This window comes from Bombus bifarius, unplaced genomic scaffold (genome assembly GCF_011952205.1).
Source record: "Bombus bifarius isolate JDL3187 unplaced genomic scaffold, Bbif_JDL3187 scf7180000008213, whole genome shotgun sequence".
NCBI lineage: Eukaryota > Metazoa > Arthropoda > Insecta > Hymenoptera > Apidae > Bombus > Bombus bifarius.
This window is the reverse complement of record NW_022884516.1, coordinates 826,913-899,001: the sequence shown is the minus strand read 5'-3', so window position 1 is coordinate 899,001 and position 72,089 is coordinate 826,913. Positions and strand designations below refer to the sequence as shown.

The window sequence follows — 72,089 nt, the reverse complement described above, 5'->3', positions numbered from 1 at the left end:
GAAACGTGAATTTGCATAAACATCCGTGGTCGAACACGGTTGATTTCTCGTCTTTCAACGCGAATCGTTCATTCCATTCTACTCTGTCGCGAAAGCAAACATTCGCGACCGATTCGAATCGGACAAATACGAATTCCAGTATCATAGAATGTTAATTAATTTGCAATTTGTCGACGGTCCAGGTACAAGACCAAAAGACGACAGCAGCAGGAGCTAGGCGCGCTGGTTAATTCCGGAAACGCGAGGCGCGTGGCGGTACGAGTGCTCGTGCATCCGGACGAGCATCTGAGGGGATTGCCACTTCGTGGTTCCGGGCAACTTCCCGGGCAAATGTCAGCCCCGCAAATTCATCCGGCGAACAAAGCGCTCGGCGGTTTCCCGTACTACTGTCTCCCCTATCATCCCTTGCTATGCCCGCCCCTTCACTCCACTCACATTCAGGTGCAAAACACGATCGCGCCGGACCTCGACCCGAGCCAGCTGGCGAAACTCAACGACGAGAAGTAAAGCGAAAATTTCGCCATTTCGCTAGGATCGAGAACGAGAGTGTCGTTGGTTGATCGATTCGGTGAACCGCGGCTCCGAGCTACCGCCAAGTCGTCCAGCGTTCATCGTGCACACCTATCGCGTTATCTCTACCGAATCAAAGTTTCCAAAGAAGTTTTAGATCGTGTAATTCTCGGATCGCGAGCAAACTAGTCCGTTTCAAAGTGCTCGATTCTCTCGCTACCTTTTTTTTTTTTTTTTTTTTTATCGATATTCCACTTGATCGGCGAAAGAATAGATCCACGGAAGGCTGTTTTACGAGGGTTACTGGTTTCTGTAGCTGTACTTATCGTTCGCTTCGTACAGTCTTAGTCCGGTCATCGTTAAACCAGTCTACCTTCCGACGTTCTATGCGAATCGAAAAATGTCGTCGGCTGAATCAGACTACACACGGATGTTAAACGTACCTCGATTGCAACGTAAATTTAAATAGCCGACGTTCTCATTCTCTCCGAACGGATACGAGGCAACGCTCGTAATTACAGTCACTCGCACTACCTATTACGAAGTAATGGTTGATGGTTGATAAATGAGCACGTTATCGATTAATCCACGTAGTGTCCGAGGAATTTACTGTACGCGTTAATTATAAATTTTCTTATAGATATATCAGAGTCTAGGACGAAGGTCAATGTAAATTAGCGTGTAAATAACTGTATAAAATGGAATCTCGAACGGCATCGGTGAGTGGAGTATTTATTTATTCTGAAGCCGCACGTGACGATAGAAATCTATCGCTCTATACGGCTGTCACGGAAACCACGATTAATATCATTTGATAGTTATACCTCCAAATTCCACCAACTTCCTTCTAGCGTTCGAACGTGTCGCTGTATTCTGTTTTGTTACTTTGTTTGTACTTAACCAACGTAATTTCCTCGATATCGGAACTGCGTCAAACGCTGTTAAATTTATAAATTTTTCGATAGAGAGAGAGAGAGAGTGTGTGTGTGTGTGCGTGCGCGTGTGAGAGAGAGAGAGAGAGAAAGAAGGAGGCAGAGAGTTCAACAAAAGAGGAAATAAAGTAGAAACATTTAAGAAACAAGCACGTGCAATAAAGTCGATCGACACTGACACCGATTAATTATAGTCACCGTAATGTAAGACGCGCGTCGAGCCAACGCTCCGATTGTTTCTGCGTACGTACATATGTGATCACACAGATCTATTCGAAATATACGTGGTTCATTAAAAAGAGAGAATAAGCGTGTCTTCTTGTCTGCAACACCCTCCTTGACGAGTCACTCTCTCGAATGTCTACACGTCGAAGCTCCATGAGATCGTAAAAACTCGACGTGCTTGACCCGAGACATCTTCCAAAGAAGTAGCTCCTTTTTTCTGGGCCGCTGCTTGCGATCTCGTTTATGCTCGTACGTTCCTGAGAGCAGCGTTAAAACGTCGGCATTTTTTTACTCCTTGCACGAGGGCCCGCAGTTAACCGTTTAATCGTTGGAAAAATAAAGAAACATTAGACACGATTTACTCCTCGAAACGAAAGTTCTTTTTACGATTCTCAAAGTCGCTGGAGGACAATGTGGAGAATCTTTTGCGCGAATCGGACAGTCCTGTCAAAAGCGTAGAATCGTCGACAGCCATACGGAGGAAGCTCGAGTTTTGTCGGTTCTAACAGACGTATAATTGGAAATCGCATCGGAGAGGTTTCACGAGCAAACGGTACGCGTATCCGGCTTGACCGACTTGACCAGAGCGGTTCGGCAACTCGATACCGGTAACGAGAACGGAACGAGCGTCGATCGAACAGCGCTCGCGAAAAATCACCGCGCTATCAGCCCTCGAATGGAAGGGACTTTCCCATAGGAATTTTAATAGCTTCGTCTGGGTGGGCCCGACAGACATCAGATATGTTTATTCAGACGCGGAGACGAGCAGACTTAACCGACGGACGAAGGAAAAAAGCTAGATCTGACACTCATCTGTTATAAACAAAGGAGTTACATTATCCTGCTGCAAAGGGTCTTTGCGGCTCGTTCTCCTCGATCAGCACGAAAATGGAGTGGATGTTCAAAGGCAAAACGCCGCTACTGTGCCGGTCACGATTGTGAAAGCTGTTACCCGCGAATGCTTCTTGCGTTATTTTGGAAAATCGTAGAACCAAAGCGACATTTTTCCACGAAAGAAGTACGAGCTTAACTCGCTCGAGACTTTCCTTCGCGAATCGCGACTAAAACTCGAACAATCGCGCGTGCAGCGATCAAATCGAAACAAGGGTCCTGTCGCGTAACACCGTGCCTTTACGCTTTTTTTTTTTCGAACGAACAGCCAACACCGAGCCGACGGCGACCATCGTAAAACAGAGAGAAAAGAACGGAAGGAATTTCGCTGCAATTAAATCGTCCAGCCGCGAGACCATCAATGACAAAGTTGACTCGCAGCAACGACTCGGGATCGGTTCGTAAGATGGATTTTATAGTCGTTTCTGCAGTCCATTACTGCTACGTTTATATAGTCTTCTAAACATTCGAAAGCCATAATGCTCTCGCGTTAAACGAAGCCTTGTGCTGACACGCGATCGTAACTAGTGGCCCCAACTATTCGGGATTACTTGTGGTTTCCATTAAGAAATTAACGCGGTCTATTGTATCGGACGGAATAATCAACCTTCGAGACGGTCCAAATCGAATGACCTATTTTTGATGTTGCTCGTTTCGATTTTCGAGGGAAACGCGCCACGAGAATATTCCGCGATATTCGTTACGCAACGCATCGCCGACTAAACTCCGTTATTCGTGCGATCTTTTTCCGAGCTTTCGCGGTAAACGCGAAAGATACCGTGAAATTTCGAGAGACGTTTATCGAGAGGAGCAAAGTACTCCGCGTTACTCGACGCGACGAAGAAAAGGGTAGCATGTTATCGCGAACGCCACGGAAGCTCGAAACAATTCGCAACATTCTGGGAAAGAACAACAAATATTCTTCCTACGAAGCACGTGTATACTTACGTCGAATTCTACCACGAACTCGAAACGACCGTTCAAATTCCTCGATTCACAGCCTCGGAAATAGAGAGGAGACTTAAAAACAAGATCGCCATTCTACGCGAGATCATGCTGCACCAAATTCTGCAAGAATCACAACTCGCGATCATCCTCGGCTTCCCTCGACTCGCAAATTCCACGATACGGATTAACGTCGACTCTCGCGTTAGTCGTACGAGATTCTGTACGATTGTTCGACGGAGGCCGAGGACTGGAGCACTTCGCTCCGGAATTTCCTCGATCCGCTATAGAGTAGAACGAGCGAACGAGTGAAATGTAAAGAGAGAGGGAGAGAGAGAGGGAGAGAAAAAGAGAGAGAGAGAGAGAGAAACAGGACGAGGAGAGCACTGGGATTCGAAACAGGAGTACGTCGTCGGTCTAACGACACCGGTGGCGGACTTCTCTCTCCCGAAACAAGAAAGGGACGATTTGACGCTCAATCAACCGACGAAAGCTAATTTTCATTAGCTGTTAATAGCGCTGAACGGTCTTCCGGCTGTCCGACCGTGCGCCGCGCGGCCCCTTTTCACCCCTTTCAACCCCTTTCCCTGGCCTCCGTTCCGACGTTTTCGACCGTCTGCGAACCAAGTAGTCGAGACTCTCCGCGTCGAGGTTAATTCGGAAAGACGCAAACCGTTTTAAAAATATCACCGTTGCGAGTTCGTTAGCGCCGGAGGCGGAGGGTAATTAGACTTGCTGCGAGCAGATCGCGCGAGACGAGTACCAGCGTGAGAAGAATACCGTTTCGTTATCCGGTACCGGTATCGTCGAAGATAACGGCCGACCGTACATTTTCGTTGCAACGAAATGGAAGCTCAGAGTTCGGTTAGCAACGATTTTCAAAGGGTTTCACGAGGGAGGACGGTACAGCGAGAATTTATTTGGCTAGATGGTAGCTATTATCAATTTCATACGAACCATTTCAGGACGGAACAGAAAATTGCGCTTTTTTGCGGGGACGAGCAAGCCGCCTCTTACAATAGCCACGAAACAGAAATTTAAAAGTATAATCGACCTGTGCAATCCCTGCGAAATACTTTTCATCGGGCTCGGCCAATCCTTTCTCGCGTTCGAATATCTTTTTACGTAGCGCGAGAAATCGTCGTAAACCGAAAGACATCGAACGATATTTACCGATCGATCGAACAATCGTGTAAAAAGCGAGCTTCCTTGAGCTAACGACTACTTTACAACGACCTAATAAAGATGTTTCTGGACCGTCCTCGTAATTTGTACGGAGAATAGGGGAACTTGTCACCGCGTTTCCAGCGCACTCGACGAAAAGGAATCGCAGTCCCCTTTAACCTCTTCAATAGTCCGCGTGACACTCCGGTTCCTGGGTTTCCTTGGCAACCGTCCCGATTGAAACGCGTGTCACAAGTCACGAGGTCTGTGTGTAAGAGAGATGAAAAAAGGAAGGCGAGAGGCCGCGGCCGGAGAGACGACAAGTGGCGGCAGAAAATCTCAAACTTCGAACCGGCAATTCCATTCGCCTTATGAGCAGGCCGCGTGTCTGAATAAAAATCAGCCTCGCCTCCTGTCGGAGGACCGCCGTGTCGGAGGATTGCCTCGAGGAACGTGTCACTTTGTTAACTCTGTCTCGACACGCCGACAAACGCGATTCTCGTAATTGCGTCTATACGCAACTCGCACAACGGCTCGTATTTTTCATCGCACGAGCTACGATACCGGCAAAAAAAAAAAAAAGAAGAAAAAAGAAAAAAACAACGACCACGTACTTGCCGATTTCTAAGTGGAAAGTAGTACGAACGTCGTGCGGTAAAACACGTATTTTAAGAAAAGTGCAAATTTGTAATATCTACGATACCGTATCGATATTAAAAATTGAAGGCAAAGTACTGATGATTAAAGCACCCTCTCGCAACCAGCCCTCTCGTCTATTCGCGATTGGCCGCGAAAACGACAAACTTTATCGGCGAACGTCAGAGGATGGAAGCGACGGAGTTCCGTCAGAGGGACGGAATTTCGAGTAACGAGACGCGCGTTCTAAATTCGCGGTCGGATCGAGACGACGAGAGAAAGAATCGGTCAAAGAGCGCACGGATCATCGAGCGTACTACAACGATGCTTGCTCCGGTTGTACGAACGAAGGAGTCGTCTCTGAGGAACTACGAAGGAAACTGTTCCCTCCGGCTTTTCCGGCATTTCAAAGAAGCAATTTACCGATTTTTCGTGGCGAAGCGACGTCGAGGAAAATTGGCGCACGACCGGCCAATCAACAGCGTTTCATGCAGCTCCGCGGCTACGAGTTCGGAAAATTCTTTCGCTCGACTTTTCCCTCTTTTCCCTCTTTTCCCCCTTTTCCTCTGCGCTCCTCTTCCCTGACGCAGCAGCCTCGAAAGCGTCCACTTCTCGTTGGTAATTTCGTTGAGAATTAAGCGACGATTTCTGGAGAGAAGAAGCCTGGTCTCTGGAAAATTGAAAACTTCCTCGTTGATTCGTGGGAAATTTAGTGGTTAAATTTTCGAATCTTTTGTATTTGTCTTTTTGTCTTTTTTATTTACGACCTTGATCCTTCGTCGAAAAAACGTTCAGAATATCGGAAACCTAGCGAGAAGAACGATCCTTTAGAATTACAGTGAAAATCTTATTTTTCGTGCATTGTTCGTAAATAATTCCGATAATAACAACGATCGAATGTAAATGGTCGATTAGTCGCCTAAATATTTCCAACCCCATATGCCCTCGTCGATTCTCCATCTTCTTGGCTCTCTGCTTGCGCCTAATCTAGTCCGTATTATTACGAACACGGCAAGTTGACCGTATTGGAAGAATGCGGTCAAAGGTATGAATCGAAGCGCGCCGGTAGCGGAGCAACCTCGATCGGGGCTACTTTATAAAAACCGTTCATCAATAGGTCTGGGTTAGGTGGCCACCTATAAATAGGTCTCAAATTACTCTCGCGAGGGCTCGCGTTAGACGGCGGGAGCCGGTGTTTTAGCAGCCATTTTGGAAAAATAAACGACATAGCCGCGTAGGAAACAGATGACTCGGGCTGCGGATGCCAGCCTCGTCGCCGGAGTGACAGCCGCCGCTCACTCGATTGTTTTTCAGTTTACGTTAACGTTTCGTTTTCCTTTCGATACGGTCGTTGAACGAGAGCCACCGGCGTGCTCGCCCTTTTATTGCCGTTCCCGCGGATATATCGGGCTCCTCGAGCCCGCTTTCGACCGAATTATTTGATTTTATGAGAGATCTCGCTCGCACGCGTTCGCGCGAGTCGCACGCAGAAATCGCGGCAAAAGCAAAAGGATAGCGAGCCGTGTTTTTGCTAACCCTTTCGTCTTCGCTACCGCGACGGAACGGGATCGAACGATGTACACGAACCCAACCACCGACGGTCGACTCGACTTTCCAAGCTCGACGACAAATCGTCGTTTCTTCGTTCCGTGTGCGTGATTTCGACGAATCAAACGGTTTACACAGACGCGATAATTACTCTGAAAATCGTGGCAACGTATTTGCGACGATGCCTTCGACGAATAAAAAATTTATTATTTATACGAATTTATGTCGAACGAGACTCGATTTGACGAATGTTGTCAAAAGGTAGAATCGTCTTACCAATCAACGAAAATGAACGAGAATTACGAAAGCGTAGAATTTGGAATTCGATGTTATTCCATTCTGTTACCACGATTGAAATCTCACGGTTGCGTTTAATTTGAATTCCAACCGTTATCGACGTGGTAATCTTATTCTGTAGCCGGCCGGTAACATTGGAAACGTGGCGGAAAAGCGTATCGAACGTAGGTAAAGCACTCGCGTCGCGGTAATCTTTAAATAATCGTCTACGGATTAAGTAGGTTTCTGTAAGAGTCGGGCAACTGTGAAAAGTACGAACGACGTCGATAAACTAGAGAACATCTTGGTCGCAGCTGTGGCAGGTTTACGCTTACAGGGTAGCCGGTAGATGACGAAGTAATTCCCCCGGCCTATTTCACCCTTTCACCCTACTACTAGAACGAATCGTAATGGCCCATAAATCCTGGCTTTTTTTCGTAGGCACCGCTTCTTTTTTCTCGTTTTCGACGGAGCGAGTGTGAATAATCGAAGAATTATCTCTCCAGCTCGCAATTAGGCCACCACGGAAGAAGTCTTTTTCCCGGAGCTATCGCCTCGAAACCGATTCTCCCTTCCGAGCCGATCATTCGCGTAATAACCTGTGCAAGCTCGCGAATTATCTATCACCCTTTTTTACCTACCTTTTTTACCCTACTAGATATATACACAAAGCAAAGAAAAATTAAATCGAATCTTCGTGCTATCTAGTGGAAAGAAAAAGAAAAGAGAAAAAAGAAAAAGGGACGCAAATATATCGAAAAACTGATAACTTCCAAAAATCTGCTGTCTACCCATCGTCCGAAAAACGCGTTCGTCTCTCTCAGAGACGATGAAAAGTCCCGCGAGTTAATTAAATAACGACCGGTTAGGCAACTTGTAATTAGTCGATAAGAGGATGGACAAAAATCGCCAAGATCAAACCCGTCGTAACGTTCAGGAGAAAGAAAAAGAAGCTATAGCAAGCAATTACTCGCTTTGGTTAAGTGGCCACGAGGATCCCGTATCTAGGAGGAATCTGCGTGGCAGAATAGGAAGTGGTTCATCGATAGGTGAAGGATCCTCGCACCTTCGGTCAGGCCGGTCGTGCAGACCGCTAATTTTCCTAATAGATTAAGCATCGGAAGAGGTTGTCATTTGGCTGGCACGCTAAGTGAGCTCGAGCAGCGTGCACCATTGTTTCACAAACAAAAGACGGCCGCTTTGCGAGTCATGGCGGCGTTCTTTGAACGCCCCTCGGCCAATCGGCGGCCGCCTTTAGCGGGCGCCAAGTACAAAAGAAACCGGCCGGGGATGATTGAGATTTTCTATGTGAATCGCTCGTCGGTGATTTCTATGCCAACTATGTGTGCTTCGCGCGATAGAATCGGATGGGAAACACCGCGACAGATTGGAAATAATTGCAGGGAATAAAGGAGAGAAATGGCACGGAGATCGACGAACGTTAGGAAAGTGACGAAAAAAGACCACCTCGAGGAGATCGAGATCGCGTCGTTGCGTAAGCTACAACCTGATAAACCACCACCCTCTTGAAACGCTGGTCGGTCGCGAAGGACAAGAAACGCGCCACCAACGCGATCAGCCGAAGAAATACAAACTTACCGTGTTCCGTGAGCGAGCCGCCACTTTTTTATCCGAGGATCGATCGAATACAAAGAAAACCGAACGACGATTCTATTCGCGGTTCGCAGCGATAGAACGTTGCGCGCTGCAGGTAGCGTATCGATGAAAAACAAGGGTTTACAGTTACGAGGCAGAATTTTCGAGACTTTTGTCGGTGGAATAAGATTCGCCGATCTAGCTAGATCTAGAAAAAGATGTACCGGCGGCGGAGGGGGGAGGGCAGAGTATCGTCGTACTCGACCTATCTTATTCCCGAAACACTGGCAGAATCCGTAGGAAAAGAAACCACGACCAGGATTCAGCAGCGTCATCGACGGTTCCTTTGGTTGGCCAGTTTTTCAAGCTCGCCCACCATCAGCCTTAAAGGAGGTCCTGAGATCGCTAATTGATTAATCATCGTCCTCCTCCTATCCAGCTCTTTCCGTTCCTCCGCTTTTATTCCTTTTGTCCGTCGTCGTGAACCCACATCAGCTTGTCCTTGAACAAGAATCAAGGACGATCGTGCAAAAACATGGCGTCATCCTTGCCCTGGAAAACGTCCGCTCCTTTGAACTCGGTCAACGGTGCGACAACGTCCGGTAGCGATCGACGAGCGCTGGAAAGAAAATCGGCTACAGAAATTCCGGGCTACACGGTCGCCTACCTCCACGGTGTACCTCCAGGACGCGTGATCGACATATAACATTGAATTTTCATCGAGCTGTAACGGAGGGGAGGCAAATGGCGCGCGAGCTGCCGGCAACGAGCAACGATTTGCATTTTAAATCGGGCCAGAACGCGCGCCAACAGGCCCAGCCACTCTGCAATTAGCACGATAAGATTTACAGCTTCGTGCAGCGGCGATGTCTCGCCGCGGATCGCGTTGCCTCTCGCGCGGAAAGCGCCGCTTTATCAGCGACGAGAAGATGAAATTCGACCACCGATCCGGCGATTCCGTAGCGAAGCAACGCGATCCATACCGGTAATTAGCGAATGTATTATACATTGCGATCACGGGGAGGGGGGGGGGAGGAGAAGCTAACGACGATTCGAGGGAAAGAGAGACGCGTACTCTTCTTTCGGAGCGGAAGAAAGGAAGACTGGTCCCGCCGCCCCGGTCCGTTTTAAAGGGACTTTGAATTTACGCGCGCATAAATTTCGCTCTAGCTTCCAGCTAGTAAACGACTCGTTCTTGCGTTTCGTCGTGTTTCCGTTTGCGGCTACCGCGTTTGTGGGTTTCGGAAATTTACCTCTACCTTCTTCCAAGTTCTTCAGGTAGTTCTAAAATCGAGAATGGCCGATACTTGTACGTGTCTCTGAAGGTGTTACTAAAATACGACGTCCCTGAGAAAGCCAGCAAGTCCTACAATTTGTAGAACTCAAAGTCTTTTCAAGTATTTCCGAATAATTTTCCAACGTTCGAACGATCGATCGACTAGAAGGCAAAGAGAGTTTCTCGTTTTCGAGAAACGACCGTTGACGAGCGAACGAAGAGTTCGATCACGCTCGTTCGTGGTTTCGAGAGACGCGGTGGTAACGGGCCGAGTAACAGCTTCAAGAGCTAATTAAATCAAAGGTTGCCGCCGCGGCTCGGTAATAAAAGTAAGAACACGTCTAGGGATATGCATTATAGGTGGACGTAGCAATCAAATAAAAAGCTTTCAGGACGGAGATAAACACAATAGGCTGTTCCTCGACCTGCCGATCCTCCGACCTGTCGTAAAAACGAAGATTCTTTTAATTAACGTTAAAAGGGAATCTGGAAATCGTGAGGTCGCGTAGGAAAGAAAGCAAAAATCCGGCTACAACGTTCTAATTCTAAATTTCTATTTCTCCGTAATAGCAAAAACGCAATTTGCCGAAGCTTTTAGAAGTCAGTTCGCCGATCGTTCTCTTCTCGATGCTCGACGATGACACTCTCTTCGTCTTCGCTTTGTAAACAACTCAATCTCACGAAATATGCAGAGCCGCGTGGCTACGCAAATAGCGTCTGCTGTATTCAGGCTTAATAGAGATTCTCGGTCCACTCCATCAAAGATATGGTCGCCAATGGTGTTGTTCGTGGCTTTGCGTCACCTCGAATTCGTCCATCTATCTCCGACTATGCGCGCTCGTCCCTGGTGTTATCTTCCTCCGAATGTAACCTACGTCGCGTCCGTTTCGCGCCTTGCTGTAGCGTTAGATCGATCGGATTTTTCGGATCTTTCGAATCTGCGAGTTCGATCGTTGGTCCAGCCACGTTGAAAGGGGCTCGAAATCCGCCGGTGAGGCAAACGGGAGACGAACGAGGTGCAACAATCTGTCACGATGTTTGTCACAGGCGACAACGGCGCGATATTTGCCAAGGCAAAAACGAAAGAATCTGTTAACGACTTTGAAGAACGAGACTCGATGGTGGAACGTTGGCGGGCCTTAAACTTCTGATAAGCGCAAAAAACGGACTAATTTCGTGTCGTACAAAACATCTGTAAAACCAACATCTTTAACGTCTTAAACGCGCCTAAATTTTCTCGTTGACCTCTTTTTACTTTACGAATAAAGTAGCGAGCTGTCGAGAAACATCGTGACTGCTTTTTCTGCAAGGAAAGCGCGAATACGCAGCGAAACAGGGTGCGCGATTCCACCCGCGCGTATTTCCTGTAAAAAGCCGCGTAGGGAGATGTTCGCGGAGCAGCAAACAGCGTTCGTCTCTATTTAACAGGAAAATTTTTTTGGCCATGTCGCCATTCTGCTCGGGCACTCCCAAGTCATAGTGGTTCGCAGGGCCGTACCTGGCGAGCGACGATGACGCGCGAGCGTGGCTTTTCGCAGAAACGGCCTGATACAGACGTACACTTCCAGCTTCCAGAACTCTCGTCTCGACGATTTCCGCAGAACATCGTATGGGGAGCCGACGTTGCCGAGCTAAACGGACCAATCTCCCTCTCCGAACGACCGTGAGTGAAACCGTATTCTCGGTGTCTCTCAGAAAATAACGTCTAAATGTCCATCTTGAAAGATCGTCGGAGGAGCAGAAGAAAAAGAGCGAAGCTTTGGCGAAAATCGTAGCGCGTTAAAGCATAGAAGAATAAGTTCGAAGTGGACAAGAGCGCGGAGAGGGACGGTGATTTTCTGAAATTTTGTAGCCGCCGTTAGGAAATCACCGAGCTCGTGCAAAGTACCACGGTTCTAGGCGAAGGCGTTGGACAAGAAGGAGGAGGGGGCCAGTTCAATGGACGATAATTAACCGAGCTACCGAAAACGAGCTGATTATACAAATACCGTTGTTTCTCGAGAAAAGGTATTCTTCGAGGGTGCTACCGAACAGACCTTTCGACGACGCGTATCGACACCGATAGACGTCGTCGCATCTTCGCGCTTCTTGTTCGCTAAACGGTAGTAACAGTCGCTGGATCGTTTCGTCAATATACTATGTCAATACGCTTCTTTCATTTGGATAATAGATCCACCGACGACGTATTCGTTAGCAACGTAAATTTAGAATTTTAAAACAGAAGATTCCAACCGCGCTGTCGAGTCCCAATGGTCGACGATCCTGATCCAATATCGCAGCGATATGCCTCTGACCGAGAAACCAGTGTATCAGAATATTCAGAATATGCAACGGGTAAGCAGCGGAGACGAAAGAGCACAGAGTCAAAGGTCAACATGGTCGCGGAAAAGGATGAGACGGAAGAGCAAGAGGGGAGAAAGAGCAGGACGAACGGGAATAAAGACACGCAGAGGCGAAGAGGAGGAACAGGGAGGAAAAAGAGGATGCCACTCGCGGACTTACGAGCCCTCGACTGACTGCGGCCTCGGACTAATGATCGAAGAAAGGAGCCGCCTAAACGACCCGTGTCCTCGGGTGTTAGGCTCTCCTTTGGCCGAGATTCACCGAGGAGTCCCGGGGGTTCCCTCGTTACCGACTGCCAAACTCGGCCGCGTTTCCCACCGATGCGACGGGATTAACTTTTATGTCTTTACGAATCCCAATTCGTTTTACGATCGAATAACGCTCTTAAGACCATAGAGGTTTAATCGGAAACCAAGGACGATGATCGTTGCTCGGAGGGTAGAGCGTTTTCTAGGTAGGATGCTTCGACGTCGCTCGATTGGCACGAGACGTGTACACGATAACGCGTAACGTTTATGTTCGAACACAGTTGATCCGACAAGCTGCTGTAAAATTGGTCGAACGCCGGGGCTGATCGGCTAACGTCTCCTCTATCTTTTCTCGTATTACAGAGGTAAAAAGCGCGTTTTGAATCGTTTCGCAAATCGTTTTACAAGCCGATCCTCTGGACATCAACGTTGGATCGATTGGAAGAGGAGTCGCCGGAGTAAGCATCCCGGTCGAAACGGTCACGGAACTCCGCTCTCGACGCGATTAGCCGACGCGGACGCGCGAAATAATAGACGTACAATTTTTCGAGTCGAACCACCAGTTTCGAGTCGTTGGCCACGACTGACGAGAAAACAAACGATACGAATTACAAACGATAGAAACGGCAAATCGAAAATGCCGCTTAAAAATGACGCTGGCCGTGCGTGATTCATCTCCGAGGTCGGATCGCAGAAATCATCGATCGTTACTACGCAGGAACCGAGGGGACATGCGAGCGGCGCAGGCGAGGTATAAGAGTGGCCGCTTTCGAACGGTACAGGTGTATTTACACGCATACGTCCGACGATTAACCAAACGAGACAAGGGTCTCCCGTATCGAACACTATCTACCCAATATCGAAACATCGTTGAGCGATTTCGTCCGTCGTGTTCGTCTCTCACCTTCGTCCGTCTCCTTCAACCTCACGCTTCGTTCCAACTCGCCATCTTCGTCTCGACTCCAACGAGACAGCCCGCTGTCATCTTTATCTCGCCAACACCTTGTCCGTATATACTCGTCCTTGTCCTACCAATAGGTCAAGCGCATGCGTATTATCTCTAACCCGTTCTCTTCCCCCACTCCAATCATCCCTACCATTCATCCCCTGGCACTCTCTGTCCTTTACGCGCTCGCGTCCCGCGCATGGCGCGTGTAATTTTCACGTAGCCGCGTCTTCGTCTGCTGTTCGCGTCTTCCTCTATACGCTGCCTAATCGCGTACATCTATCTTCGTCCAACGGCAGCAGCAGCCGGACGAGCGAGCCGACGCGATCGTTCGCTCTTTCTCGAGCCCGTGTCGGCGCGGATGAAGGAGAGCGGCACCCTTTGAAGTCCAGTTGGGAGCCAATTACACGAGTCACACAGGGCCGCACGCACCGCGTCTCTACCGCACCGAAAATATTATTGCGCCCGCGCCTCATAGATCGATTAAAACCGAAAATTATGATTGTGGCCGCGCGGAACGAAAGCTGGAAAAAGGGGGCCGCCGGTGCGGTTCTATGCCCGTGGAGGGGATTAAGCGCTTAAATTAATTAACGATCGAGCTGCTCGGGGCCGGCACGGAAGCAGATGGACGTCGGGATCGATTCGTGGATTATTGTACGCGGCCGCCGGATTTTTCACCGCCACCTCGCTACCCGGTCGTTTTCTATGTATTTTATCGCGTCTCGCAGTCCGAGATCCGTGACCAAGTTAGAACACGCGGGCATAAAGACGATTAATAAGCACGAACGCTGCCGTACTTCATTAGCTAATTGCGTTTCGCGATATTTTCACCCCGGGGACACAGGCGTTCGTACGGCGCCGATTAATTTCCCGCCGATTCGTCAGCGAGGAAACCAACATCCCTGCTTTCTCACCTGGCTAATAACGCCGCGTTCGATCGATTACCAGTTGGATCACGTTGATTTTACACGTTTTACGAGCCCATCGACCGGTACACGAATTAGAAACGCGTAACAATACCTTTTTCTGATCAATTACGACGCCATTGAAACCCGATTCAGCTTCCGTCCGACGTCGATTAATCTTTCTCTCAACGAGAGATTCAAATCGAAGAATCTTGTCTCTTCTCGTGCCATTAAAATTGCACGAACGTTTCCTTCGGACATCGCGTCGCGTTACGTCGCAAATTAAAACCATCGCGTACAGATCCCCGTTCGTTGCATTCCAACAACCACATTCGCTTCGCGTTACAAATTCCTGTCGCTGTATCGCATCGTCGCGTAATTTCAGCCATCGACGATGGATCCAGTTGTCGATTATCGGTTCGATCGCAATCGATCAGTGGCTCTTTTGACAAAGAGCGCCAACATCTATGCCCGTATCGACGACTAATCGGAGCAGTCGTCGCACTACGACTAATTGGAGCAACAGTCCCTTACATGCTCGTTATATCGAACGTCGACCGTACCGTTCCGTAATAAAGAATCCTTGTCGTTCCGTGAGTAGTAAGTAGTCTTTTCTTCATCCCCCGACGAACGACGAAGATTCTCGCGTAGCTCGAATTCTACCTCGACCAAGGCCGTGTAACACGGTCGACGACGCTGTAACCACGAATTAATTATACGATATTCGCAAACGGAAATAAAATCAGAGAAGAAGAAGGGTGCACCCTCCCGCGTCGACCTGCGCTCTCCCTGATTCATTTGCCCGCGTCATGCAACTTTGTGATTCGTCCTCGAGCGCATTCCTGGCGCTGCCGTCTACCGTTCCCGCGAAAAGAACACCCAAACGTTTAAGCACTTCGATCCGCTGCTTTCACGAGTGTAACAAGTGTTTTAAATTCCTTCGAAACCATCCAATCGGCTAGCTTCGTATTAGCTGCTTCCTATTTCCGTGCCTTAGTTGTTGCTCGAGTCCACGACACTGCCCATTATCGCGTCCCCTGTTTCCAACGTTTCATTCGCTGATTTTTTCGCAATTTCTTCGACGAGCAATGTTCGAAGATGCGCGTAACGCGCGTAAGATTTTCTATATGGTACACGCGTACGTTACGTCTCGCGTTTCTACCGATTTCCAGTCGTGAATCAAATTCCTCCAACTTTGACGCAACGGTTAACGACAACGACAAACAAACGAACGAGCTTTCGCGCCGAAAGGCGACCAACCGTTTACGATTCGCCGCTCGCAAAACGATCGACGTTGCTGCATTCGCGGATCCGATGGCACGCACGCTCTAATTTTGAACTATGGTCGTTCGTGGAAGAAATGTTTGACGGTAGGCCAGGGTTTGCTGGGTAGGTTGAATCGCCGTTCGGGCACATCGCCGCGCGATAATCGTAATGAACGACAAATATTCATCGCGGTCGTATTTCAATTAGTTGCTACGGGCGGATAACAGCCACGATCTGCGATCCGATCTATGACCGGTTGCTCGCTTCTTGGTCTAGAAAGCGACTCGTGGCACGAGACCAATGATTTAGAAAGTACGTAACTCGTTCGCCGATAATTGTGACCGTAATTACGGCACGTATTAGCGTGCTTTGCATGTGGTAATTTCTGTTTGGTCGATTCAATTTGTTACGCGATACCTGTTCCAGTAATTAATCGTCCAAAGTAGAGGTTATTTGTATCATATTTAAATTTATATCGATAGCCGTGATAAAATTATCATCGGATATAGAATAATTGACCGAGTCGTTGTTATCTCGATCCTCCAACGATATCAGAGCGAATTATCGGTAGCCATAAAGGTGTTCGGATGTTAATGGCAGACCGACTGACGAGGAATTTCCAGTTTACGTTCCCCTTCGAACGAGTTCTTCTTAACAGCAATAATTGTGTTTCGTGCAAAGAAGCCTCGCTTGTCCGCACGATAAACGACGCCGCGGACGAGTTACGTTTGCTTTCGATACACGAAGCGTCGATTCTTAAAATAACCTTCGCTCGAGTCACAGCCAAGGCCTTCGTACATCCGACTCGAAATCACGGTGAATGAGAAACGACGATGGAAATCCGCTTGAAACCGTGTAAAATTCGCGATCGAGCCCGTTCGATCGCGCGTTGAAACCCAGACCCCGACCATGTCCCTGAAAACGGAACCACCCAAATGGATCGCACGGGTCATCTGGCGTCAAATAAATCCACGAGTCCGGTGGGTGGCGCGAACGCGACCGTGCCGATCTCGGCCGTGCGTTGCACATGGTTCATCGAGATATACGACGTAAACTCTTTCTTCCCCCATTTCACTACCTCTCACCCTCTTTAATCCTCTGTCTGTCGTGGTTCCGTGGGTCGGGTTCGCTCCTCTTCCTCTCGTGGGCCTCGTGGTCCCAGGAAGGACCACCCACCCAACCTATACTTAGCGAGGTGTCGGCAAATTGAGCTATAGATGCCGAGGGTAATGCAACAGAGGGGTGTCCGGCCATTCGTCGAGGGTGGGGGGTGCACACGGTGTGGACCAGCATCGTCGATACCATCCGGCGCGAGGTTATTAGGGACCTGGACGGCCTGGCCGGGCGGTACACGCTGCCACCACTAATTTCTTACAGCACCTGGTCTGTTCTTTTACCGCAAAAGACCGAGTCTGCCTTTTCACAGGATTTCGAGACGATCGCTAGTCCCTTCGACACCGGTACCTGTCCCTGTTGCCTTATTGCCCGGCGATGAGAAGCTCTTTCTCTTTCGCCGTCTATCCGCTTCTTTTCACGCCGTTACGGCAGGAAATATTTTGTAGGACGCGCGTTGCGTCTGTAAGCTGCTGGATATCTACATCGACGGCGATAAATCACGAACAACCAAAAACCGGTAATAGGTGGAAGCATTCGTAATACGTTTTCGTATGATTAACGAGCTGCTCGCGTAGATTATTTCAAATCTATTATCGCCGAGTCGAAGGTAAATCGAAGCTCGGAGAATCTTCGTTCGAGTCGTGGCGCTTCCGGGGCGTCGAGAGGCGAAGAAACGGTTTCGCTCGGAACGATTAGCGTGGGTAATGTTGCGGTCGACGGACCGCAGCTTTTCCGGCATCGGGTCGTCGATGTTTGTATGATAATAACGAAGGTGTGGAGAAACTCGAGAGGCACTTGGGCTGAAATCGAGAAACGACCGGTGTCTTCGCCGTGTAGCGTATGGTAAGTCGGCAAGGAGGCTGGACGTAGAGCACCGAGAGACCAACACCTCGAGAAAGAGAACGCACGATACCGAGGACGAGGATGATAGAAGGGAAAGGGTAAAGAAGAAGAAGAAGATGAAGAAGCGAGGAGGAAGACGAAGAAGAAGAAGAAAACAGGTTGTAAGAGGAAGAGGAAGCTACGGGTGGAAGGAGTCGACGAAGGAAGAGGGAGAAAGAGGGGAAGAAAAGCGGTCCTTTTGATGGAGCCTTTGTCGGGTCTCGCGGCGCTCGGCGATTTGCAACTAAAATCGCCCCGTTCGCTTCGCAATCCTCACCCTCGCAGTGATTTGCTGCGAATTTATTAATGCGACCATCGGTGTGGGTCCATGCGGTGCTTCTCTTTCGCGAATGTACATACATTTCGACATTGTGGATAATCCTCGTAACCTTCTCGAGTATACCAGTTCTCGAGGACTCGTCGTACTCCTCCGTCGAAAGAAGCCCCATCTTTTCTCTCGAGACGCGAAATTCCGATGCGACAAATCGATCATTCGTCGTCGTTGGACTGTGACGCGGGTCCGCGTCGCGAATAAGCTCGGAACTGCACCGATGGCGAGTCGGTGCTGATCGATTGTCGATCGAGCGGCTCCCTGTGATCGAACGTTTCTCCGCCTGGCTATCCCCTTCGCGCACTCGCGAATTTCCACGGCAACGTGTAACGCCGTGCAAAAGTTAAGCAGAAGGGCCACTCCGCCTCTCGACACAATGTTGCCGGCCGGTCGGCGTATCTCTCGCGGACCCCGCGGAGATTGCATGTCCCGGGCGTTACACGCGCGGCCCGACGCGCACACGGAGAAGAAAAGAGCGTGTGGATGATCGTCGAACCACATAGCCGGCCGAACACGAGCGTGGAAATATGAATAATATAGAGGCGAGGGACAGGAGAGAAGGAGCGAGAGAAGGAGCGAACGACGGCGTCCGAGGAGAAACGAAGGGAACGAAGAAGGAGGAAGACGGTGAAAGCGGTGGAGGAAGAAGGACGAAGGAGAAGGTGGAGGCTGGTAGGCAGAGGCGAAGAGAAGGAAGAGAGCGGTAAAGGAGCGCGGGTAGAGACCACCCCGTGGCTTGTCGGCTCGTTTGATCTTCTCCCACCCCGGCCATCCTCCTGCACCCCCTTCCGTTCCCTTCTCCTTACCTTCCTCTGCCTCTCGCCGTGCCGCGTATCGTTCTTTCTCACTTCTCGGTTGCTCGTGCTCCGAGTGCTGGCCTGTTCCGTCGCTACGATTTCGATGTCGCCATCTCTCTCACTCTCTCTCTCTCTCTCTCTCTCTCTCTGCCGCGCTCTCCTCACGAAGAGGTTCTTCTTCACCGCGGTGATTTCTCGTTTCTCCGTCCGATCAGAAGGTTCCGTCTTTCTCCGGTCCGTTCTCTGTTCTCTGGTCTCGTGGTCTCTCACCTGCGGAGAAGAGGCGTCCGACACGTCAGAATCACACCTTCTACGACTACCCGCTCACTAATAATCCGAACCCCCGTGTGCCGTGATGCCGTGTTCCCGGGATCTGTGGAATTCTCTGTGTCCGAACCCATGGCCGGCTTTTGTCTCCTCGCAACCGTCCACCGATTCCAGCCCCGAATCTCCGTACAATCCTACTTTGCACTGACGCGTCCTCTCTTCCTCTTCTCCGACGATTAAATCGTACGACGTAATTGTTTCTCGCGTTAGTCGCACACCTGTCCTCTTCCAACGTTTCCACTTCGATCCATTTATCGTAGGAGAAAGGTAAAAAAAAAAAGGGGGTGAAAATGGCGTCGCATGTACACGTACTCTCAGCATCGAAACGAAGCATCGGTCATTAGGTGTCATTTTTCAGCGCTAATTGGGCCGACCGTTCGAAATATCACCAGCTACGCTTCGAGATATCGGAATCCGATAGAGCCGAAGGTAAAGAACGGCAAAATCTCTTCGGGGGAAATCCATGGCACGAATATCGGATATCGTTCTGCGGACCGTTGTAGCCTGGGCGTTAGTCGAACGCGCTACTTAATTATCCCGCGGCCTCTAATCTGCCTGCGCCGACACACACGCCACGCTATGCACCTAGTAGACGCTGCCGCGGCCGAACCTACTATAGACGTCGACGAACCTAAATCTCTGGGTTAACCGGCCCCGACCAACGGTGCTTCTACTTTCCAACTGTCGTAGATTATGACATTTTCTACGATTCAGCCGACGTTCATCGACCTTTCGATCGATCGTACGTTGGACAGCCTGTATCTTCCGTTAAATAGCGCAGAACCCAGGACGTACGATCGTACGTTCCGTTGTATCGCGCCCGATCCAATTACGTCGAAATATTCACGTTCCCTCGTATCGACGATGACCTCGGCCCCTTCCTCCTGTGAGAGAACGAACGGAAGACGGCTAGGCGAGTCTCGAGAGGCGGGTGGATCGAGGACGAAGAAAGAGTCGCATCAGGAGGAGGCCGCGAAACGCCACCGATAAATTTCTCTGGAAACTGGAATGCCCGGGACCACCTCCACGCTTACGAGTTGCAACACTTCTGGCCGCGCTGATCGGACAAACTGCCGGCCGGCCGGTGATCTATAGTGATGTCCCGGCCTCGCTCGGTACAATAACCGAGGTGAGAGCGAGAGTGTAGGGGATCCAGAGGTCTGTAATCAGCAGCCGAGCCGCTGGCAGACCCTGCCGCCTGGTCCTGGGCCTCCTTACCATTAACCTATCCGGTACCCGTTCCGTTCCGTCAACCTGACGTCATCGTGATCCCTGATCATTCTATACGCGCGTATCCTCGCCGCGTGAAACGACCTGTACATCGATCCTATGCAACTTTCCTGCCCCCTAGGTATCCTTCTAGGACTAGTTTAGGTCGTTGCGACGATGATTCTACCGGTGATTGATGCGATTGTCTGTGACTTGGTTAATTGCTTTCGCTCCAAAAGGAGCAAAGTTGGGCATGTTGATACATCTTTGCGGTTTCGATGCGATAGTGTGTAAGGCCATCGACCACTAAAGGGCAGGATTTCTAACAAAGAAACTAAAACATGACGTCATATATGAAAAATCGTGTAACGAAAAGATACGCAAGGATAACGCATTTAAACGGACGAGAATGGTGAATTTATCAAATTTCTAACGAAAAGTCGATGACAGAGCTCTAACGTTGAACGAAAAGCGCGTATATATGTATGAATAAGCAACGAGCGAAAAATTAAATCTTTGCTCTTCGTACCGCAAATTGATTTCGTGCGAATCGACGCGCGAATATACCGTCGGTCTCGAGACGGATGAACTGGTTTCGTACGTAATGCGTCATTTTTCGTTTCGACCACGAAACAAATTGTTTAATTTTAAGATCGCCGCTTTACACCAACCATCGACGGGACATGCGATCCGTATGGAAAAGTCGAGCGAAAACGGCGCAGTATAAAACGTGTTAACGATCGTTCCATTCGTCGAATACCAGCACGAGGTGTCGGTTAACAGCATTTGAAACGCAAAGTTGTATCGCTTCGAGCGTTTATGCAGTGAAACGAGTAAAATCCATTCGTTCGTTCGTTTATGAGTTAATGCGTTTCCGTTCGATAGGTTAGGAGCTCACGAGGGAAAAGTAGCCGTTGATTCGCCTCGTCCGTTCTTCGATACGTTATATCGTACGCTCCACATCGAGCACAATGGGAAAATAGATCGTTCGATCGGAGTATATTTTATGGACATGTGGTGCGTCTAACGCCGATACCGATATACTACCGTCGTCGTAATTAGCGGTCATCGAGGACTCGTTCCGTCGGACAGACTGTTTACCGGGAATGATCGAACGGGTAATCAGAACGGATGATTGACGGGTCTGATTTTGACGTTTACAGGCTGTCAGGCGAATGAAATCGACGTCAGACATCCGCTAGGCAACTTTATCATTTATTATTCCAGTCTACCGGCTTTCCCTGTTATTATTCCGACCGTGCACTGTCGACGATTTCGAGTATCGGCCGGTACACGTTTTCTAACGTCGATACGCACGGGATCGTTCGGCTAACGGCGACCGTGGCGAACGACAGACGCGTCGGACAGATCTAGTTAGCGTTCGTGGGCTATCGAAGCCGACCGAACCGGTGTCCAACGCGTTTATTAAATGGTTTAATTTGCCAGCGATCGCCGCACGAGCACACAGGATATTAATGACACATACACGGAAAATTGCACGGTACACGACTAACCGGCGGCGACTCGAGACTTAGAAAACAAACGCGACCCGTTTCGACATTGGCGCGCACGCCGATCTCCAAGGCGGACTCCAATCCCGTACGAATATCGAGACTAATTCCCGCCAACCGTTCATTTAACTGTCAAACGATGATTAATCGAGCGAACATGGCCAAACGATTGACCCAGCGAAACTGGCCAACCGATTAAATCGTTGGATAGTTTAACGGCGCGCGACCGATACCGTGCTATCATTTACGTCGCTTCGACGTCCTGCAGCTTCCACCTGCTTCCTTATTCGCCGCGTAACACGGAAGGAGTTACGTAATCCGCCGTGTTCGTCTTGTTGCCTCTTCGCTATTGCACGAAAAACGTCTGGCGTTTGATCTAGAAAAATTCATCGAATCTTTCCGACAACTTCCTATCTCTCTTATTAAAAAAAAAAAAGCCTTAGAGTCATCCATCTTTTAATCGTACAATTCTTTGAACCTTCAACGTTTCAACACGATCTTCTTATCCCTCGAACATCCTCGTCAGATACTTTACACGACGATCGTGCAGTTTTCTCAGAAATGTCTTTGCTCTAAGCATCTTCCAAGAACGATGATACTAGAGCGAATTACGCGATTTTTGTCGAAACACGAGATGTTACGCGATCGCGGTGAATCGGTCGTGCGTTGATTTTCGTGCGAATCGCGCGATACCAAGAGTTTGTTAGCGTCCGGACTGTTGAATATCATGGCTTTTTAGCCTGCAGGTGTCATTAGGGCGAGGACGAACGGACGGACGCTGATTGGTCTCGGCCGATCGCCTTCGGGGACACCGGCTCATCAGCTGTCCCGTTCGCGCCGCCGCCGTCGCTGCCACCGACGAAGACAACGACCACGACGATGACGACGACGACGACGACGACGACGACGACGACGACGACGACGACGACGACGACGAACCAACGTTTCCGTTACGTCTATACCAAGTTTCGTGTCCGCACTGGGATCTTCTTTCGCCTTCTTCGATCCCGATTCCGCAGTATTACGCAGTAGAGGAAAATAGTTGTCACTGGATCGTCCGACTACCGAATATAGCGATAGTTTCGTGTTTTTTAAAGCGTTCAGCTCTCATGGATCTGGCTAGGCGATGGATCAGACGAGATAGACTCTTGCACAGTTCGGTGAACAGAGATTTAATTAAAAGCTAGTTTCCGTGATGCGCGTACGTAAAGATACGGACACGATAGCTGTTGTAGATCGAGCTTTTTTATCTTGTTCGAATCACAAAGACTTTGTTAGCGTTCACGGCCAGTCTTGCTTCGTTAAACTCTGACAGATTTGGACTCTTATCCCGTTCAGTGGGCAGAGAATTTGCTAGAGGTTGGCGCGGGTTTTCGTTGACGTTGGTCCTTCGTGCCAATTCTGCGTTCTTATCTCGTTGGAAGCGCAAAGATTTCGTTAGTATGTCAGTTAGCCTCGTCCACGTCCATCACGGAGGCGTAGATCGAAAAGGGGCCACCGAATCGTAGTTCGCGAGTTCTCGTTAGCGTGGCTAGTTTCGCCCCGAAAAAAAGTCCACCTTCCGTGTAAATGAAACTCGTTGGCGAGGAGGAAGATCAAAGACCCCGGCAGGTAGAGGGCTCCTTCACGAGCACAGAGCAGTCGGTCTACGGGGAATCTAAAAAACGGCTGGAAAAAAGAAGGGCCGAGAAAACGACAACGAAGGATGGGGGCAGGAGGGAAGAAGAGGAAGAAGAAGAAGAAGAAGAAGAAGAAGAAGAAGAAAATGAAGAAGAAGAAGCGGAGGAAGAAAGCGGCCGAAGGAGGAAGGAAAGATTTGGGCGCGCAACGAGCGACCATCCGGCGGATATCGTATTAACGAGGCCCGTTGATGGGTCCAGCCTAGATTCACGCTGTCTAATTACATCGTGGACCGAGGGAAACTCGTTCCTCGCGTGCTGAAGCGGATCACGTCGAAATTATGGATCTGCCGCGCGCGGGGCCACGACTGACTGACGCATGACTGGCTGCAGGTTAAGCGAGTCAACGAGTAAATGAGTCCGAATTACGTGGGCGTGTCAATGCCAGAGAAATGATCCTCTGCCCTGGCCGTGCCGCAGGAATTCCCTTTGCTTCGAGGATTATGCAAAGCGCCAATCGCTTTCGGCAAAGTACCGATCACCGATTTCCCAGTTATTTGGACTCCGTTTGTGTCCGTCTGTCTCCATTTTCGGATTACCATACCACCGGTCGCGGTATACTAATTGGAACATTTATATTAGCCATTCGAAGAAAATGAATATAAAAACATCGTGTCTCTGAGTTGGTTAGACCCGTTCCCGTGTCCTTGAGAGATTAAACGAATCGTCGGACAAACTGTAACGTATCTCCGCGTTGAATCGCAGTTGATCGCCAATTTACCAAAAACCCTATGAAAGACGAAGCCTTTCTTCATCGACCAATTTGCATCGCAAATTCTCTCGCAGCTAGAAGCGTGAATAAATCGGACAAGGAGAAGGGACGAGCAAGGTAATTTCACAACGGTGCAAATAAACGGGGGGTGGGTGGTCGCGTGACACGATTAATTATCTGCGAAGGATTGTTTGCTCTTCTTATCGTCCTCCGTTCGATAACGCGTGTATCCGACTCGATAATGTCGGCTCGACATCGTTTTATTTTCCAACGATGTCATTCTCGTTTCGGCCGGACCCGCGGACAATAAGCGAAATTACGTTGATGTACCGGTTGGATATCGGTTGAGTTATTGGTGTATCGGCTATATCGAGAAAATTGGCGGTGGTCATCATCGCCATTATGAATTCTTTATTTGGATGTTGCGGCGCTTGAATTACAGGGCGGTGTGGGCTACCTTGCTTACTGCTTCATACGTGGACTCGTCGATACCAGCGACGGCTACGAACCGACAACGCCACGTTTCGTTCGAACCAGCGCGCGATTCGTTCTAAATCGAATCGCCACCGTTGTTCCGTTCGAACGAATACGATCCTTCATTACACGTCCATCGTCGTCTTTTATCGATCCGTCGAACATCTACGTCGATGAATAATCGACACTTATCAACGACCAGATACGCAGTGAATTCGCGGAGAATATAAACGACGCGAGCTTTTCCAAACGCCGAATAAATCTCCTATTCCAAGCAGATTCGAAGCGCATGCGTGCATACTTGGAAAAGTAGTAATCAGATTTCTTCGCCTTTTCCTTCTCCCTTGCCCTTTCCTTCTTTCACCGATTCTTCTCGCTTTCCTAGTTTTTGCCGCGTTTTACGTAACCGCATCGCGAAAGTCTATATTGCGGGGAGAACGTCTCGAAGCGGTATCGTCGTTGCACACGAGGCGAGCCAAGCGAAACGTGTAATCAGCGTGTATATGCTCATCGCGAGTAATCACACCTCTAATAGACATCCTAGATTCAGCCTCGATTAATCGATCAACGACGGCGGTAACGACGCGTGTTTTATATCGAGATAATGACGACAGGCTAATGACGGGCTCATTAACGAGACTCGATATAAAATGGTTCCGTTTAGCATCAGATATTCCGCTAACAGGAAGTAGGTCGGTAATACGCGCTTCGGGTATCTTGTCGTATATCTCTCTTGTTTGGGCAGAGACGGGGAAGAGACGACCGAGGTAAAGAGGGGAGGAAAGAGAGAGAGAGAGAGAGAGAGAGCCGTCGCCAATGTCTGATTAGCTCTTCTATTTACGAGGCAGAAGCTAACGGCGCGACATGCGAATCGCCATTAAAAGCAGACTGTGCATTAAAAACTCGATCGTTTGTTCACGGCTGTCGACCTTCTCACGCATCGTGTTCGATAACGTGACAGTTTTCACGATCCATTCGCGTTTCATTAATATTTTCAGAATCTTTGACGAGAAAACGAGATACGTGACTTTTCATACATAAACTTTGAACGTAACTTCGTACTTAACTTTCACACTTAAACTTTTCATGCTTGAACGAATCTCGTAGAAAAAGTTTATTTTTCAAAGTCGCGATATTGCCTTTAGGTTTGGAATTATAATCCAATGAATGCATATAACTTGGTTTGGAATTTTGCAAGTTTCCGTGTAAACGAAGTTTGGCTCGGTTATGACGAGTACCAGACTTTCCGCGAACGAATTCGGATCGCGAAATGACTTACTTCATCTTAATAAATTACTGCTTCGAGTAAACCCTGTGAATAACATCAAAAAGATTCTCGGAAGGGCCGCGTGTATCGCGCTATTTCCGGACAATAATTCTCATCCTCGTGTGGCCCTTTCAAAGCGTCGAATGTCTCTGCGAAACTTTCTACGGTGTACTCGTCGTATTAACTCGTAGCAGTAACTCGCAATTGTACCTAACGTGATCCCACTGGACGATTTCTAAAGTTGTTCGATCGTTTCGTCCACCGTCTTTCTTGGTAGTCGCTTTGCATATTGTCTCGTTTTGCGGACAACGAGTTGACGTAAATCGTCCATCTGATGGTCTGTTTCGCCTCGGAGGACTTACCCTTCTGCTGTTTTTCTATCGCATTCGGAGAGCTAATCGGATCGGTTTAAGGGAGAGCGATGGGACCAGGAACAGGGCACAATTATTCCTCGCCTTTATTTTAAATGTCTTCGTTTATTTCGACTCACTATACACGCTACTAAGATTCCGTTCACACACACGCACTCTCTGCTTCCCTTTCACGCGTCTATCACCTCGCAGACCATCAAGCGCGATACGGATTTACATCTTACGCGATCATAAAGCTCACTAATTAAACTGTTGACCAGGTATATTGCAGTATCCCATCTATCGTTTATAAATCTCTTTCCATTTATTTATTTATCTATTTATTTATATTCGTTTGTCCTGTTGTCTCCCTTTTCGTTTATTCTAATCATGCTCGACAAATCTATCTCGTTTATGCGTAATATTATCGGAGGGGGAGGGCGGGGAGAGGGATGAACGATGTATATATAATATATATAGCTTATGTACAACGACGAGCACTTCACGACTGAACGGCTCTCTTTTATAATTTATACGCTATAATAATTACTTAATAACTTACGTAAATCGCCGATGCTTCCTCCGGATTTCTTTTGGCTTTTTTTTTTTTTTATTCACCACGATTATCTTCTTTCGCTTTTCCGCAAATAAATACAATATGGTACAGGTGTCCGCAGAACGGTCGCAGCAATTCGTCCTAGATATTCGTTAAAGGAAATGTGACATTCGTTCGACGTTTCGTACAGGATACGTACTTTACTCTCTTTCGTGTAACGTGGATTACACTTTGCTTGCGCGCCTCCCTTCTAACCCTTTGCGATAAGAATCCACGTAAAACACCCGATGAAATAGGGTGGTCCGATCGCGACTGTAACACGAAAAACATCGTCCGGTTTCATCGACGGGTTCTCGACGGGGCTTGGCTGTGAATATTTGGCAGTCTTTAATTTACAAAACATTTTACAGCGATCGACGAGTCGCTACCTCCGAAAGGGTCGTCCATTCGGTGTCCCCATCTTGACACGTCGACACGATCGTTTTGGACCGGGTCACCAACGACGCCTATTATCCGTCTTGTCAGACCGTTGCAGACTTTTGCAGACTCTATTCAGTCTTTGTACATCTTCACGACGAAGAAACGTCGCGGACGACCTTATCTCCGCGTATAAATCCCATTTCTTCCAACAATATCCAACAATATCTTCCTATACAATCTCGCCGAAACGGCTTCGTCTTCGTCCGTTCTCCGCGATACGTTGCCGAAGAAGACGCTTTCTTTGTACTATGCCTTGTCCTTCCGTCCCTACGCATCGATTACGATACACCCGAAAGACACGCTGTCGCGACGATCACGGTCGATCCATACGATGATCTCGATCGACTCCGTATTTTCCTCGTGCTCTCTCCTACCAAGTAGATACTAAACTGCGAGAGTCCTACTCGTAACCCTGTCGAGTCGATGCACGTAGAAAAGAAGATCCGACTCGACCTTCGCGTAGCCTCCCACAGGTCGCGTTAGGCAAACACAGGGAACGTTTCCAACGATCGATCGATTATCTTTCTCGATTACTCTCGGCAGACGCGGCTGCCTTGGCGAGCCTCTAGTTGCGAGAAATCGCGGTTTTTCCTCAACGACGAGCATCGAGGCGTCTCGTTCCCTACGACTTCTCGTCCATACTGCTCGGCAGAGGTCGTTTCTTCAAGATCCCAAGATCCTGCACGTTCTCCAAGAACGTCTTGTGATGTTGCGCGACCAGCAGCGGGTTCACCGTCTGCACGTCCTTCTTCAGTTCCTCCATGTCCCTCTTCAACTTCGCCCGTCTGTTCTGGAACCACGTGATTACCTGAGCGTTGCTCAAACCCAACTGCGTGGCGATCTCGTCTCTGTCGGCCGGGCTCAAGTACTTCTGGTACAGGAATCGTTTCTCCAACTCGAAGATCTGCTGATTGGTGAACGCCGTTCGACTCTTGCGCTTCTTCTTCGGCTGCTGCCGGTTGTTGAACAGGTTTAGGTGGTTCGCTTGCTCTGCAACAAATACGGTTCGACAGATGGTTAGACGAGACGTGTTCGTTGTCGCAACGGGTTCGACGCGTTCGTCGCGTTAATAGAATCGATTCCCGTTGATAAGAGTTTCAAGTACCAACGAGTTGTGATTACGTGTCACGTGATCGTTCCCACGTTTCTCGTCCGGCGGCTCAAGGTAAAGAAACGTGATTGCGGAAACGTGTGCGCGGAGAAATAAGGTAGAACCAATCGATTCGAGGCATGCGTGACTTCTTGTCGGCGAATCCCATCGAATCGAGGACGTTAATGATTTCTATTCCATATCGTTAGCAACAGATGTGGGTAGTCATCGCGTCGACTACGATCAAAAAATTCTTTCGCCTAATAGAAAATATCGAGTTAGAAACATCGAACGAGTCTCTTCGACCGTACGACACGTACGCGTACAGTAATCGTTTCCAACGCTTCGAAAGGTCTGAAATTTCGCGTTTTAAGATGCACGAATTCGGAGTGTTGGAAACGGAACATCCCGGTATACGAAGCCACCCAGCACAAAAGAAATACGTCCTGAAATTCGAGGGTCGATTCTTTCTAGTCCTCTTTCTAATATCGAAATTTCTTAATCTCCGAACGAGACGGCTAGAGGAGAAATGCAAAACGAATCGGACATGGTCGGGCGTGTTTGAATGCCCGGCACCTAGAACAGGGTCCCTTCTGCCGCACGGCGTTGCTCCACTCAGCTTCCACGGCCACAAATCAGATGCATTTTCGTGCGGTGGTAGGGATCTCTCCATAAAAATCGTATTACCTATTCGTCACGGTGTTCAGAGGACGGGATTCCAGCGGAGCTTCTCGTCCACCGGATGTTGGAATTTTCGTTGCTTTCGGCCGTGGTACCCTCGACGAAACGATCCCAATTTGACGGACGCGGACGATACAAACCGAAATGCGCGGTTAATACGATAATTGTTCGAGCGTTCGAGCTATAGAGTTGCTTTCAGAATTACAGAGATTCGCTATCGATATTTCTGCCGTAGCCTTTCTCTCGTATCTACCGTTTCGAAATTGGCGTCGATTTAGAAACGGAAAATCGAGAATCCATCCGCGGCTGACTTCATCGTCGGGCAAACGCCGTTTGTAAGCGTCGCGATACCGCCGACGGTCAACGTCCACATGCCATCCACTTTGAATCGAGCTGTACTTTCCTAAACGATAAAGTCGTTTGAACAGTTCATCGCGCGCTCGTTTTTAGCGACACGCTCGCAATTTTTTCCATCCATTTCGGCGATCCCTCAAGGAGGGTACACAGGAAGCCGAACGCGGCGGGAAACGGTGGCGAGATTAGCGACGGCCGTTTTCGCGATGGCGTTAGCCATTAGGAAATAATCGAACCGAGCGACGAAAAAGAGAGGCGGCCGATGAGTCGTGGACAAGGTAGCCGCGGAGTCTCTACAGGATCAAAGAACGCCGCCATCGGTCACACCTGCGCAACCCGACCGTACAGTCCAGCTTGAAAACTACCTCGCCGATCAGCGATCGGCCTTGCTTCGTAAGCGTTCGCCTCAAGGATGCAACCTTCCGTCATTCTTTCGCCGTCGTTTCAAACGCGTCATATCTTCACCCCTTAACTCTCGTGCATTGATTTCTCGGCCGATCGAACAAATTTTCCTAAGCAGAGAAAATTCTGTATCTAATCGTTCGTCTGTCGATTTATCGACGCGACGAATTACGTTAACAAATCGGTGATCCATCGGAGGCGTATTTTGTTTTCGAGGAGAAGATTTTAACAGAACTGTCTCTGATTCGTTTAATCCAAAGTAATTGGAAAATCGGCGTCGCGAATAAATCGCGTCTCGAAACGAAAGATACGTTTCGCGAAACGTGTAATTCGAACGAACGAACGTTGACAACCGGCCGAGGAAGCGGACGGTATATTCCGCTTCAGAACGCGGTTTCGATCCTTTAATTGTAAATTACCGAGTTAATGGCGTCGGCTCTCACGGCTCTCGATCGCCACGCGTTCGCGATTCGGTCGAGCATCTCTGTGGACTTTCGCCGCCACGTATCCGCGCCGAGTTATCGGCACCTATCGACCAAGATAATATCTATTACGATGTCTATTACCGACGGAAACTGCTTTCGTAACGGTTCCCCTCCAAGCGCGCAAGAAGAAGCGCTTTTCTATCCGCTTTTCTCGGTTTTATCCGCGCTTGTTTTTCCTCCGGCACGGTGGACACGTTCGACTACTTTTCTAAACCACACCCGGAAACTACTTAATTACCAGTAGGATAGCAGAGCGTTTAGCGTTCACCGAAAGTGTTATTACATCGCCGTAAAGCATGCAGATTCACCGTTTTAATGCCTCCGGTGATCGAGTCCGTTTCTTGCGCCCTCTTTTTTTCCTTCTTTTTTATTGCTCAGAGAACTCTTCCCTTACAATCCAAGGAATTGTCTAATTGTAAGCGTCTAACGCGCTGGCTCGCTACAAGTGGCAGTGCTAATTACGCTCGTACCAGCTCGTTTACCTCGAAAATTACATCGTCTCGCCGCTACTTTATCATCTGACGGCTGTTTAAGGAGAAGCTGCCGCAAAAATGCTCCGCATCCATCGTAAAGATTAACGTTTTGCCTCGGTTTACGAGTCGCTTCTTGTCGTTGTCGTTGTCGTCGTCGTTTTCCATTTAGAAGCAATCTTTTTTTCTTCTATTCTACCCTCGCTTCGTTTTCCCCTTTCTCGGTATCCGCCATCCGAACGTGACGTACGCGAGCACGGTTTTTCTTTTCGGGTGCGCCGCGTTTCGAGCGAGAAAAGTACACGATAATTTTGTCGTCCCGTCGTCCTGCACTTTGTCTGTTGCGCGGGGCTCGAATCTCTCGAAGCAGAATCCAGAAATACAACGATGGCAGGCGATGGTCGAGGAAAGAGAAGCGACGGAGAAGCGACGGAGAAGCAACGGAGAAGCGACGGAGAACGGAAGAAACGAGAGAGCTCGCAGAGATATTAGTTTCTGCGGTTGACTCGCCGCGGAGATTTAATTCGTTTGATGTTCACGAATTCGCCGCTTCGTCCTTTCGCAATGCTTCTCTTTCTCTGCGTCTTGCCGTTATTGTTGTTGCCGTTGCTGCTGCTGTTGCTGCTGCTTCTCCACGATTCGCCTCGTCTCCCCGTCCCGTATATTTTCTCACCTTTCTTTGTCATTACGTGGTACTTTGTATTTCGTCAGCACCCTCTTCTCGCTTCTGCATCATCCCTCTTTACAGGGAGCTAAAGACAGAATCTTGCGCGGACTCGTACTCCACTCCTTCGATCGTGTCAGCGATGATATGCATTGCGCGTATTCTATACATTTGTATTTTTACCGATTACGCTCTGTTTCTTAATCTATTCGATTCTAATTCGATAGCGCGAGTTCAAATTCCGAGAATTGTAATTCATTTCGTGGAATGCCGTAATTTATAATTTCGTTTCGTCGCCTATCAGGACCATAAGAAAAGGAGCAAAAGAAGCGGCGTTGGCTGATAAGAAAAGGATCGACGAGGCGTCGGGCGACCCTCGTCGCTTCCGATACCGTCGATCACAGAAAAAGGAGAAGACGATCGGACCACCTGCCGCACTCTCTAGCTAGGTGGACCACAGGTGGCCAGCAACGGTCGTTCGATTAACACGGTGACTGTGCCGAAATCGCGCTTCATTACGAGACCTGTTATCCCTGTCCATTCTCCCTTGTTTCTCCGAAACGGGCGAAACGAGCGAAACGAGCGAAAGGGGCGATGGATCGTCGACGGTCTTTCGTAAAAGAGGCAAGAGGAGAAGGGAAAAATGGAAAAACGAGGAATGGAAAAACTATTCGAAAGACGCGAGGACCGTAGACGTTACGGGCGTCGATTCGAAGTTGCAAAGCGGTCGTGCGTCATTAACTTCCAAGTTTCCTCCTTGGTCGGTATCTCTCCGTCGATTACAACCGCGAATATATTAAAAGCAGCGGCGTCATTCGTCTCGCGTCCCGTCCGCCATTAATAAGCTATCAACGTAAATTTTATTTTAACGCGTTAATCCGCAGACGTACGACGGCCCTTCAAGCGGAAGTCATCGCGTTGGCACTCGATGCCGCGGTGGCAGCCGAGTTTCCGCACGCCAATTGGCGTGTCCGTTCGCTGTTGATACCGTGCCGATAGAGTACGAGCGATGAAGATAGCCTACCTGTACAGGGAGCAGTTGGAATTTCACCTTTGGATCCGTTCCTTTTTTCCTTTTTTTTTTTTTTCAACTACTGACGTTTTTTGTCACATGTTCAGGCGTCTCGTGTGCTTAACCGCCTCGTGCGCCGCGTTCCACCGGCAACGGGATGTACGATCGATACTGTCGGTGGCCTGTGTCAGAGGTCGATTCGCGCGTGCTGCCGTAAATTTCGTGACTTTTTATGGGCCGCTGAACGACCGCGAAATGAAACGACGGTGACGCGTGACGAGCCGAAGACCGACAACCGATGCCTCGTTTTTTTATTTTCCCGTGGTTCGCGCGAGAATTTGAATTTCACGAAGACGAAAGAAAATCGAGCAATGTCGGGAAAAACTACGTTGCCATTGTAAAAGTAAAATTATCATAGAATAGATTTCGAATCGTAAGAAAGTTTTATTACGGCAGAACGGTGCGTGGGTTAATGAAATTAGCGGACTGAGAAACGAAATTATAAATCGCGCGTTAATTACGGTGTAGAAACCAGCCTGCCTTAACGAACAGCACGCATAAAAAGTTGGATAATAAATGTCAGCAGTGAACCCTGATGCAATCACCGAAGGATATCTTGCGATCGGTACATATATCCGAACGAACGTGGCCTCGTGAAAACGCGTCTGGTTAACAGGGACGAAAGCGTTCGGCGGCCATTTTGGTTCCGCTCCAACAGGAACCGCTCGAGTAGAATAGGCATCGAAGCTAAGAGACGATTTTCAAACGATCGGCCACAGATCCAATAAATTATTCGCTAACGGTTTCTCGTTAACTGACTTTTGATACGGTCAAACCGTGAACACGGTTCCCTCGCTTAAGAAAATTCGATCGATCCGCTCGATCATCCTACTAATAATTTCTCCGAATGCCGCTTATCGATCAGCACGTTTCGTTGTTGAAAGTACGCAGCAGAGGAGATGGAATGAGAAACGGAAACCGGGTAATCTGACGGGTAATCCGAAGGGTAATCCGAAGAAAATACGAAAGATTGCGCGGATTATCGAGATCGTTCTGAACGAAGTCCGGAGCATGTTTAGGAAAGTAGCTTTTGATTTCCACCAGAGAGTTTCGGAAGAACGAAGAAACAACTCGCGACCAACGTCCACTAACGAGCGTGTATCATCGTTCCGTGTGGGACGATACGCGTGAAACGCTTTCTCGCTCCTTGTACTCGAACGAACGAGCGTTGTTACGTTTCCGTCTGTTCAGCGTTCGACGAAAGATCCTCGCGATATTCGGCCGCGTAAAAATTATTACGTTTTTCGGCTATACGCGCAAGAACATTAATACTAACCGCGTTTTCCTCTATCCCTCTGTGTGTCTCTCTCTCTCTGGCTAATACTTACAGCGAAAGAGAATCTGTTTCTTCGCTCTTTATAAAATACATAGTAATCTATGTTGATTTTGAAACGTCGTAATCTCGTCGGCTGAGAATTCGTTCTTGCTCGAATGCCTGTAACGCGTTTCTATCGCGTTCGTTAACTAGAAAAAGAAGAGAATATCGAACGAAGGGAGCTTCGTGAACCGTTCGACGTGTAGTTATTCGAGATACTAACGTATATACGAGCTGGGCGGTTAAGAGCGATCACAAAGAAAGTAGAAGCGTGTATAATGCGGAATTATCGAGTGGCAGACAGGTATGCTGGAAGAACGACCTGCCTGCAAGCCCATCGACGTGATTTTTGGAGCGAGACGAAAAACTAGCCGACCGGTTAGCGGCATGAATCGCGAGACAAGAGGAACAGGGTATAAAAAGAGCAAGGGAAACAGCCTACGGATCCGATAATAACCGATGCGTTGCTCCATCGAACGAGGCTACTTCCACGATCTCATAAATTTATTGTATCGTGATAAGTGGAAAATTCGAAGGTATCTTAATCGATCATTAACCGATTTATCCGCTGGATCCCTGTCACGGCATCGCCGACCGTTCTCTAGATAAGACCATTCAACCTTTTATTCCTGTTGCGTGTTTACGGTTGTACGGTATATATATCGCGTGGAAGAAAAGTACAATTTCGAGCCTGAACATAGGTATTCCAAATTTGAGATCCTAAAACTCCAATACCTTTCGATATCACCAAGTATTAAGATCAAAGTTGCATCGTCGCGAGATCGATCGAAACAACGCGATCGATTCAGAGTTGGCGAGAAAGGCGAAAAGCGGCCACCACCCCCGTCGACTGTTCGATGCCCAACCCCGACCCTGTGTACCATCGGCGGCGAGGGAAACGTTTCGCGAGTGTCCTATAAATAAGACAGAGGCTGTCCGGTGACGGGCTAACATCCGAGGCATCGCCGGTATCAAAATACTCGTTAGAAAAGCTCGCCGGTGGCACGCGTCGCCGCTTCCCCGAATATTTTGCTAATAGGTCGTTCGCTCGTGACTCGAGAGGACGCCACGAAGGATATACGTAAAGGGGACACGTAAAAAGAGGCGGGACAGCGACACCGTGGAGCAATTTGGATGTGTCTTCCGTCGGTCGACGGTCATTTGTCTCCCAGCGGCAACCATGCGCGTCCTTTCTCGTTCTCGTTCTCTCTCTTCTCTCCTCTCCTCTCCTCTCCTCTCCTCTCCTCTCCTCTCCTCTTTGCTCCTCTTCTCTCCTCTCCTCTCTTTATTCTCTTTCTCTCGCTTCTCCAGCTCTACCGCGATTCTCCGTCTGTCGACCGTGTTTCCCGTCTTTTTCCATCTCTCGAGCTGCCGGCAACTTCCTTCCCTCCCCCGGCTAACCCGAGGGGCTTTGCCCACATGTCAACGATATATTTTCTGCCGGCCCACAAATCGTTTAGCGGGTAATTTTGAAATTGGAACACTTATTTAGTCGTTTAGGCCCAAGGGCAGAACCGCAGAACACCGTCGGAGATTTATCGTTTGATTTTTCGCCGGTTTATAAATGCCATTTTCTTCCTCGCTCCCTTTTCCTTTCTCTTTCCTTCGTGCCGTTTCTTGTTTCGAGATTCGCTTCACGCTTACGCCCCGTGTCTTTGAAGTTGACGAAACGAATCGTCGGTTTGCCGATGATGTAGTACGAGAACGTCGCTTCTTTCGTTCGTAGATTCTGGTAATTTCTGGGTAAATTGAATGAGTTCGCGGTAAAAATACTTTCCTCGGTGTGATGCAAATTGACACGTCAAACGAGTTATTCCGTGCCAGCTGACTCCGTTCGATTTATCGACCCCGACACCTCACCTACATCCTCCGGTTCATCAATATTCATCGTTCCTTCCCCTGTCGGATTAACGGACGGGGGATTCGCAACATCTTTGTGATTTACCGCGTTACTTTTGCCCCTGTTCCGCCTTAAAATTTATCACTCGCAGCCTTTTCTTCGAACGAATCGCAAAATCGGTGGCTAGACGAGCAAACACCGATTCTTTTCGTCGGCTGATTTCCCAATAGGAGATTTAATCAGCCAGAGACCGTTCCAATTTCGATAGCGGCAGAGGGAAAATGGCCAACGTCGAATCGATCGCAGGCGATACGACGCGAACAAGCAAAGAGAGATAGGGGGAAAAAAAGAGAGCGGGCAAAGAGAGCGAAAGGCGGAGCAGGAAATAAGTATGGCCGCCATTTTGGGTAAGATTTGTCTTCATTAGGACTTCCTGCGGCGCCGTTAACGTCCCACCTGGTGTTACAAGGTGTTGAACCACTCGAAGCAGTGATATTAGCGACTGATGAAACGATATTGCTCCTGATGGGTGGTCCCTCTTCACGGAGCCGTTGATGAAGACGCCAACAGTTGGCTCTCCTTCGTCTTCTTCGTAGCCGGGCTTACGACCTGCCTGAACCGACTTATTTGCCCCCGCCATCCTAGCTTTAGCCGCCGTGTCGTGCAGAATAGATATGTTTTCGTCGCGCGTGCCTCGTGCTAGCCCTTCTCGTACGCCAACCTTTTGCCGATCGTTTAAACTCGTTTTCCCGGTAGCGTTTTCGCGACTTTCCAATCGATTCGTACTCCGATAAAACCGCCAATCTTCGAATTTGAGCGAAAGTTTGCGCGAAAGTGCACGCGACGCTGCTCCGAAGGCGGAATGCCGAAACGAACGCGCGTCGTCGCTGCTTGCTCTGCTTAATAACCTCGAGCAACCAATTAATTTTAGACGGTCGAGATCCAGCAACCGAGGACGCGCTATCTCGTCCATTCACCGTCGCGAGAAACGGCGAAACGAAACCCGATTCTCGTCTCTAATTAAATCGTATTACCAAGCCTATGAATGAATAACGCTTACGGTAAAGAGCGTTCGTCGACGAGAGACACGATGTTTAGAGGGGGTTGGCCTCGCTCGACATAATTCTTCGAACGCGTCGCGCCCGATGCAAGTAGCAACGTAACGTTCCACACCGAGACATCTCTTTCTCGTCTCTTGAAATAACAGACGTTTCAAGAGCCGTTTGGCCGCGGTGCGATGATCCTATTAAAACGGACTTCTTTCTCAGATCTCCATCTTGCTCCATCTTGCTCCGTCTTGCTTCATCCTCGTGACGAGCGTCGCACGTTCACCCTCTCTCTCCTCGCCGTTTCTATTTCCGGCGCCAGTCCCCTTTCGCCCGCTTTTACCGGCTTTCAAATCGTCCCGAGACAGTCGCTCGATTCACGTGCCGCTGATTAGCGTAATTATCACAGGCATTCCTCCTACCGTTGGGCTCTCGATTCTACGTCACGTGAAAATTGACGCACTTTCGTCTCAACTGCAATTTCTTGATCGAACGCGCTCTATCCCGGTCTTGTAACACTCGCAGAGTCTCCTATCGTACGTTATATCCCCAGTATACTACGACGTAATCCGCCGGTTTTTGCTGTACGACTCAACGTTAATCTTCATCGGGCTGGAAATTCGCACGGAAAACAAGCGAGAATGCAGAGGCTACCTCGTTTACGCGAGTTCAACTATCGGTCCGGCGATCACCGGCGCAAGAAGCGAACGCTTTCTACGCAACGGTAAACACAGGATCGCCGGAAGCAGAAAAGCAAGAGCCAGTCACAGACCGTGTTTTTCATTGGCGTATTTAAAATGCGCGCTCGTCCGCACCTCGTCGAGGGACGCTCGTCTCGTCGCGGCTACTGACAGGACGTCGTCTCCCGGTCATTAGTTACGGCGTCGTCACTTCTGCAATTAGAAGCCACTAAGCATTTTTTCTCTCTTCCCTTCGCGCGGTCTGCACGCGTATCCGTGTGTGCGTAAACACGCGTGCGCCTTCCGAGCGCGAGCGCGTTTACGAGCTTGCTCCTGGCGAGCGAGTCAACACGCCGGCACCGCGTTCCCAAGAGGATCCTCCCGCGACAATGCGTCGCGTCGTAGGTAGCGCGTTAACGTAGCTACCGTAGGTACTCGTGTTCGAAAACGTTCCCATTAAACGACGGGAAACAACCCTGAGACGGACAAGTTTCGCCTTTCGCGACCGGACCAAAAGTAGATCGCGTTCCTTTCCCCCTCCCTCTTTTCGTTTTTCGCGTTATTTCAGTTATTCGGCACGAACGGTACAAAGTAAAATTTGAACTACGAATGTCTCGAACGCCTCCTTTTCGATATCTACAAATTTTCTCGTTGTTCCCGATTCTCTAAGACATTGTTACGGAATAAAACATTAACTTCTACTTCTCGACGGCGCGAGCTCTTAATTCTAGAATAAACGATCCTTAGCATATAGGAGCTGGTAATTTCTATGCTTATCCTACAATTTCCACTCTGTACGCGTCTCCGATATCTCGGTGAATCGGCTCTTACCATGTAGCGTCTGGGTGTTAATTAACACGAGTTAAACGATCCGTGTCAGCGGCTGCAGCAGCGTCGTTGACAGACAGACTGAACGATTTCCGTATCTCTCAGCGGTGGGGAAAATCGCGTCAACGTACGAGCGCGATTACAAGGCGCAACCTCGTTTTCACCGGACTCGTTCAACCCCGGAAGCTGGCCACGATTCCCCCGAGTCCAATATCCAGCCGGAGGTTCGACAGTTTACACGGTATTGAGTAACAACGCTCGTAGGGCAACGCTCCTTCTTGGAAAACAATTTCTGTCGTCAGGGTTGCGTTCCAACGGTTCTACGAACGTAGGCTTCGCGGTCGCCTCGTGAGGATAGCCCCACGCTTTCGCCCGTATAAATCAGCGCTCGTCGTGACCGTCGAGATTTCTTGGGAAAGCTGCATCCCTAGAGCTTGCTCGTTCCTTTCGAGGGCAACGAGAAGACCAGAGGACAACAACGTTTCCTTCTCGAAAAAAAAAAAAAGAAAAAACCAGCAGCATCTTCCGGGTGATCGGAATTAACCGATAGATCGGATCAGCCTGGTTTCTCGAGTCGTCCGGAGAGAGAACAGTTTTGTTATTATTTATTCGGCCGGTGGTGGTTCTTGACACGTACCAACTAGCTAGAAGGGGCACGATACGGCAACTGGCGATCGCTGGAAACGGCAGCAGGGGCGAAAAGTGGCGTGATGCGTACCGAAGGGCGGTGGCTATCGACTAGACAAATGATAGAGCGGTGTTTTCGATAAACTACAAACAACCACAGACCAGCCTAGACAGCGTGCACGAGTATGAAATAATTCCCCTCTCGATTGATATGTTAATTACACGCAACAATCAACCCAGAAAATTAATACTCCGATCGTTCCCTACAATCGATCCCCGACCCCTTCCTAGACGCGTTTCCCAACACTTTTCTCGCCGTAGTAATTACCGCGATTCCTCTATCAACGCTTTGAAATCGATCGTTTTCCCTATCCGGTGTAGCTGTCTCGGCTGTTTCTACACCGGATTCGCTTGCATCGAGCAAACGTTTCCAATACAATTTTCAACGCGTTCGAAGATCGACGAGGAAAGTGTTTTCAACTAAAAATTTTTCTCGATCGCGTAGACGTCGTCGTTTAGATGGAACCAGAGAGATCGCGCAAGATTCACGCGAGAGAGAAACGGGGAAGAAAGAAAAGTAGGAAAAGACGAGCAAAAAATATACGCCTGACAACTATGTAATTATCGTTTGGAATATTGCCACGCGGCAACCGATCGTCGCTCGAGACCCTGGTTTTGCCTAATGGAATGACGAATTAAAAGCGCGATCGAATCCGGCGAATTAGCCTGGCGGTCGGTGTAATTAACAAGGGGCTCTCTCTCGCGCTCCTCCATTTGCCCTCGTTAACGTGTCGTTGGCCGTAAATCCGTTCGAATCAGCTACTGTTAATTTCCTCCGTACCGTACAAACCGAACGTTCCCGTTCCTTCGATTCTCGAAACTTTCAAAGTTAAATTATGATCCAACGTTCGATTAAGGCGACGTCGTATCAAGCAACACCGTCGAATTACCGCGATTGTAATCGCGTTCCATTGGAAATCCAACCTGTCTTTGCCCCGTTCCTTCTCGCGGACGAGCTCGAAGATAAAGGAAAAGTCGAATCGTCGTTACAAGGTAGAAAGTGCGGCCGACGCTCGTCGATTTTTAATGGGCCTTCCGAGAAGACGCCGCGCCGCAGCGAATCGGTACAGCCAATCACCGTGAAACGATCGACCGACACGGCTCGCGACTAGCCATCTAGTAATATATACGCGCTCACGACGCGAGAGAACATCGTCGATAATAGTTACGACAGCGGTTGAAAGTCGCGTTAGTCAGCCGCAGCCAGAAAAACCAGATCGATTTCGCTGAGTTACGAGTTTGTTAGTCGGGCTGGCCGGTTATATCGCTCGATCGATCTCGCGACCATTCAATATCGCATCGGAGATCCAATGAAATCGGTATGATTCGAACGCGACGAATCTCGACCTCGTCGCGTCGTTCGTTCTGATTTTAATGGATGGCACTGCCATCGATGGATGTCCTTCGAGATTAAGGAACAACGCATCCACCGACGGGACGCGAACGATTCGCAAACGAACTGCTAAATCCGCCTCGCGGCCGTTTCTCCTCTCTTTTCTCTCCAAATCGATCGAATGCAAATCGAAGGATAGCGCGATACGCCAACGAAAGCATGCGGGAGTGGCAGTGAAAGGATCAAAGTGTCTCGAAGAGATTTCCCGGCATAATCCACTCGTCGGAGCTACGTTGAACTACGCACGATACTCGATAGTCGATAGTTTGACGCAGTTATATTAATAACATCGGGCACCTCAGCGGTCTGTCGATCTAAGAAAAGCTGTAACGGACAAATGATTCTATTTAATGACTCGCGCTATTAACGCACCTGCGGGGATTAAATCGCCAAATAAAAACTGCTTTTTGCTCGGGACGAGCGTTAGTCACGAGAAGGAAAAAAAAGAAAAAGAAGAAAAAAAAGGAAGGTGAAAAGAAGGAAAAAGGAAAAAGATTTCATCGGAGAGGATCAATCAATTACGGATTTGTACCACTCAATAACGCGTCTTTTATCTTGGCGATTGTGCGTGAATAAAATTATCGATAAGTACTCCGATGATTAATCGACGGTATTATTGTTAATTACCATTCTAATGAGTGATTGATCGAGGGAACGACACCTGCGATTAGTTACACATCGAACAATTAATTACAGGGACAGAGAGAGAGAGAGAGAGAGAGAGAGAGAGCGAGCGGGGGTGAGGCGGAGACGACACTCGTAGCTGAGTTTCGCCGGAGTCATTCCATCGTCAATTTTTATTAAGAAACAATGAGATTGTTTCGTCGATTCGCGATTCTTTCGTTTCGATGATCGCTTAACCGTCGGTTCCTTCTTTCACCGGGCCACCGGTTCTTTCTCTCTCGACGGGCGGTAAGTAAACGATGAAAAAGAGGACAATAAACGAGAATAGAATGAAAACGCGAAGCGTCTACGGAACGGATCGTCGATGATCCGATTCTATGAGATCCGATCCGGCACCGGTTCGACACGCTTCGTTGATGGAAAGGAAAACAAGACAATAGAACACGGTCTTTGATCAGCTTCTTAATTTCCCGTCCGAATCGATTGTCGTGAATCGCTCCTTTGCCTCTTTGTCCGAAAAGACCGAACCTATACCCCTTACCCACCCTTCCACCCCTGCCGAATTAATTCGCATTGTAAAAACAGTTGCGGATCGAAGGGTTCTTCTCGCGAGCGGACCATGCAAAAAATCGCGCGGAAACTTTTCAAGATCGCCGCCTTTTGGCGCGATTGGGGCACTCGAGGCGAGTACAGTTCGCGTAGATTTGAAGGAGCAGACGGCAGAAAGGTATCGCGAATATATTCGAAACGCGTAAAAATAACGATATCCTCTTACGAGAATGAAATTACTATTGGCGAAGCAAGAAAATTTAGCACAACGTTGACATTTGGTTCGTTTTAGCGTTAACGTTTTAGCTTTAACATCGCTGCTACGGACGATTCTAACACGATATCACTGACAACAAGTAGACGTTACGTCCTTTGGACGAAACATCCTTCGTTCGTACTTGCCTAGTCTTGCGACAATTCCGACTCGAGCAACGATACCCTGAAACCGGCAATAAAGAGAAATCGCGAGGTCCGCGGAGAAGGGAGGAACAGTGGAAGAGAGGCGAAAAGACAGGTTCCAGTTCCTCCTGTAAGCTGCCTCCTTCGTTCTCGGCCGATCCGCCATTTAGTTTAGTCGTTGTTCCGTATAAGGCAGCGATCGACGATGAACGACAACCGACTAAGCCTAATTAACAGCCATCTAGTATCGCCTCGTGTAAATTCACCCGGTGGCTATTAGCGACGATACTTTCCAACCTCTTCTCCAATCGAGAAAACAACCATTGGAATATCGCAAGGCTCGGTGCATCGCGGCTGCAAATTACTAGAAATACGTTTACGTTGGTTGACCGAGTCTTCTAGCGAAGCGTTTAACCGGAATAGCGGCCGGTTAACCGTGGCAAAGCTATGGGCAAAGGTACGGGCAAAGGTACGGGCAAAGACATGGTCAAAGGCAGCTGTGTCAACGGACGTTAAACGAATTCGATCTTAACGCGTTTATTCTTTCGATCGGTATTTGAGAAGGGTGCGAGATTCTGCTTCCACAAACACGTCTAATCCTTTAGGGTATAAAAAGATCCATGTTTTCTCACTAAATAGCGGCTAATTAGATCGCTTGATACGAAGCGAAAAATAGAAACACAATGGCGGCTGTTCACCGGAGCACGATGTTGTCACGGGTTGTAATTAAGCGCCGCGGCTTTGTAAAACTCGCGCGGTGGCTTTGTATAGTAGTTATCATCGATATCGATCTTCCCGTGGGTGGCGCTTATTGCCATGGTGTCGCGAAGAGTTATTAAATACACGCGGTACGACAACCGATATTAAATCGTCAATGCGACGCGTGATTTATGGCGTCGCGTGAGAAACCACCGCCAATACGCCAGTGCTGGAAACAGAGGATAAATCTGTCATGTTCTATTGTTGGAAATTGCCAATGAGAAGTGCCGGATAGAAGAGATCGCAAAGAACGGCTAATGAATAATTAATTATCCAGACACTTGTCGTTTTTCTGAGAGCCAGACGTGAAAATCGATCGTGTTCGCGCCGAAATATAGCCGAACGCCGATTCGAACAGCATCGAATACGTCGATCCAAAGACCCCGTTAGAAAATATCCTTCGTATTAGCGATGACATTTATCCCGAAAGACGAGCATTTCCACGGCGAAAAGATCGGTCTTTCGTAGGCGTTTCGCAACGCGGTCTCTTCTAGGTCCAGTCGTCATTAGACGTAATTGGTGGGATCGATCGATCAATTGCACGCGGACAAGTTGGCGCGATAGCTGGCAGAGCCAAGTGCATCTCAACTTCGTCCACTTCGTCGATATTATACGTGGACCCTCGTCGAGCGAGGAGAAACGAACGAGCCCCTGTGCGATTCGTTCCAAAGGTCGCGCGCGCCTGCGGCTGCTGGAAAATCTAGTCGAAACGATCCTGTCGACGATCGTTGCGCAACGGGCCGCGTAATTGGAAGCATCTCCGTCGATCGATCAGGGTAATCGCGAGATGGAACGTGCCGGTGCACCGTGTCAAACGTCGCCACCTGTACGCGTAGCTAAGCCGATTGCGTTTTCACCCAAGCTTTCCTTCGCTTTTCGATCGAGTCGTTCGCTCGTGAGAGTCGGCCGCGGCTAATCGCGCAGATGTTTACAGGCAAATCGATATAGGTGCCTAGGATCACGAGTTTGTTGAAGACTCGTGTGCCAAGCAGATGTCGCGGTAGGTGTTCTTGGCTGCTTCTTCGCAAGTTTTCCATTAGGCGAGCTGCGAGGTGTGGTTTACAACGACGCTAGAGTCGTTCGCCATCTGCAACGGAAAAACAATCTCCGCGCGTTTCCAAGCTTTGATCGTTCTGACTGTGAACTCTGCTCGCCTCTTACATTATCTTCGGATCGATACCGTTCTTCGACTTGACATAGACTTGGCGTTTCTTTGCCATTCCTTTCGCGCAATCTTATTTCTCCGACTCCAACGATAGAATAAACATCGCGTGCGAAACCTGTCATCAGTTTCCGATAGATCGGATAGAGAATTACGAATCGCCGAGTCTGCGAATCGTTTTCATATGGTTACTACGTATTTAGCGAGCAAAGTATCGGTAAAGGTTAACATTAGAAGGGGAAGGTTCCCTCGCATGTTTTCCGCTGTCGTAGTACACGAGTTTCGATAGGTCGCGTTATATACGAGATACGTAGAATTTGCGAATACGGCTGTCTTTACATCCAATAACGGCGACAAGGGGACTCTCTGTCCGATGAACGCTTGGCGAAGCTTATTAAGAATTCCGCGATTGAGCGTCATCTATTATTTCAAGCGCGAGTGGTAAAACGGAGAAATAACCGGGTATACTGTAGCTAAAATGACAGGACGTAGGTCGGTTGATACGCTGTACGGTGCATCAATTGCCCCTTTTTTAAACAATGGGAAAGCGAGACTCGGATCGCTGGCGAAAACTAGCACCGCTGCGCTTTAGGAAACTTTTTCTCCTGTTTCCGATGAAACCGACGACCGATTAGAAGGATCGTTCGGCGAGCAAAGAAACGATCGACTAGCGTGGTTTATCGAGCCAGAGAGAAACGACTCTGGGACGGTGTTAGTGGCGCGGGTGTCGGAAGAATAAAAGCGGAGACTACTACGTTCGAAACTATTGTCCGGAACGATGTTTGCCTTTAAGTAATGGGCCATAAAAGTACGCAAATCGAGCGTGCCACAGGAAACAAAAACGTCAGACATTTTAACGCGTTGCAATCTCACGAACCGACGATGTTTCGCCGATACACTCCATGGTGTATATCCACGACTAAACAGCTTTCGAAAAGCCAGCGTCGTATACGCTGGTAGCAACAAGATTTCTCGAGCACATCGCCCTACCTCGAGGAATCGATTCGCTCGTGGCGCGTTTTTTCCAACGACAAAAAGCTCCGGATCTTATTGTACAGTTTGCGCGAGCAGTAGCGAGAAAGTAACGATATACGCGACCTTTCGCGGCGTGCGTCAATTATTGGCACGCAATACTCTCTGTAGGGCAAAGTATTTTTCCATTAAGCCTCGTACGGTACAAGCTGTTCGTCCAAGATCGCGTTTTGACGTTTCTCTTTCCTCTCCCTCTCTCTCTCTCTCTCTCTCTCGCTCTATAGTGATTTAAACGTTTTGATAAATCACGCTTCGAACTACGTTCCCTGTACGGTAGTTGCCGACCGATCAATTCCAACGCCCGTCGGCCATTTTTCGTCCATGGTCGATCAACACCGGTAGCGTTGTAATTAAAATCCATCCTTCCAGAGAAGAAACGGCGAATAATCGGAAAAACATGGATCGATCGGTGTGTCGAAACGATTTTGGCGCAACTCTATTCCGCGCGTAATAGAGTATAACGCTTAGGTAGGTACTTCCATATCATTAAACCGCCGTGTTCATTCACACGGAGACCGAAAAAATCTGTAGCCAAGAAGAATCGACTAATGGACATTAGCAGGTGTTTATTTCCAAGAGAGTGAACGCGTTCTAGCTCGTCATGCAGCAGGCGCGCGTGTCTAATTTACATGGAATGTAGTCGAAAGGTTCGAGAGTCGTCGTTTACTGCCGCTCGGGCTACTTTTATTGGCCACCTTTCTTATTTCCTCTCTTTTTTTAATTGTTTCTTTTTTCTCCCCCGTATCTCGGCCTAGAGTTTCGCTCGAGCTTCTGTGGAAGACGAAAATATTTTCTCTGCGGGACCAGCGCCGACCTACAAATCTCTCGTCGTGTCGGGATACTCGCGCGAACAACTTCATTCCTTCGAGCTTCCGTGGAATGCGAGCCGAAACGTTTGTTGCCGGTGGCCATTCGGCGGAACTGCGAAATCTATGAGTGTGCATGCACGCGTTCTCCTCGTTTACCCTTTGAACTCTTGCAAGATGAGGGTTGCCCGATGATCTATCGCGAGGTCATTACGACCGTTGCTCCGTTGTCGGGGAACGGCCGACTCTAGATCCCGACTACCGACAATACGAAACGTGTTTCTCGGTTATGAAGCACTTTACCGGCGTAAAATTCAAATCTAAATTCACATTTAAATTCAAATTCGAGCTTTCAGATTCGAGCGGTTTCAAATGGGGGTTTATTAGCGAAACTCTGGCCCTTAATCGTCCAATTACGAACGAAAATGCTAATTGCAACAAGTAAAAACGCGTGTCGAGCGTGGTAACGGACGTTTGCCGATTCGTCTGGCTTTTTCTTCGGTCCTGTTCCGCCAGGACGTTTTTCTTTTCCGTGACGTTCCCTACCAACGATAACGTCCGGCGCGCGAGTATTCATAAAGCGGCACGAGTAATTAAGTAATGACTGCAAGAGGATTGGAGCGCGGCTAACACGCGGGTCGCTTCGCGGACCGATGACACCGGCGACGCGGTGATAAAAGATTTTCTTGTCCCGCGCGTGAATTACGATGCAACGCGGCCCCCGCTGCTTTTCCCCGACTTTGCTCGTTCCTAATTACCGCGCCTCCACTAACGATACTCGCGTGTTCCACCGCATCACCCTCCTTCTCGCTCCTGTTTTCTCTCGCGTTTGTCCCCGTTCTCGCGGATAACGCTCGTCGATGCACGCTTCGATCGTTGCCACACGAGAACCGCGCCACCTTCCACGAGTTTTGTATAACCTCGTATAACGCGTAAACGCAGGCACGGATATCGTTGGAAAATGGAAAAGATCTAACGGATGATTACGAGAGTTTCTTTCAAAATTTCGTTGGCTTTTAATTCGTCTGCCGCGAAACTCGATTTCCACGCGTATACACGGTAAACCTGCTAACCGTCGTAGTCGATGCTGGTTCTCCGTAACTCCTTTTCCTCTCTCTTTTATCCTCCTTTATCTTTGTGTGAAATTTCTGACGTTAACCGATACTTATCTCAGAGAGGAGAAGAAAAAACGCAAACGGTGGCAAGATAGAAAAGATGCACCGTGTGCGAAGGGAACGAAAGGGAACGAAAGGGAACGGAAGGGAACGAATACTTTGGGATCGGTGCGATGATCGATTAAGGAACCCGATGCTTTATTTGCATCATTGACGTCTAAATTGGACGCATGAATGGAGGTCGCCCGCGGCGAACAGGCTAGCGGCATGGCACCGTGTTCAAGCTCACGGAGCAACAGCCGTAGACCAGAGGCCGAGATAAGTCATCAAACAAGCCGCCCGCGCGGCTATCTGCTCGTGATTCGAAGCAGAGGCCTGGTTCGTCCCCGAGACACTTCTGCTTATCGGTCGAAGCACGAAAATGGCCGCTCCTGGTACCGAAACAGCGTTCGAGCGATCGCTAATCTGTCATCGGGACGTGTTCCAACTAACAATTTCCTCGGGGTACTCGAAAATTCCAAATTGAAACTAACGCTCCCACTTTTCGATAGAAACGTCCTCTCAGGAACGTATTACGTGCTACGTCTATCAAGGAAAACCAGGATACGTTGCGCGCTTAACAATGAAAAGTCCGCGTACGGCGTCTCACCAACGCCGCAATGTTTAACCGCTTATGTAAAAGGCGCGTTTCGCAGCATTAGTTAGCAGTTAGGTAGAAACTTCTCGAACCTAACTCTGCTCCGTCGTGCTCGGCGCGTTTCCATTTTGATTATAAACGAAACGACGCAAAAACAGTTGGACTATTGTGAAAAAGTCAAGGCTCGAGTTCAAGGTATCGACGACGCCGATGACGCCGATGACGCCGATGACGCGAATCGAGCCTCGATTCGTTCTATCGTTTCACAGTCTATCCGCCCTAGTCGTTTTCTCGCTCGACCAACAGATTGAGCGGGCTTAATCGGCCGTGAAAAGAGCAAATCGTTTCGCGCGATTATCCGCCACATTGTCTCTGTCTGGTCCCCTCTCGCCATCTCCCTTTTAGTCGGTTTCCTCGAGCATCCCCTCCGATCCACGGTGTCGTTCGCTATTTATCCGGCTCTCCGCTTCCAACCCCTGTATCCAGCCGCGAGAAGCACCAACCACCGTGTTTCACCGGGGTTGCGACGTTAATCGTTTCGCGCTGAAAGGTGTAACCGATTCGTAACGGCCGTAAGATCCACGAGAGCGGCACGGTAAATTCGAAAAGCCGGCTGAATACTCTCGCTGGAGCGAAGGGTGCGATGTATCGGCGAGGGTGTCGTTTAATTATTCTCAGAGAACCCGACAATTTTCCGTTTTACCGACTCTGTGCAACGAATCTCGATAGACACGGAGCAAACTAACTAACAGCGAGGAACGTTAGGAAAATATCTCTCTTCGACGATATCCGCGAGTCTGCGACAAAGCGACGGTTTCGTCGGAGATCGTTTCGCTAACCTTTCCACGGTAAGAACGAATCTCTTTCCATCTCTCGGAGAAAACGCTCGTTCGACTCTGCGCGAACGAAAGAGCGTACGGACGAATCTGTGTATGAACGATCGCGCACAGTGTACGTACTTCTTTAAACGCGTAGAACCGCTTTGGTCGACGCGGAAACCAGCGGAGGTCGCGGTGTCCCGTCACAGCGAAGTTTAATTATCTTCCAGGAATTTAGTAATTTTCCGTTTTACCGTGCATCCAGTCGCGCGTTGTTTCTCAGTTTCAAACGATATCGTTCGCCTCGTTGTATCGCGGCCCACGTCTGCCGACGTACCGCGTAGATTTCAATTTGCGCTTTAGGAGATGTTGCGAGGACGAATAAAAACGAGCCGTAAAAAGAAAGGGAAGAAGAGGAAAAAAATGAAGGCTGAAGAAGGGCGGAGGGCAAGGGGGAAAAAACTTCCTCCCCAGAAGATTCCAGATAACGGTACAAACAAGCGTTTTAAACGCCCAAGGGCGCCATTTAATTATTCCACAGGAATTCAGCAATTTCCCGTTTTATCGCAGCGCGGTATCGCTCTCGACGTTCACGGAGGGTTTCTTCGAGAAAACAGGAAACGGCCAGCGGCATTTTCGCTCGAACCTATCGGGATGATCGGAACAGGAGAGGAGCGACGTTTATTCCTCGCGACCATCGAGTCCCGTATAGAGCGCCCCGAAAAGTGGTTTTTCCAGCGACGTAACACAATAGCCTGGCTCTTGCCCGCGTGAAATAAATGGACCGATTTACGAGCCCCTACCGGCAGAGTTCGCTTAATAAAATCTCAGCTATGTCGATACATTTTCCTCGAGCATTCGACCAACCTCCCGTACAAAGAGGTTATCGCTCGAGATGGCTATTGGATATCGGGAGGATCGGTTAACGTGCAGCGTGTAAACCTGATTCTTTTTTATCGCGAGGATATGGCGAGTGTGGTACGATCGCGGAGAGCTTTGCGGTGGATGCAACGCGTGTTTGAAATTCGACAAATGGTTCAAGTATAATACGGGCCAAGCCGATCGTATTACAAAAGGTTATCGAAGTTGAACGTCGTAGCGAAACGCGAAATTAATTTTAATGTCGCGTCGTACGCCGTGAACTTTTCGCGGTATGCATCGAGCACGTGACGAGCGACGTTCAAGAACAGTCGCGCGCATAGAGAAGGTACCGTCAATAAATAGTACCTACGCCGCGAAAAAGCTATACAGAACTATTTCCGAGTGTTTTTACGACATCTCTTGTGTAGAGAAAAACTTGTGTACACACGTCGATCTTCCGTGTATTCCATTTCGTTCCGTGGAAAAGTGCGAGGATATAACACAACCTTCATTGCCACCGAATGCATAACACCGATCGGCCTTGTTCGCGTTTTGCCACAACTTCGGGTTATGTATTTACAATGAAAAGAGACAACTATGCCCTCTTTTCAACATTGTACGATCTCATTATCCATAGAAAACGTAATCTTCGCTTCAACCTTATTGCAAACTTTCCGCTCGACTCTTTATTTAACCGATCATTGTCTCGGAAAAGACAAAGATAAAATATTCAGTAGCTCGCAAATACAAAGTTCAAATGTTTGCTCTTGCGCGATAACTCTCGTTTAAAAGGAAAACCACGATCGTCTTTTTAAAAATTTCAAATATTTGCTCTTCCATTCACTCGGCTCGTACGCAACGCAAATCACCGATGACAAAGAAGAGCAAAATAGAAAAGAAACAAGCGAAAGAAACGGCGAAGAAATTTTTCGGAAAAGCGAGTAGAATCGCGTATAAGCTTTCTGCTCGTTCGCGTTAGTCGCGCTATCGCCCAATGACCGCGGCGTATTCACCCCGAAACGACGTGCCTTCCTCTTTCCCTCTCTTTGGCCGCTCCTTTCCCCATTCCCCGACTCGACTCGTCTATCGCTCGGTACACGCCAAAAGCCAACCTTCACCCCGCTGGCGATCAACCATTTGTCACCAGGCCGCTGGATTTCCCATTTTCCGGCCGATTTCCCCGCGACGACATCGGTACCAACCCCTTGTCGCCGCCATCGTCACCTCTGCGCGTTCTCCCTTCGACGTGCCTCGTGTCTTCCCTCTTTGTCCCTCGAATCGTCCGGTAACGCCTCCGCCCTTGGTACCGCGCGGATTTTCGGGATCGAGGCGACGCGACGCGACGCGACCGACACGATAGAACGAGACACGGTGTAGCCTATTTCGCTGACATTCGCCGCTACTAACGCGACAACGCCGGCGTTATTCACGACCCTCCGTGCTCCCGGCCAGAAGCTCATTTTCGCGGTACGCCTCCGATCTTCCAGCCCTACGCTCGGGGCTGGATCGTTAGTTTTCCACGCCAGCGACATTGTCATTGTCACTGTCGACGAATCGATACGGGCGAGCCGTACGTACGGATACCGACCAACGAGCTTCGCTTCACGCTTCTCGCTCCTGCGAGTCGATGGTTTTTTAAATCGCTAGTTTATCATCGTTTTCATCACACTTTCTCCTTTCCTATTCTAAGCTTGATTTAGCCTTTACGTCGTTCGCACCAGCACGTTTTTCTAAATTTTCTACATTTTCTTCCGCCATTTGGCTTTCGTGATTCGTCATACTCGTACCGTAAAAATTTGTCTTCGCCCTCTTTCTCTCTCTCTCTCTCTCTCTCTGTCTCTTAATTAAAAAGCAGCTGTCAAATTTCTTCTTGTCAGTGGTTTCTTATCGCGATTGTTCGTATTCGAACAAACGAGCGTCTTTTTAACGCCAAAGAGACGCGACGGCGCTCCTTTCTCCCCGAAGCGTGACGTATCGGAAGCGAATCGTGAAATCGGCTCGCGAAACCATTTGACCGCGTTATCGCCGCTATTACCCGATATGAAAACATAATATCGGCTGCGTGGGGTAACGATCACGACACGGCATATCCGCGTAATGAGGATCGCGTGTGCACCCTGCTCCGTGCACCTCGACGATGCTCGAGTGTCGGCGGCTACCGAAGGTTGCTACCAACATTTTCCTTGTCTTCTGTTACCTTCTCTCTACCCCTTCCGGCCCGCCTCCGCTAAAACCACCCCACGCAGTATCTCCTGCAATATCCGCTCTTTAAGGGTGAAACGCGATACCGCGCGCGCGGTTCGTTCGATATCTCGTTATAATGTGGCAACAGCTAACACTCGTTAACCCCCGCAGGGGAAACCTTGCTCTAGTTCAATCATGTAACAGTATCCGCGTCCTAATGCGCGCTCGAATTTTACTCGTGCTCGAAACGACGGAGTTCTACACCGTCGGAGTTTCGTTCTCTCCTCGCCGTACCGGCAAGGATTTCGCTGCTTCGTTCCATCGCTCCTTTCGTTTCTCGCTTCTTTTCATCGGCACGTTAACGAGTCTCCATCGATTTGACTAGCTGCTATCTCGCGATACCGATCATCTAACGTCGGTATACGGCTCGACGTATTTTTCATAGCTGAACGACTCCGCTTTTTGCAAGTTTCTCCATTCCGCTGGTCGATTACGCGATTATATAAACCGTCCAAACTTTTTTCGAGACCAACGACTTGCATCTATGAAATCGTTTATGGCAAAAAGATCGCATAGATGGTCGTAAATAGCGAGGCAAGCTTAGAGGGGGAAAAAATGCTCCTGACATCGTCACCTTTCTCTACTTTTCGGTACACGGAGTCGATCAGCGTCGTGACTTTTCAGCAGACCATTTATCAGACCGTGTCTGGTCGCGCGAAATTTAATATTCCCTGCTGCAACCTGTTTGCTGCTTTTCGTCGTCAGGCCTGCTGACCGTGGATGACAGAAACGTCGATAACGGTTGCAACCCGACGATTCGACGTTGCACCAGTATCGCCGAGTTTTTTGCTCGCGATCGTTAAAAATTTTCACCGGTCTTAACGACCTCAAATTACAAGCCACCGGGCAAGCGGTAGCTCTGCTCTCCGCGCCGGGGCTGTTATTGTTCGCAACGTGTCCAACGACAGCCGCGAGATTCGCCGCGATTTAATTGCATTTGATTTGCCCTTTACGCGAAATACCGATTATTCATTATCCGCGTATGCCCCGCGGCGAATAAATCATCCCGCGGATCGGCCATAAAACCGCGCGCAATAATTACTCCGATTAATTTTAATCGCGATACACGCGATTATCGTTAATACGACGATTCATTACCGTTAATAGTTGGCCGGTAGTCGAGCATGCCTGGCTTTTTTTCCCCCCGGCCTTTTTATTATTAATTGCAACATTATAAAGCCACCGGATGGAAAACTCCGCGTAATACTCCGCTCTCGAACGTCTCCTCGGCCTGCTATAGCCGTCTGGTTCTATACCGAACACGATCCGGTGCATACATACTCGCGCGCAACGCTCGTGTAAGACACGAGACTTTAGCAAGTAGGTGTTCGTTATTTATTTCAGCCACGCTTCGGACGAGCCGGGGTCGCTCGATCGTTTGTCCATAAGATCCAGGTAAGTAGACTGGTTAATGTAAGCATAATGTGCAAATAGCTCGGCTGCCAGTGTGGCGTTATAACCACCGGAATAAGAGAATCGTCGATTAACCGGCCAGACCGTTATGCCGCTGCCTGGCCGTCTTTAACCCCTTTGCGTCCACCATATCTTACGCTTTCAATTTCGCTCCTACGACCGATATTTACACCTTACGTCGCTTCTTAACGAACATGCTACACCTACGTTTGGTCTATAGCGTCGTAAAAATGAAACTGTCTGCTGCATATAGGTGATATTTCTCGTCTACGGATACGCAACGATTAGATTCGATCGATGCACGATTTAGCGAAACAACGCAAAGCGCTTTTGCCCGTTCATTTATTTAATATTACGGAGGAAACTATTCGAACAGGCGTAACAATTTGCAAACGGGCCACGCGTCGACTCGAGTAAATCGCGAAGAATCGCAAATTCGAAGAATCTGCCAAAAAATAACGAATCACCGGTGAAAGTAACGGAGCGAAGCCTCGTTAATCACCGCGGCTGGTTGGTTGGTTGGCTGGTTGGCTGGTCGGTTGGCTGGCTGGCTGGCTGGCTGGCACGTTTTCACGAACGAGCGAAATCAATTGAAACGATCGCGAAGAGGCATTACCGGCTCGGCCACTTGGCTTCTCTGGCGACGTCTTAAAAATCGCCCGGCTAGATTTCGCGATTAGACGACCAACCGTTCTCCTCGCGGTTCTTCTCGCGGTTCCCCTCGCGGTTTCGCCGTGCGAATATTCGCCGTGGCCGGCGTACTCGGTTCCCGGACTGTCCAATTAAAGAATGCGAAACGCCCGGCGTTCGTGTCTGTGGGACATTAATCCAGAGCAAACATGGCCGTTCTGGGCTCGCGTATCGAGCAAGGCTATCGTGTCTAATGCGCTAATGACTCCGGGATCGATTAGCCTCCACGCTCGTCGTCTTATTTCCGCGTGTCTCGCCGCTTCTTCGTCAACGTGGTCGTCGCCGCGCGTTTCCATATCTCCTCCGCCACACTCTCGGACGTGATTCCTCGTTCTTTTCGCCCACACCGGAGATACTCGGTGTAATCCTACGCTATGTTTGACACGTACAACGCGTAACTATACTTTTTTCCTCTATCGAACGCGACAAACGGCATACCGTCGTAAAAGGCTAATAGCAGACACCTTGGACATTGCTCGCGGTAAACACGTGGATTTGTCGCGTAGTCGTTAAGTAACTTTCGGTGAAGAGGAGTATACAGATTTTGGGAAACGTAGGACGCGAGAATCGTTCGACCACGATCGTTCAGAGTGGAAGCGGAGGAAAAATTGATTTAACGAGTCGGTAACGATACACCCGTTATCGATTACATGGACGAAAGTTTGAACGCGTCGGGGATTTCTGCCAGTACGTTGCGACGATCGATGCTACTACCATCCACCGCGATAGTCGTCCGAGAGTGCACTTTTGTTTCCAAGAGGAAATCGAATTTCGACGCTGAGGACGTAGAAATACGGCTGTGGCGCGAACAGACGGGCGCAAGATTCAGGCGTTCAAGAGGCATACTTTATAGTTTGGAGCACGAGCTACGAGTCGTTACTGCCTAGCTACGCGCATGATAAATAACACCGCGTTACAGGCATAAAGAAACGCGCGTATCGATAAACGTAATTGGTTTTCACGCAAGGAAAGTGCTTTTCAGTGGAACTCGAACGCGTTCAACGAAGTAAAATTGCGACGAAATTGCGTCCAGCTCGACCGGACACGTGCATTCAGACGAAGACATTCTATTTACGCGATTTACAGCGGCACGTCTATCGCCTTTGCGGCGACGCTGTGACATCGTTTGCCTCGTGAATTATATCTCGAGCGACGAACAACTCGTCCAAGACAGCTACTATTTAAAAAGGTTAAGCTTGGACGCGAGTGTGAAATAGCGTGTATTATTCATGAGATTCGGTTAATACTCCTGCCGTTTTCATTGCACGGAACTTTCCAAGGAAATAGCGAATTATAAGAAGGCCTGTACGATGAATTTCTGATAAGTGCAACGGTTAATTATACAGGAGCAACCTCGTTTCGCTAAACAGTCCAGGGAGTCGATCGGGGAAGGGAACGAGAGAACCGCCACCCGTTTCTTTTCCTTCGCTATCCGTTGATAAAAAGTAAGCGATTGCGAAGCGCACGGCATCGAAGAATCAACAATAGACGCTAATACGTCGTAGATCTTGGCGGTCTCGTTGCCGTGCAGCCGAAATTACGGCCGGGCCGGAAGTCGTTCGATCCCGGTCGAGATACGATCGTTTGCATACGCCGTTGGTCGATACGCAGGCGAAAAAAAGCCGCGTTTCTTTGGCGATTCGAGGCGACCCTGGGTTTTGTTTCACTTAGCACCTCCGCACGGTGAGGAATTAGCACGACCGTAAAGTTTCGTGGAAGGCGCACCGCGAACGTCCGCCGAGTGCCGTGCGATTTGCATGCGAAACGAAAATAAAACGAGAAACAGAAGGTAGAAAAAGGTGGGGGAAGAAACAGAATGAAAACGTGAGAGGAGAGTAGCGGTCTGAGAGGGGAGTGGAAGGAAAGGAAGCAAGAGGAAAGGGCAGGAGAGAATGGAGGAAAAAGGAGAAGAAAGGAGAGAAAAAAGGGAGAGAAAAAAGGAGAGGAAAAAAAGGAGAAGCACGAAACAACGGCAATTCACCGGGGGCCTAATTACATTAGAATAGGCGTATTTGAGCCGAAAGGATGGTTTCCTCGAAATCGATGCGTTCGGTGGCCAATTTCACGACCGCTTCACGTCTTCATTCTGTCGCGTCTCGCCTCTCGTTGCCCCTCGGACCGTCTGTTCGGACGGGCTATCTAACAAGCATCGGAACATCAACGGCGAACGGGGACGAGGAAGGTTCTCGAACGGAAGTCTCGAATTCGAAACAACGAAGAAGGGCCCGGCGAGCACAGGCGAGCACGGGCGAACACAGGCGAGCACAGACGAGCGCGAAAGAGCACGCGGTGGTTCGACGCGAGTCTTCGAAAAGGCTTTTATGGCTCTATTCTACGTCACTCTTTCTCTTCCTCCCTTCCGCCCTTTTTCCTCTTTTCGTCTCAGTTCGTGTCCGCTCGCCGCGTTTCGCAGTCGTTTCCAACTCTTCTCTTTTCCTTCTTCTCCCTTTACGCTCTTTTCGTTTCAGCTCGGTGTTGGCCGCCGTTCTGCGGTGTTCCCCGGCAGCCGGACCGGCTTTTTCGTGCGTACACGCCGCACGGCTACTAGCCCGACGGCCCAGAGAGAGCGCGCCACACGAAGCAGAGAGGCAAAAAGGAGCCGCTGCTGCGGGCAGCATCTCGCCATCTCTGACAATCAGCTCTCGCCCCTGTCGAAAAATACGTGACACGCGAAAATCAATTTCAACGGTGGTTGCCCCGTCGTCCCCGGGCCGTAAAACCTATTATAGAAGCCTTCGCAACGTTCGTCCTTCCTCGCTCGCTTCTTCGTCCGCGGCTCGGCGCGAACTTGCCTCTCTTTCTCCCCGGCGGAGGACAACGGGGCCGCGATACCGAACAGAGCCGACGATTCCGCACGATGGCCGTATTAAATTCCAATTTTACATTCGACGCGTGCACACGCGCCACGAGCGTCGATAGAGCGATCAAACGACCTCGGTGCACCGAGAGGAATACGAGTATTCGTTCGCCACGCGAGAGCTCGTGAAAAGATTTACACGCTGCCCATTGCGCGTTCGCTTCGACGCGTGGCCTTGTCTGCGTACAAGACGCGAAGAATTTCTTTCAACACGGAGAACACGAGGGTGGTAGGACGTGCGCGCGTAAGCAGAGGTATCACCTTGCGAGTTCCAAGAGTAAAACGAAATTACGCGGTGCTTTATTTCGCCGCTTTATTTCTTCGTACGAGCCCGCGTCCTCGACTCTCTCGCCCGACAACTTCCACCGAGACGACTCGAGGAAACGAATGGGCAGGATCAACCGGCGAAAACAGGCAATAAAGCCGGCGAGAGCTCAATAAAAATCGGGCGAATCGAAACGTCGTTCGTCGCGTGATCCGTGTGAAATTTATTTCTATTTGTCGTTGTTGGAGGGTCGTCCATGATCGCCCCCTCCCCCCCACGCACGCCACGAAATCCCTCAGCGCGGATCGTGTCGTCGCGTCGCCACGGGAGCGATTTTCCTCGGGCACGCGTCTCGCAGTTTTGCGGCCGAGCCACGACGTGCGAGACGACTGAGAAGCGGGCAACTACACGAGGGATGGTAGACGGCGGGGAAACGGGTCGGAGTGATTATTGGACGCGGGGATCCACGAGCAAACTGAGACGGATCGATCGCATAAATCTCCCGGCACGGCGTAATATAAAGCCGAAGGCGGCCGGGGCTGGACGAGCATCCAACGACTGGCATAAATACGACTTAGCGAGTCGCGATCTCCGCCGACTAATTGAGAATTATTCGGCCGCAATAGCGTCCAACTTGCACACCGCTTCCCCGCTAATTTCGTTGAGTTATCGGAGGAAATCTTGTCCGGAGGAACGCAACGAGATTACGCGGCCCCCTTCCTTCTCTCACCCCTCGCCCCACACCCCTCTCCACTCACCCCCTCCTCTTTTCCCTAATGAAATTGCTCAAACATAACGCACCGGTGAATCACGTTCCTCCGGAATTTGAAGGAGATTCGGCTTTCGCTCGGTGGCAGTCCGCCGGCGATGGTAGATTCCAACAAATTTTCTCGAAAACGTGTTGGACGACGATGCACCGTAGCGTTAAATAACGTCGAGCCACGAAGACTCCAAGGTATGACAGAAATATGTAATTGAATGGTAATTTATTGCTTTCGAAAGGAAACAGAAATACGAAGGATCGTACGCGTCGTACGTATTTCAGAAGCAGATAACGTAAGCAGTCGACGGAAGAATGTCGCGTAATTGTACGTTTCTCGGTGGAGACATCGCAGGATGTTGAAAGTTCGTGCTCCCGTCCAACGATCGAAACGTTTCAAACGAAATTTAAGGAGTCCTCGATGCAAGAGGGTAAGGAAATTCTTTTAATTTTCAACGAGGGACACACCGAGTTTCCGTACGTGCGGCGGCTTCACCCTTTCCCTCGGGCTAAAATGATATCATTAACATCGCTTTACGTCCAATTTGACCGGCCGTGACGTTTTATTACAACTTGGTACCCGGTCATTTGGCTAGCACGACAGTTAGCCCGTAATACGAAGTTGCACGAACCGCGACAGCGTCATAATTTCCAGCTGAGCCGATCGCAGCCTTCTTGCGTGCATTAATAGGTCGCACTCGCTGCTGCGTATACTCTGCTTGCCTCGATTAGAGCGGACAGCACCCGCTGACTGTGTGTATGTATACACGAAATGAATCGAAACCGCCGTTATTTCTCAGCTACCGTGCCATCTGTCCGCGGCAATTGCGCCTGGTGCCACGATTTTACTTGCTTATTGCCGCCCCAAGATTTCCGCACCATGTGTTTCTTTATCCCTTTTTACGGAGCTCCGCGAAAGAAAAATATATACCAAGCCAAGATGCGGAAAAAGCCAAAGCAAACGAGTACCCTCCACGCTGTTGACTCGCGTATCCTCCAATTCTTCCATTCTTGTTCTACCATGTTTCTCAAAATAAGTACTCGCTTATTTCGCGGTCTCGTTCAAGCAATCTTACGAAAGTATACGTACGAGAACGCGTTTTGCGATCGTCCTTTCGATACGACGACGAACGCATCTGGGTCAACGAGGATTTTTCCTCTCTAAAATGTTTCTCGTAACTTACGTAACTCGATGGCAGGCCTCGACGTAAAAGAAAAACGCGAGATAATGTGCAACAGGACTCCCGTTTTCGGTTAGAGGCTGTAAGAATCAGCGTGTCAGAGCGCATGAGAAGAGTCGGGTGTCTTCGAAAAGACAGCACACACTTGTTCGAAAACCGAATGGTCACTTAACGCAGCGGGGGTGCCTGCTTGTCGAGTAAAAAGTTCTGCCGGCATCCGGAGTCTCTCTCTTTCCTTCTCGCCAAGGGGGGGGGGGTGGGGCGGGCGACTGGTGTTTTGTTTGTTCGGCAAACTGTCACAACAACTCGAAACGAACGACCCACCCTCCTTTTTATCTTCCCTCCGTCTTCTTTTTCTTTTTACCTCTCCCCGGTCCTCTTTCCTTCTTATTTAACCTCGAGGATCCGGAAACTCGAGTGGCCCTTTAACGTGACTAATACGCGTGTCTCCTTGGTCGCTTGGAACAGAAAACGCACGACAGGTTCGAGGACCGATCGCACGACTCGACTCTGCGTTTCGACTAGCTAAACGAAGCGAAAAGAAAGAGACCCGTGGCTGTAGCTTCGACAAGCAACGTTGCATAAGAATCGCATCGAGATATCGTCCAACCATCTTTCCTTGGACTATTCGCAAATTTCTATTCGCCTACGATCAATCGTGTAATTTTAGTTTGACGGTTTCCCAAATTTACCAATATTCCCTTCCTATTGCCGTAAACGATAGATTTAGGGAATCGATCGAAAAACTTGGTAGAAATTTCCCCTGTATAAGGGGTAACCTGTGTTGCCAAATGTTCGTACGGTTCGGACGGTCAGAAAAGCTTCGACGACTTTGCGTAGTGGCTTTCTTCGCCACGAAGTAACAGCACCAAAGACCACGCCTTCGTAAGAAGCGTACGTTAGGCAGCTCCAACCGCGATCCATAAAAATGCGTCGACATCTCTGTACTTAGTCGAAGCCGGGTAAACAAGACTGCGCAAGACTGTGCAAGGGCCCACACAAGCGCGCGACACTACTCTCGCGATCATTTCCTCCCTTTCACCTCCGCAGGACCCAGAAACTCGAGCATCCTTTTTAACGCGGCTAACGGCTACTTGTACCGATTGGGAAAATGAAACCACGACGTATTTGCCGTGATCGAACCCCCGTAAGTCGCACGGCGTTAACCCGTCGAATCTGAGGAATTGCGCGAGCGTTATCGGTGAAATGGCGCTAACGGGACCAAGGATAAATAGGCTCGATTACGCGTAGGTGCCACGTTTAATTATAGAATCGTCCACGCCGCGTAAATATTTTCATCGCTTCGTCCGGCTCTATGCTAATCGCGAGACACGGTCAGCCCCGTTATTATGACTGATAATTTCAGCCGCGACTGTGTTACGCGGCGAGAGCGACGTCGGTGCTTCGCTTAATTACCGGCATGATCGTTTGTCGTTGCAACGAGCGGCTACGCGGACGCGTGCCAATCAGAACGCGCGGATGGTAAACAGACGCGCTGGAAAAAGGGGAGCTAGACTAATTGACGTGTAATTGATAACCGAAAGACCGCTTGGTTAACCATCCATCGACTCTACAACGAAGATCGTACAATCGCGAAATTAACAGACAAAGCGTACGGTGTACGTAACCAACTACTAACTAATTAACTTCTTTCAACTACAGAATCGCATTTAATATCGGATCGTTGTACGGGAGGAGTAGACGCGATACGGGCAATTTCTCATCTCTTGTAAAAATGTTTCTACTATAATACGTAATATATACGGCTGTTACTTTGCGTATTACGCGATTCTCGCGACTCTATTACGAATCGGCATCGTTATCGTACCACCATAAAATTTGTTTACTATTGCCAATTATCTTCCTCAAGCTCCGAAGTCTTGGATATCCTACTGCTTCGTGGCCAATTTCGCCACAATCGGTGCTACTGCTATCGACGCTATCGGGAAAACGATTAACAAAATACTAGACCGATCGTTCACCGCAAACTGGAGCAACACGAGCGCGTTTTCATCGCGAGGGTTCGGAGCTGCTTCCTCGTTCGAGATTCCCGACAAACCTGTTATACACTACTCGGATCGTTATCCGACAACGTGGTATCTTTTGTTCGCGCTGTTCGATGCGCTGTTCGATGCGCTGTTCGATGCGCTGTCCGATACGCAGCTCGCAGGTTAGAAGCCCGTCGTAGTCGTTACGCTCGATTGTCCCGCGAACTGGGTTCGGCAGCAAAAAACGAGAAAATCCCAGGCAGCGCGAGATGCGACCTGTTTACGATGCACGGCGGTGCGGTCGATTTTGCGGGCTGTCGCGCGTAGAAATCGTTAGATCGTTCGAGTCAGGCAGACGGGGTAAAAAGCCGCCTCGAGTGTTATATGCGTGTTCCGCGAACCAGGGAACGCTTCCAACGTTCGACGGACGACGCGCGCGCGAGAAAACGAAAAAATCCACTCCGGGCGGGCGGTAATTTGAGGTAAACACGAAAACGCGAAACGATCGCGCGAGCCGAAGCAGGTAACCGATAAAAACACGCAAACCGGACCGGGGATCGTTGCACACCGGACGGACAGATACAATTTGCCGATCGATTCCTCGTTTGTGCGTTAAACCAGCCGAATCGGCGTCGGTCTAACGCCGCTTATTAAACGAAAGCGAACGCCTGCTTCCTTTCCCAGCGACGCCTACTTTTTATCCAGGAAAACTAATCCACTCTTACGCAGTTTCCCCCTTCTACTCTTTTTTCTTTCTCCTTTTTTTTTTTATTCTATTATTTTATCGCGAATAATATATATTTTTTTTTATAGAGAGAAAATACACGTAAAAGAATACTTGAGAGGTGGTAGGTAATAAGCAGCACGCAGCGACAAAGTGTAAATGGCATGACGTTTTGTTAACGTTTTACAAGTCGGGCCCGAAAATGACGAAGATCCTGCGAGGAATCGAAAGGTGCACGACGCGTGTACAGGGTGATCTTCTACGGACGACTGAGAGGTAATTTTTTCGATATCGCAATTTTGTATCGTTGAAGCAATTGCTTTGAAAAAAACTTTACATCTTTTTTTTTTTTGACACCGCTGTTACGAAGAAAATAGAATTTAGTAAAGCAAAAAATTGGAGACAAGAAGAGGTCCATATTATTGTGCCCTCGAATACGAATGTTGTTTCGGGTTACAAGGTCTAGAAACAAAAGAGCTATAAGTAGATTTCTATCGCTGTTTCTTGTAGCCTTCAGCTGGACCTACGCACCAAGGTCAACCTTTTTGGTAATGTCCTTTGGTATAAATGCACGAACCTGATCCCTATCGTATTCTATCTTATCGTAACACCGAGAGAGTACACTGTACCTATACTTGTTTCGATATATTTTTCTGTCAGAAATTCATCCACTCGTTCATCCATCAGTCAACCTCAACATGTATAATTTGTAATAAAATGGATCGATCCGAAGGAAACGCTCGTCGACACGTAACGAGGCGCACCGGGGTATACTTTGTACCCGGAGATACGATCGGAAGAAGTCTGCCCCAGCTTCCGGAATCAGCCTGTACGGTAGCGTTGCCGATAATTGACCCGTAGTTTCGACAATGCAGCTGCAACGATGTACTTGGCCGGTACAGTGGCCGATGAGAACGTAAGGTCGCTCTTACCCAACTCTTTCCTCAACCGAGGACCACTTCGTGTTCCGGAAAGCAAATTTTATCGAAGTGGCGTAAACGGTTCGGCCGATCGCTGATAAGACGAGGTACATAGAGTGGGCTATACGAACGAAAGCCAGGGTTCCAAGCGCGCAGACAGAGTGGCCCAAGCATGACGAGGGCATATATCGTCGAGAATCTAACGACTGGGTACCGTCGTAAATCGATACCTGCCTCGATTCCCGTACAGGGCAGCGTCCAAGCTTACCGCGCGGGACGGACGAAGAACAACAAACAGCCAGAGAGAAAGGAAGGACGCGTCTGGATCGAGGGAAAACGAAGGGGACGAAGAGAGAGAGAAGGGAGAGAGAGAGAAGAGAGAGAGAGAGAGAGGCGAGATAAGAACGCCGCGTAAGTATAGAGAGCATAATAATCAGAAGTAAATTGCGGATACGTGAGGCTACCGTGTTGTAGGGGCCTCGGGCCTCGCTGACCGCGTCTCTCTGTTCCTTCGGTTCTTCTCTTATTTCGTCGATGTGTTCGATCCCATACACGCGCCAATGGCTCACCCATACGCCTCTACGAATATACGTTCGAACGTACGTACGTATAAACTTCTATGGATATCGAGAAATGCGTTGGTACGCGTGGAACGTAGCAAGACGCGGCAGATACGTACGATCGGGAATACCTAACCCGGCGGTAATCTAATTTGAATCCCTGAAGCTCAGACTTCGCCAGTAATGGAACACGTATCGAATAATATTACGAGCGATTCGATTCGATATCATTTGTAATTCTGGTCCCGAGACCGCAAGCGGGCTTCTCTCCGAGAAGGCAACCTCGACCGGTCTCTGCCTGACTGCCGCGCTCGCTGGCTCCGATCGGCTCTCGTGTGAACAACGCGTTTTATGCGTATTCCGGGTGGCACGGGGTAAAGAAGGGGACGAATCGCGTCGTGTTCACCCGCAAAAACCTTCCACGGACGATCTCGCGCCGACGATCAAACCCCCAGCAGACTCGCCACCAGCCTATGGGATAATGGAGATGATCGAATTCCATCGGGAGCCCGGTACGGCACGTGAGAAATCGACAAGACGCGGTACGTACGGTTGTAGTTTCGTGAAATCGCAGATGCGTCCAAACGTTAAATTCGTCGATATTTTGGAAAATACGTGTATGTACGCGCGCGTATTTAACACGATCTCTCCACGGTATTAATAAGTTGGTTTTTCTTTTAAACAACACGGATAAAATAATTTGTCGAGGAAGATGACCGAGTTTGATTAATTTCGGCTAGTTTTCAATACGCGTGCGGCCAATCACGGAACCTCGTAATGGCCCCTGTAGCTGTTGCCTCTTTGCCTAATGTTAGCCCTTTTAAAGAACGTATCATAAATTGCGTAAAGCGAAGGCGCACCGGCTTTTATACCACGTTGCCCGAGGCGAACCGTTCCCCTTCTACTTTGCCGCCTTTCTCTCCTCCAGCGAGATCCGAAGACGCCCTTGCGCGCCGTTAAAAAGTGGCATTTCGGACGAAATATAAAATTGATAAAACCCACACCATACTCCCGGGGGGCGTAAATCTGCGATTCCCGACGAATCTTCGTTAAAGAGCGATTCCTTCGTTATCGAACCATCGTTGGATTACGAGATTTCTAGATAAATTAACCTTCTCACGAGAATCAATCATAGCCGATGCATATTTCTCACGCGGTGTCGGTATCCTCTTACGTGCCGATACCGACACTAGCGATCAAAGCGCGGTATTTCAGACGATTCGACTCTGCAGCGATTCCTTTCTCCTCTTCTCCAACATCGACTCGTGACTGTGAGATATTACAGAAATTCGAATACAAAAGTCCCAAGATTTAGACAACTTGCGTTCCTTCCGAACTGCCGCTATTTTTTCGTCGCTATCCATACGGGCCACGAAACGTATCGCGAACTCGATCGCGGTGGTATCGTATACGACGTAAAAGACGCGAGGACGACGTCTCTTTGTTGAAACGTTTCGCATATTGGCCGCCGCGACCGCCGCCGCCGCCGTCGGAAGTACCGGCTCGCGTTTTCTGTATCACGCTATATGCAAATGAGACATATGCTCTCGCCGCGCCACATAATAAATTACTCGTGTAGAGATCGCCGGTGTATAGGTGGGCCTAAAATTACGTACTGGTCCTGCCAGGGACACACACGGATGGACGAGGCCAGGCCCCGACCGAAACGTGTAACGAGCTATGGTGTCGGTGTGCGCGCGACCATCCACGTCTGGTCGTCTTACGGCTTATGGGATAATACGTGCCTCTTACGCGCCCCTCGAACGTAATGCCAAACTGTCCTTTCGTCAGGGAACGGGCTCTCCCTTTTATTTCTTCTTCTGTTGCTCTTTTTTTTTCTCTCCTCTTCCTCTTCCCTTTTAAACCCGACTATATCGGGCGGCGTTCGTCGTGAAATTTTTTCTTCCTACGCCACCGGTACTAACGCCACCGTACGCACGAGGTAATTGGTCGAGAAGAACGGAAGTGCGGCATGAAAATGATGAACGACGTCTTGATGCCCGAACAATCCGGCTGTCTAAGGACGCGGCATCGTTTCCTTGTCATTAACGCGCCACCAACGTGTCAAGGAATATTGAAATCTCCAAGGATATCGGCCGTCCGCTTCTTCCTACCGCTCTCGTTTATCGCGTTACGCGCCTTTCTCGTATTCTTACGAAAGTGCAGGAAAACGAACAATCGTATCGACGTCTCGCGACGTACGAACCTCGTTGTACGGTCGTCGCGTCTTCTTTCGTTAACGCGGTGCGCCGCGTCGTGACCGACAGACGCAAGATACACGTAGGCTGCGTTTCAAGGATACGAAACAATGCAACATTTGGCCACGTATCTGGGAGAATCGGTCCTCTCCTATGGCAGCTGCGATAAGAGTTTCTGGAGAAGCGCTTGGAAATCCGCTTTAGGCCACCCCCGAAGAGCAAGCTGCTTGTTTACGTGGCCTGTCTTTCGAGAGAAAAAAGATCGTTTCCTTTTCTCGTGCAAACACGGCGGCGACGCGTAGCATAAGCCAACGGCGTTGTAAAACAATTTGCCCAGGCTATGGCAAACAATGGACGATCACGAGGATGGTCGTTTGAAGAGAGTTGGAGAGGTTTCAAGGTCCATGGAAAGGGTGGCTTCCGTCCGTAACTTTTTCGTTTCGTAAAACCCTTAATTTTACGATGATTATTGCGAGTTTCTCTGGCCTTTTCGGCCATTTTAATCCCGCCAACGATGCCAAGTTCAATCTGCGAGGCACCGTAGGTCTCGTTCTGGGTTACGGAAAACTGGGTTTTACGATCCGAAACGGGACGCGCTCGGAAAAGGGCACGTGTTTGCGCATCTACGCTTCCACGTCGGGTAGTTTTTGTTGCTGCAGGCAATTGGATTACGGAAAGATTAGAGACGGCCGCCGCACGGCCTCTCTGTTTGCGTTGTCGATTTCCCAAGATATCGTCGGTAAATCCAATTCTTTTAAGGGTTAGTTAGCGTGCACTGAAAATTTTCTTTCGGAGCAAGACTCTCGTGTTTATTGCATCTTCGACGAAATTACAATTCCATTAGGACCTGGAGTGCCTCGATCGGATGTTCCGACGATCGGACGAGGGTACAACTTTTACTTAGCCCATCGTTTTTCGTCGATACTCGCACCCTCCCCCGCCCCCCTTAAAACCTACGCCGACAAAGGGGATCCAAAACAAACTCATTCATGGGGAAATCGTTCCAACTCGCAAGACAAACGTGTACGATTCCAGGTTTAGCCGCGTCTATTCGAGGTTAACGATCCAAGATGACTCATGGATCAATCCGTTTCCCTTTATCGAGATACGGAATACGCAACGTCCGATATCATCAATGGCGCATGAGGTTCGCACACGATGCGTACCATCATCCAGCCTGTCCCTCGTGTACTATCAATCGTGGCCGTCAACTGGTCGTCTCAAGATTAATACTTCCGCGTCTCCGGGAATCGCCGCGCGAAACAAGCCCAACACCAACGATATCGACTACCGTTTCGTTTCGAGTACGAGCCAGCGAGTAAAATCCAAGCCACGGTGAAAAATGTCATCGTCGTTCAATTACGGCGCATCTTGCAACAGACGGTAAGAGCAGCTACTAATATTAGTAGCGTTCGCAGAAGCCTGCTTCTGGAAAGTAGCACTTGGTATGTGCTCGACGACGCTCGTGTGCGCGCTTTTCTCTCGTCTCTAAATACCGTAACAGCCTATCCAACGAAGCGGCGCCTCCACCGGCTTCATCAAAACTACTTACATACTCGCTCTAATCGTTCGATGTTCGCTCGCTCGCGAAACAAACAAATCTCGTCTATCTGTTATCTAAGGCTCACTCCGCATCGACCGTCTTTCGGCGGGCGGATATATTTCGTTGTTCCAACGAGAACAATACGAAGGATTTATGTTGCACGCGCATTGTCACAGACGACGGGTGACGAACAGATCGAGTGTTCGCGTCGTACGACGATCAACCGTGTGTTCCGGTGGTTCCGGGATGAACGCATCGTGCCGGGACGCATAAAGGGAAAATCGATCGAGACGAGCATGGGTGATTAATATTTTTGATAATAGCGGATGTTTGCGGATGAGAAGAGGGAGAAGAGGGATAATTCGTGGGTTAGAAGGGGAAGAGGATTCGATTGGTCGCGTCGTAGGAAACAATGATAATAGCAAAGTATCGTCGGTGGTATCGGCGAAAGAAACGAAAGAAGCGAACGTACGGCGGTTATCGAGGTTCGGCGAGAAACATCCATCAAAATTAAGGTCTGCATTCATCGATGATGCCACGATGGGAACACAAAAGCGGGCCTCCACCATTAATAAAGAAACCGTCCATTCGATTCTATTAAGAGTCGTTGGCTCGACGCGGAATTTGCATGTGCGAATGAATCGTGCTAGGCATTGTTTCATAGGTTACACCGGGATATCGTGACGATACGTATACCGCGACTGAAATACGACACACGTAATCAGTTGCTCCATCATGCTTCCGTAATAATTCCTATTTTTGCCGCGTGCACGATTCGCGTTCAACGATTCTCTTTGCGAATAAATTCCGTCAAGTGGTGATACAGGTAGATAGTAGCTGGTGTGCTCGTCGGTGACGACAGCTTACGCAACGCGTGAAAATCGTAGCCTGTTACGAAAATGCTCACCTTGACTGTGCTCGCCGGCGTCGAACGTTTTGCTGGTCATTTGGAACAACGCGTCCAGAGGACTTCCCTGTCCCGTTGTCCTTTTCCCGTGATGCCCGCTCTGAGAGCCGTGCTGCTGAGACGTTTTCCTCTTGAACTGTTGCTGCTGTTGTTGCTGCTGTAACACCGGATGATGCAGTCCAGGGTGCATACCGTGGTGCAAACTGTGGTGATGATGATGACCCAATGGATCGGGACTTCCGGAATCGGAGACGGAGCTCCTCCCGGACGAGGACGAGCTGCTAAGAGGTGGTTCGCTGATGGAGCCCGACATAGACGCCAGGGACATACCCATCAAAGAAAGATCCCTCGGCGTCGTGGAATGGTTGTGATGATGATGCAGATGGTGCTGATGATGAGACTGCTGCTGCTGCTGCTGCTGCTGCTGCTGTTGCTGGAGATGATGGCGGTGATGGTGGTGGTGGTGGTGGTTGAGATTCGACTCGACCGTGTCCCACGGACGTACGATTTTCGCCTTTGGCCGATGCGATAAAATGTCCAGAATGCTGAAAGATTTTACTCCTCGTTCGTTCGTGTCTCGATCCCTGTCGTCTTCCTCGTCCGAGTGCTGCATCTGCACCATCTTCAGCCGTTTCAAGGGTTTGAAGTAATCGTCCGCGGCACCGGCCGCCGAGGCACCGTTACTGCTAGTCCTGCTATTCGCTTCCTCGTCGTCCTCGTCGTCCTCTTCCTCGTCTCTCAACGTAGTCACGGAGTCGCCGCCGCTGCTCTCGTGGGTGCGCAGGCCTCTTCCGTTTGACATTCTGTAATCGCCACTGCGAGAGTAACTGTCCTCGTCGTCGATCACGGAATCTCTCGGGTAACTCCTTCGCGGGCTCAGTCTCTCCGCGTACTCCTCCCTCGATTGGGACAACCTCTCGTCGTCGTCCGCGCTGGGAGCGACGACGACCAGAGGCAAGGGGCTCGGGCAACCCACCGAGATCTCGTCCTCGTCGTCCTGAACGTCGCCTCGGCCGGGGGAGGCTCGGCAAGGTGTCCGTCGGTGAGCCGGCGATCCTAGGCAGCCCGGCGTCGTGGCGCTGGAAGACACCGTCGTCGACGGCGACATCGTGTACGATTCTGTCATTTCCGTGGTGCACATTCCTGACGGACGATCGTCGGATCCCTGTGACGCGCGGCCGATTCTCCGGAAACGACGTAAGGAGCCGACGAGACGAACGATCGCAGGATCGATTCAATCGACGGTCAACGGTTCACACGCTACACCCATACGCGAAACGACAACATTCGCGAGTTTCTCAAAATCCATCGACACTGAAATTTCGTCCAACACTTGGCCGCATTTTCGCGCTAGATTCTCCGACCAAGTCGTCGAGAGTCTCGTTCAGACCGGCTGCTGCTGGTCCTCTCCGATCCAACGAGTCATCGTGTGCTTTTCGTACGAGGCAACGCGACCGCCGCTCCACTTTCCGACGCAATTTCTGCTTTCAACGATGCACCGTCATTGTAATTCCCGCTGATCGTCCTCAGTCATCGTTTCAACGGTCCCTCTTACATCACGGTAACCTCCTACGACTCCCACCGTACTGTCCGTCGTTGCGTACCTGTCATCCTTGGATCCTCGTCGAAACGATCTTCCTTTCCAATCGATTCTCGCACGATTACCAGAGGACACGAACGAGAAAACGGAGCGATCCAACGATACGTACGAGGGTTCGTCCGATCCCGAGGCACTCAGGCACCACCGTCTTCGCAGTCGAGCGTCTTCCTTATCGTCTTGTCCACGGTCCACGACTCGCACTTTGCTGTCAAAACGAGTCCGCTCCAAAACGAGTCCACTCCGAAACGAGTCCGCTCCGAAACAAACGCGGAGCGTTGTCTGACGCTAGAAACGGAATTTCACACGCGCGTAACGCTGTCGGACGTCTCGGTCGCGACACTATCACGGCCTCGTAGCACACAACGATCCGAATAGTCCGGTGATCCCGTGGTCAGACGCGAGCATATCGAACGTCGGTTCCGTAGACGCGGACGAAACGTCAATACGTGGATGGTAAACGAGCTACGGGATTTCGTGGCTCGCTATCAGGCCAGGCCAAGCCAGTGACTCGAAATGGTACGGGGACGGGTATCTCGAGCCGGTGTTCCTGCGGGGGCAGGCACTTGGCTCTCGACCGCCTCGAACACGACCGGAGGAGGGAGCACGATCGTTCGAATCCCCTACTACGTCTGGTCGGTTCGTGCACCACCTCTGCCGATGGGACGTTCCTAGTCGGCGTTGCATGGGCGGCCTCAGGGTTAGTCCTGCCTATCCAAACCCCCGGTCAGGCCTAACCGTATCCCCTTAGACACGGCAAAATGACGCTGCCTCGATGGAATTTTTACGAGACGTACTTAACGTCCCGTGGCGCTGCTCCACCAGCCTTAACGTACCCCGGCCCTTTCGTCCTTCCTTCCTTCTTTCTTTCTCTTCCTCTTTCGCCGCTTCGTCCCTCCCTCGGCTCGTCCTCCTTCCTCCACGACACGCAGTACGTAGCGCTCTTTCTCTCTTTCCGGCTCTACTATCTTCTCTCTCCTTTCTCCCCTTTGTCTCTCTCTCTCTTTCTTCCTTCGTCCAAGTTGACTGCGAACGTGGGATTGACCCTCCACGACGAAAAGCTCGCCTAACGAGGCCCACCGTGATTCCATCCCACCCGGACTGCCGATATCCAAGTTCCGCTCGGCCGCCACTCGCGGACCACCGCTTACCAAATAGCGCGATTTCCAAACTCGCGTTCGTCCACGTTCTCTCGCTGGCGATCGTCTTCCATTCTCTCTTCTTTTCTTCCTTTTTTTTCCTCTTTCCTTCCTTTAGACGTCGTCGCATCGTCCGTGTATGGTCCGATTCTTATCCGAGTTTCTCCGATGTTGCTTCGTTCATCGACGCGTGAACGGACACTGTTGCCACGATGCGAAACGTCCTTTATTACCACATACATATCGCTTTATCGCTATTACTCCAACTTCGGTACAAAGTGCTTGTCACAGTCGATCACGGTAATGGCAGAGCAATCCCGTTCCATTTCATCCATCGATAACAAAATCTACGTACACGCGCGTACATTTTCTCTGGTAAGAAAACAGAAGCAAGAAATCGGCATGATCGAGGAAGAAATTCGTTTCTACGAAGGCCGACCTTCGCGAAGCTCGATACGATCGCAGCTCGTATTTACTTCTTTTATGGATGTTTGTTCCTCCGTAGCGTTGTCTATCCAAATCGAGGTTTCAGCCATTGACGACGATCGATCGGGACAAGCGGAAGTCACCCGCGGTGCTCGATGGCGAACATGTTTCCGGAATCGTTGGCAACGATCGTCGTGTAGGGTCGGTCGAAACAGGCAGGGGCGGGGAGGGAGGGAGGAGAGGAGTGGAAGGAATCGTCGACCGAATAACGTCGTTTCGAGCCGCGCTCGTCCGGAACGAGTCTAGAAAGGTATCTCGCGACTATTACATACAGACTATTATCCGCGATCGGTGCTGAGAATCGATTCACTCGCCATGTAATTGTAGCAATCTGGTCGACAACTAGCAGCCGACACGACACGAAAATATCCATCAAGCCTCTTGCCACAGAAGATCGAATTTTGCCCCCTTGACCGCTTCACAGTTCGCTAGAGAGGACCTGTGTATCTTTCGTCTCTCTGCCCTTCCCACTGCCTCTCTTTCTCTTTTCGTCTCTATCTTAGGAACGGTTGCGTGACTTTGGAGTTTCACAGAAAACGCCTCGGTCTTCGTAAATTAATTTCCATTCGGATGGACAAGCTTTTGAAACGCAATTCGAGCGCTTAATTTGCTTAGATCAACGCGTTTCGAAAGTCATTTGCAGAGATTGTCCGCATACCTCGACCGCGAATATCGTATACAAGCTGCTGCTACGTCATACGTCGCAGAAGCTCGCGAATCGTCTGCGAACGTTCCGCAAATCTTGCTCCATACGCGAACAATGTCCGCAAGCTTCTACCGCTTTACGATTCACGCGCCTCGTCATTCTCAAAGATAAACTAACTCGCAACCCAACGAAATCGACCCGTTTTTTCGTCGCGTAGCTCCTCGAACCGTAATAAAAGCCTTCCGTTTACGTAATTCCCCTAACAAAATACAAATCGATACTACGGTCTTTCCTTTGGACTTGCCTAAGAGATATACTCGTTGTTTCGAGCGTAGCGGAAGAGTGGAAATCGCGACAACGATCGAAGATCACGCGTAACTGGGAATCGTGAGCCTCTTAGGAGGCTAGCTACGATTTGGCAAAGACCAAGGCGGGAAGGACCAAGAGGCACGGAGAAGAGATAGCGCAGTGCAGTTGGAGCAGCAAAGGCATACCGAACCAGAGCAACGGTCCGTCCGGTACTTTTTCTTCTCGTCTCTCCGGCCTTCCCGTCGGCTTTTCTATCCCGATACAAAGAGGCGCGAGCGAGCCTAATTATTATGATAGCTCGCCACTGGATTCTGTCGGTCCCTTTGATCTACCGCCGTTTAGCATGATCCCCCGATATTTAGGTAGGGCCCATTGTGTCCTGTCGGTGGAAGGGGATACCTCGTGCAGCGAATCGTTATGGTGGGGTTGGTCAGAGGACCACGAACTTGGAACGGTCCTCGCTCTTTCTCCCTCTCTCTCTCTCTCTCTCTCTCT

At 49.4% G+C, this 72,089-nt stretch overlaps 2 protein-coding genes across 2 annotated transcripts in view; one reads left to right on the top strand and one right to left on the bottom strand.

Moving 5' to 3' along the window:
• LOC117210897 (homeobox protein Nkx-2.3-like) overlaps positions 1-746 on the top strand; it is a 4,949-nt gene extending 4,203 nt beyond the window's left edge. Inside the window, exon 3 of the mRNA XM_033454322.1 lies at positions 183-746. Coding sequence (XP_033310213.1) covers positions 183-507 — 325 coding nt within the window. The 3' untranslated portion in view covers positions 508-746. The remainder of the gene's footprint in view (positions 1-182) is intronic.
• Positions 747-27,999: 27,253 nt separating this feature from the next.
• Positions 28,000-69,979, bottom strand: LOC117210894 (homeobox protein Hox-B1-like). The gene is made up of 2 exons (XM_033454318.1): positions 67,418-69,979; positions 28,000-28,388 (listed from the first exon to the last, which is right to left on the bottom strand). The coding sequence occupies exons 1-2, from the start codon at positions 68,556-68,558 to the stop codon at positions 28,021-28,023; spliced, it is 1,509 nt and encodes a 502-aa protein (XP_033310209.1). The 5' UTR covers positions 68,559-69,979; the 3' UTR covers positions 28,000-28,020.
• Positions 69,980-72,089: the final 2,110 nt, after the last annotated feature.

Excerpts from the sequence above, each read along its gene's own strand:
- LOC117210894 (XM_033454318.1), bottom strand. The coding sequence starts at position 68,558 with ATGTGCACCACGGAAATGACAGAATCGTACACGATGTCGCCGTCGACG. Across the intron at positions 28,389-67,417 it reads CGCCGGCGAGCACAGTCAAG|AGCAAGCGAACCACCTAAAC; the intron begins GTGAGCATTTTC and ends TATTTGTTGCAG.